Source organism: Salmo salar, chromosome 22 (genome assembly GCF_965601325.2).
Source record: "Salmo salar chromosome 22, fSalSal1, whole genome shotgun sequence".
NCBI lineage: Eukaryota > Metazoa > Chordata > Actinopteri > Salmoniformes > Salmonidae > Salmo > Salmo salar.
The window spans coordinates 29488936-29561024 of record NC_138312.1 but is presented as its reverse complement, the minus strand read 5'-3'; the positions used below and the strand labels follow the sequence as shown (position 1 = coordinate 29561024).

Genomic DNA, 72089 nt, shown 5'->3' with positions numbered 1-72089 from the left:
GTTTTAATACATTATTTGGTGTAGTTTTATCCAAAAGGGATAACTTTTTTAATATTTCACTAGTTTTATTTTTAAGAAATTCACAGAGGAGAATGATCCTTCATCCTCTGAGGAGCCTCCACTGATATACTGTGCAAAGCTGTCATCAAGACAAAGTGTGGCTAATTTGAAGAATCTCAAATATAAAATATATTTTGATTTGTATAACACTTTTTTGGTTACTACATCAATCAATCAATCAATCAATCAAATTTATTTATAAAGCTCAGCTTCTTACATCAGCTGATGACACAAAGTGCTGTACAGAAACCCAGCCTAAAACCCCAAACAGCAAGCAATGCAGGTGTAGAAGCACGGTGGCTAGGAAAAACTCCCCAGAAAGGCCGGAACCTTGGAAGAAACCTAGAGAGGAACCAGGCTATGAGGGGTGGCCAGTCCTCTTCTGGCTGTGCCGGGTGGAGATTATAACAGAACATGGCCAAGATGTACATGATTCCATATGTATTATTTCATAGTTTTGATGTCTTCACTATTATTCTACAATGTGGAAAATAGTACAAATAAAGAAAAACCCTTGAATTAGTAGGTGTGTCCAAACTTTTGACTGGTACTGTATATAACAATTTTTTTGTTGAATTTTCATTGTTGGACATAAGACTGTAAAATACCAGGAAATCAGCTTCATGTGATTTTAATCTTGTAAATCTGTTCAAGTATTCCCACGCATAATAGAGAGACAAATGTAAGCAAGGTTTGAAATGTTTATGTTTTAGTCAAATATTATATCTGTTTGGTTTTCTTGCAGTCCATTTGCAGTCTACAAATTATTTGAAATTATGTTTCGGCCCCCATACCCTCTGCTCAAGAAAAAAATGGCCTGCAGCTGAATCTAGTTGATGATCCCTGATGTACATGAATCAACATCTATGTTAAGTGTCAGATTTAGCCAGAAGGCTCATATCCCTACTCAGTCCCTAGCCAGCTAGAAGGGCAGTGGATACAAGTGTGAAAAGCTTCATGTATTCAGTGGTGGGAAAATACTAAATTGTCATACTTGAGTAAAAGTAAAGATATCTTAATAGAAAATGACTCAAGTAAAAGTTAAAGTCACCCAGTAAAATACTACTTGAGTAAAAGTCTAAAAGTATTTAGTTTTAAATATACTTAAGTATCAAAAGTAAATGGAATTGCTCAAATGTACTTAAGTATCAAAAGTGAAAGTAAAAATATAAACCATTTGTAACGGCCGTCGTCAGAATGAGACCAAGGTGCAGCAGAGGATGTGTTCATCTTGAAATTTAATGCAAAAATGAACATTTTACAAATTAAACAAAAATGACAGCCGACAGTTCCGTCAGGTACTTACAACTAAACAGAAAGCATTCACCCACAAACCCCAAAGGAAAAACAGGCTGCCTACGTATGACTCTCAATCAGCAACAACGATCTACACCTGTTCCTGATTGAGAGACATACACGGCCGAAACAAAGAAAACCACCAACATAGAAAAAGAAACCTAGAACGCCCACCCATGTCACACCCTGGCCTAACCAAAAATAGAGAACAAAAAACCCTCTCTATGGCCAGGGCGTTACACCATTTCAAATTCCTTATATTAAGCAAATCAGACAGCACAATTTCTTTTTTTTAAATTGACAGATAGCCAGGGGCACACTCCAACACTCAGACATAATTTACAAACAAAGCATTTGTGTTTAGTGGGTCCGCCAGATCAGAGGCAGTAGGGATGACCAGGGATGTCCTCTTGATTAGTGTGTGAATCGGACCATTTTCCAGTCAAAATGTAAGAAGTACTTTTGGGTGTCAGGGAAAATGTATGGAGTAAAAAGTACATTATTTTCTTTAGGAATGTAGTGAAGTAAAGGTAAAAGTTGTCAAAAATATAAATAGTAAAGTAAAGTACAGATATCAAAAAAAATACTTAGTAGTACTTTAAAGTATTTTTACTTAAGTACTTTACACCAATGCATGTATTGTATTATTAGTTTACTGTTTTCTTAAGAATATAGCTGTTCTTGTCTTCAAAGTGTATCATGTCTTTCACTCTCCTATGATCTTTTTCCAGAAAATACCTGGCAAGAGTGCACTACTACAAGTACAGACAATTCAGTTGCAGGAACAGTGATTCAAGACGTGGAACAGACATGAAACTCATGAGCAAGCATGGAACAAATAAATATGCAGCACATATGAAACTCATCAACAAGCACACAAATAGCCAACAATATGTTAGGAATGCATGAAAAACCATGGAGGAGAGTTATGTGCACTTAAAAGGCTAACATGAACAGATGTTTTTGACCTAAGAATATGCACTTACAAGTAAACAAGAGCAGTAAACTATGGTATTTGAAATACTGGGGGTTTTGGGGATAGGGTTTATGAAGGATATAGGGTATGTTATGGTTAGTACTGTAGAGGTGCTGACACCTTGGGCAAGAGAGCTTGACTTTGAGAGAAAGTTGGACAATTCAAATGAATAAACTGGTACTGTAGTATATGTGTTGGAGAAAATATATTAGATAGAATATATAGTAAAAAAGAGAAGGCAAAGAGCATTGGGAGAGGAATATGATCAAATCAAGTAGGTTGGGCTGTACAGGCTGACACAAATAGGTCAAAGTGATTATCAAGAGTCGGAACACATAGTGTTTGTGTAAATGGTGTGGTAGTTCCAAGGCCAGGAACTAGCAATGCAGTGCCCATGGCAACCACAGGCAACAGCCGCTGACTAGAGACAACATTAGCATAATGTCAAGGTGAACACATCTGTATGGGGGTCTAGTTGAACCCTGTTGTCTACAGACACTGTACATCTCATACTGTTCACCACAGACAGCCCAGATTCTGTGCATCTTTCACTCTGATACATGTAGGTAAAATGTAAAAATGTAGGTCACAGGTGGTGGTGACGCATGCTGCAGCCTAGGAACCTTGCATTTGATTGGCTGCCAGCTCCTTCTAAACCTTTAAAACCAAGGCAAACTAGTGCAGGCATATAGTATGTGCTTATGAAGACGATTGGTAAAAGTTGCTGATAACTCGATTTTATGAAGGTTTCTGATGCTCAGTGGATAATACATAACAGCATGTTGTTGATGGTTGTTATTACACTCCTGATGGTTATTTCAGTACATTTCTCTCAAGGCTTGTGACTAGGCAACCTTGGTTTGCTTTGTGTGAGTATAGAGCACATATGAGGAAATTTGAAGAAATGTTACAGAGAGCATCAGCTTTAGGAGATGATTTGCATAGAGATTACAATGGTGCGCACAGAATGTACAGTTTAATCTGTACCTCCTTGATATTCAGCTCTTTGATTTACAGAGAACAATAGGCCAAAGGCCTCATTTACCTATAAAGAACATGTTGATTTCTGTTGGAGGACAAAGTGAATTGGCATCAGTAGTAGTACCAGCGGGGGAGCAGGCAACTGCCAGTCTCGCAGTACTTGGAGACAATTATGGTTTGAGCCAAATTAATTACAACCCTTACACACAGGAATCCCCCTAGGGTTTTCTATACATAACTAATTCTCACAACTGGAAACATGTCCACTGTGAACCTGAGGTGCATTGAGACATACTACACTAATATCATATCTATATTTTTCTCACTGTCCTACTCAATTTAAATCAATTTATCTCATAAGTCATCAAAGCCTTGTTTTCTAATCTTATTCTTGAGTGCCGAGTCTCTCGTCACAGCCTGAAAATGATCTTCTTTGCATCTGGATGCCGATATTATTCAGTGCTTAGTTTACTGTTGCTTTTCACATACCTGATACCAAGCAAAAGATACTGTATGTGAGATTATTCAGTGATGGCTATATTGATAAAAAAAAATATTTATATGAATAGGACTATAACCAAAGGAACCAGACCAGAGTGTGTAAAAGTGAACTATCCCTCTCTTATCTGACAAAATGTCTCTGTCGTAACACGTTAATATTTCCTATGGAAAAAGCAGAGAGTGAAGGAATTTCTTGCCCTGTGGACAGTTGGAACTTATTGGAAACTGGGCCCCCAGCCTTCCATCATCCTTCCCTTCTAGTGTCTGGAGCCCCCCTGCTCCCCTCTGTAAAAACAATAAGGGCAGTCAGAGTGTTCTAAAGCTTCTCCTCATTCTTCCTATCCATGTCCTTCATAAAGGCCCAGCTTATTTGAGTAGAGTACCCTCATGACAGAGGACACCTTCTGCATAGGAATGTATACTACTTGCTAGTTTAGCCACTGCTCAGGTAGCTACTGTATCACAGCAAAGCAGGTTCCATAAAGCCCTGATAACGAACTCTCAGAATGAAGAGCAGTGTCAAGCTGAGCTAGAGAGCCTGCAATGGTCTGTACTCTGCCCATAGTACAGTATATATCTCTACCACTGGTGTACAACACCCCCCTGCAGCCCCTGCAAGGCACGGTGCCAACGGACTCTGGGGTCCCCCAACCCAAAACATTTATAAAAAATGAGCTCAGACTCATTGCAAAATGTGTAGAAAAGCACGAGATTAGCTATAAAACTGCAAATGTTTCAACACAATACGAATGGTAGGAAGGTTGCTGTTTCCCCCCACCCCCTCAAAAAATATTGAAAAAATGTTGCAGGGGGCCCGCGAAACTGCGGTACGCCAGTGATCCCTACACGATGCAACAGTGAAAGGAGTGCATGATAGAGCACAATTGAATCTGTACTTCATGGCCATTCTGCCCTTCAATAATGACAGAGCAGACAATCCCATAATGTCCTCTGATGATACGGTCCTCGAGATGGGAGCATGCCCTTCTCCTCCTTGTTCTCATTCACTGGTCTTTTCTTTCCATCATCACTCTGCCACGCTGACTTCACAGGCCTACATTACATCAGTGGAGAACTACTCAGACCTCTCCCTTTTCTTCTTCTCTCTTTTCTCTCTTTTTCTCTCACACACACGTACAGTGCCTTCAGAACGTATTCACACCACTTGACTTTTTCCACATTTAATTATGTTACATCCTGAATAAAACATTTATTAAATTGATATTTTGTGTCACTGTCCTACACAATACCCCATAACGTCAAAGTGATGACATTTTTACAAATTAATAAAAAATGAAAGCTGAAATGTCTTGAGTCAATAAGTATTCAACCCCTTTGTTATGGTAAGCCTAAATAAGTCCAGGAGTACACATTTGCTTAAAACCTCTTAGGGCTAGGGGGCAGTATTTTCACGGCCGGATGAAAAACGTACCCAATTTAAACAGGTTACTACTCTGTCCCAGAAACTAGAATATGCATATTATTAGTAGATTTTGATAGAAAACACTCTGAAGTTTCTAAAACTGTTTGAATGGTGTCTGTGAGTATAACAGAACTCATATGGCAGGCAAAAATCTGAGAAAAAGTCAAGCAGGAAGTGGGAAGTCTGGTGCTTGTAGTCCTTTCAAGTGATTGCCTTGACTGTATACAGTGACTTAGGGTTCATTTTGCACTTCCTAAAGCTTCCACTAGATGTCAGCAGTCTTTAGAACGTTGTTTGAAGATTCTATGGTGAATTTGAAGGGAATACCAGCTGTGGTAAACTGGTGTCCCATTATAAGGCATGGGCTCAAGTCACGCGCAATGACTTGGGAGCGAGCTGAGTTCATATTCACTCCTAAAGAGAACGGATAGGTCCGGTTGGAATTTTATTCAAGGTATATGATAAAAAACAACCTAAAGATTGATTCTATGCATCGTTTGACATGTTTCTACAAACTGTAGTATAACTTTTTTGACTTTTTGTCTGGACTAAGTAAGCACACACGTAGTGGATTTGGATAGTGAACCTAACGCGCGAACAAAATGGATTATTTGGAAATATATATGAACTTTATCGAACATTTATTGTGGAGCTGGGATTCCTGGGAGTGCCTTCTGATGAAGATAATCAAAGGTAAGTGAATATTTATAATGTAATATCTTAGTTTTATTGACTCCAAGATGGCGGGTTTCTGTTTGCTAGTTGTTAGTGTCATCTGGGCTGTACTCAGATTATTGCAAATTGTGCTTTCGCCGTGAACCTTTTTTGAAATCTGACAAAGCGATTACATTTAGGAGAAGTGTATCTATAATTCTGTGCATAACACTTCTAGAGGTCGACCGATTAATCGGAATGGCCGATTAATTAGGGCCGCTTTCAAGTTTTCATAACAATCAGTAATCGTTATTTTTGGCCACCGATTTTTTTTTTTTTACACCTTTATTTAACTAGGCAAGTCAGATTAAGAACACATTCTTATTTACAATGACGGCCTAGAAACGGGGGTTAACTGTCTTGTTCAGGGGGGATTCGTTTTTGCAACCTTCGGTTACCAGTCCAACGCTCTAACCACCTGCCTTACATTGCATTCCACAAGGATTAACAGGCTGACTACCTGTTACGCGAGGGCAGCAAGAAGCAAAGGTAAGTTGCTAGCTAGCATAAGACTTATAAAAAACTATCAATCTTAACATAATCACTAGTTAACTACACATGGTTGATGATATTACTAGTTTATCTAATGTGTCCTGCGCTGCATATAATCGATGCGGTGCCTGTTAATTTTCATTGAATCACAGCCTACTTCGACAAACGGGTGTTGACATAACAAGCGCATCTGCGAAAAAAGTACTGTCGTTGCACCAATGTACCTAACCATAAACATCAATGCCTAACAGGAATATTTAGACTTAGCCACCCGTTAGATAAAATACGGAACGGTTCCGTATATCACTGAAAGAAAAAAACTTTTGTTTTCGAGATGATAGTTTCCGGATTCGACCATATTAATGACCTAAGGCTCGTATTTCTGTGTGTTTTTATTATATTATAATTAAGTCTATGATTTGATAGAGCAGTCTCGTAAGCATTCATTCAAACAGCCCCTCACTGTGCTTCAAGCATTGCGCTGTTTATGACTTCAACCTGGGTGGGTATAATTTGTGGAACGTTCCAACAGGAATCTATTCCAAAAACATTGTAAATAACAAGGTTTCCAAAAAACAACGCATTCTAAATGTTGTATAGCGGCAGAATAAGATACCGGGTAGGGAGTGGTCTATTTCATTGCGTTTTTCACTCATCACGTTTATTCCGAAAAATGTCTGTCCTCACATGTCTGTTTGCCTATGGACAAACATTAAGAATAAGCTACGTGGTGAGTTGATGCCTATTCGGCAGCTAGTTAGCTAGGTTTGTATGCGTTGCTACTTTGTATGCGTTGTTGGTTGGCAACCTTTTACTTTACGTTTTTTGGAACAGATTCCTGTTGGAACGTTCCACCCCTTCAAGCCTATCAACTCCCAAGATTAGGCTGGTGTAACCGATGTGAAATGGCTAGCTACTTAGCCGGGTGCACGCTAATAGCGTTTCAAACATCCCTCGCTCTGAGACTAGTAGTTGTTTCCCTTCCTCTGCATGGGTAACGCTGCTTCGAGGGTGGCTGTTGTCGATGTGTTCCTGGTTTGAGCCCAGGTAGGAGTGAGGAGAGGGACGGAAGCTATACTGTTACACTGGCAATACTAAAGTGCTTATAAGAACATCCAATAGTCAAAGGTATATGAAATACAAATCGTATAGAGAGAAATAGTCCTATAATTCCTATAATAACTACAACCTAAAACTTCTTACCTGGGAATATTGAAGACTCATGTTAAAATGAATCACTAGCTTTCATATGTTCCCATGTTCTGAGCAAGGCACTTAAACATTAGCTTTCTTACATGGCACATATTGCACTTTTACTTTCTTCTCCAACACTTTGTTTTGCATTATTTAAACCAAATTGAACATGTTTCATTATTTATTTGAGGCTAAATTGATTTTATTGATGTATTATATTAAGTTAAAACAAGTGTTCATTCAGTATTGTTGTAATTGTCATCATTACAAAAAGAAAAATAATAATCGGCCGATTAATCGGTAGCGGTTTTTGGGGGTCCTCCAATAAACCGGTATCGGTATCGGCGTTGAAAAAGTCATAATCGGTCGACCTCTAAACACTTCTATATTGTTCAAAGTTTATGATGAGTATTTCTGTAATATGTGTGCTCATTGTGCTCATTCACCGGGAGGTTTGGAGGGAAAACATTTCTCAACATTATGCGCCAATGTAAAATGCTGTTTTTGGATATAAATATGAACTTTATCGAGCAAAACATACATGTATTGTGTAACATAATGTCCTAGGAGTGTCATCTGATGAAGATCGTCAAAGGTTAGTGCTTCATTTAGCTGTGTTTTGGGGTTTTGTGATGCATCTAGTTGCTTGGAAAATGGCTGTGTGGTGTTTCTTGTGAAGTTTATGTCCTAACGTAATCTAATTTTATGCTTTCGCCGTAAAGCCTTTTTGAAATCGGACAATGTGGTTAGATTAACGAAAAGTTTCTTTAAAATGGTGTAAAATAGTTGATTGTTTGAGAAAATGGAATTATGAGATTTTAGCTGTTTTAAATTTGGCGCTCTGATTTTCCACTGGCTGTTGTCAAAATCAATCCCCTTAACGGGATGAGAACGGGAAGGGGTCACCAACAGGTTAACAAGTCACATAATAAGTTGCATGGACTCACTACCTCATGTCTGTATCCCACACGTGTCACACCCTGATCTGTTTCACCTGTTCCTGTGATTGTCTCCACCCCCTCCAGGTGTCGCTTATTTTCCCCAGTGTATTTATCCCGTGTTTTCTGTCTCTCTGTGCCAGTTCGTCTTGTATGTTTAGTCAAGTCAACCAGCGTGTATTTCCCGTACTCCTTTTGCTATTCTCCTTTCTCCTTTTTTGACCCTTGCCTGTTTCTGGACTCTGTAACTGCCTGCCTGACCATTCTGCCTGCCTTGACCACAAGCCTGTCTGCCACTCTGTACCTTCTGGACTCTGATCTGGTTTTGACCTTTTTGCCTGTCCATGACCATTCTCTTGCCTACACCTTTGGATTATTAAACATTGTAAGACTCCAACCATCTGCCTCCTGTGTCTGCATCTGGGTCTCGCCTTGTGCCTTGATAACACGTACAATTATCTGTAAGGTCCCTCAGTTGAGCAGTGAATTTCAAACACAGATTAAACCACAAAGACCAGGGAGGATTTCCAATGCCTCACAAAGAAGGGCACCTATTGGTAGATGGGTAAAAATAGAAAAAAGCAGACATTGAATACCGCTTTGTGCATGGTGAATTTATTAATTACACTTTGGATAATGTACCTATACACCCAGTCAATACAAAGACACAGGCGTCTTTCCTAACTCAGGTGCCGGAGAGGAAGGAAACTGCTCAGGGATTTCACCATGAAGCCAATGGTGACTTTAAAACAGTTACAGAGTGTAATGGCTGTGATAGGAGAAAACAGGATGGATCAAGAACATTGTAGTTACTCCACAATACAAACCTAAATGAAAGAGTTAAACCTGTTAGGGACAGACGTTCCGCTAGCGGAACGCCTCACCAATATCCAATGGTATAGAGTGGCGCGAATTACAAATACCTCAAAAATGCAAAAACTTCAATTTCTCAAACATATTACTATTTTACACAATTTTAAAGACAAGACTCTCCTTTATCTAACCACATTGTCCGATTTCAAAAAGGCTTTACAATGAAAGCAAAACATTATATTATGTCAGGAGAGTACCCTCCCAAAAATAATCACACAGCCATTTTCAAAGCAAGCATATATAACACAAAAACAAAACCACAGCTAAATGCAGCACTAACCTTTGATGATCTTCATCAGATGACACTCCTAGGACATTATGTTATACAATACATGCATGTTTTGTTCAATCAAGTTCATATTTATATCAAAAACCAGCTTTTTACATTAGCATGTGATGTTCAGAACTAGCATACCCACCGCAAACTTCCGGTGAATTTACTAAATTACTCACGATAAACGTTCACAAAAAACATAATTATTTTATGAATTATAGATACAGAACTCCTTTATGCAATCGCGGTGTCAGATTTTAAAATAGCTTTTTGGTGAAAGCACATTTTGCAATATTCTGAGTAGATAGCCCGGCCATCACGGCTAGCTAATTTGACACCCACCAAGTTTGGCCCTCACCAAACTCAGATTTACTATAAGAAAAATTGGTTTACCTTTGCTGTTCTTCATCAGAATGCACTCCCAGGACTTCTACTTCAACAACAAATGTTGTTTTGGTTCCAAATAATCCATAGTTATATCCAAATAGCTCTGTTTTGTTCGTGCGTTCAAGTCACTATCCGAAGGGTGATGCGCCGGCGCATTTCGTGACAAAAAAATTCTAAATATTCCATTACCGTACTTCAAAGCATGTCAAACGCTGTTTAAAATCAATTTGTATGCGATTTTTCTCGTAAAATAGCGATAATATTCCAACCGGGCGATGTTGTGTTCATTCAAACACTGAAAGAAAGTCGTCTCGTGCATGCCCGCCTCAGTGTCATTGTTCTCAGAAGGACCACTCACAAAAACCCCTGCTGTTTTTCGCCCAGAGACTGGAGAGCTCTCATTCCACTTTCTGGCGCTTTCCTAGAGCCAATGGAAGTCTTAGAAAATGTCATGTTACAGCAGAGATGCTGTATTTTCGATAGAGATGCCCTAGAAGGAGAACAAATTGTCAGACAGGGCGCTTCCTGTATAGAATCTTCTCAGGTTTTGGCCTGCCATATGAGTTATGTTATACTCACAGACACCATTCAAACAGTTTTAGAAACTTTAGAGTGTTTTCTATCCAAATCTACTAATTATATGCATATTCTAGTTTCTGGGCAGGAGTAGTAACCAGATTAAATCGGGTATGTTTTTTATCTGGCCGTGAAAATACTGCCCCCTATCCCAAACAGGTTAAAAGGAAGCCTGTACAGAATAAAATATTCTAAAACATGCATCCTGTTTGCAATAAGGCACTAAAGTAAAACTGCAAAAAATGTGGCAAAGAAATGTACTTTATTTTCTGAATACAAAGTGTTATGTTTGGGGCAAATCCAGCACAACACATCGCTGAGTACCACTATTCATATTTTCAAGCATGGTGGTGGCTGCATCATGTTATGGGTATGCTTGTCATCGGCAACGATTAGGTCGTTTTTCAGGTAAAAAATACATGGAATAGAGCTCAGCACAGGTAAAATCTTAGAGCAGGGGTTCTTCAACTTTTTCAGCCTGGGACCCAAATTAGAAATTCAGTGTTTTCTTGGGACCCAAATTTAGGAAAATATGCAACTATACATAAATATTGGTACATTTCATTGACCTTATGCCTAAAACAAATACAATATAGACAAAAACAAATAACAATGAAATTAATATTAATATACATTTCTATTAATGTTTATTTTCCCCCATTAAAAACACTTACATATCTGTCTAGGTTGGAACTGTTGCTCTTAAAATACAATACATCATTTTCATTCTGAACTAATTGATCACATCACACAGATGAATAACAGACTACACACAGGCTTTTTGATAGTGCAACCCTAAGTAACAGTACAGATGAAAAATGTACATCTTTCTGTAGAAATCATTGTTGAAAGAAAGGTTGGAACTGTTGCTGTTAAAATACAATTCATATTTTTATTCAGAATTTGAATAAATTGATTGATCACATCACACAGATGTAGACCAGAAAACACACACACACACACAAGCGTGCGCGCACACACACACACACACACACACACACACACACACACACACACACACACACACACACACACACACACACACACACACACACACACACACACACGCAGTCCTAATGAGAGCATGTCGATTCTGGGCTCTGTTTGTGACAGTACAACACTGAGGTCATGCTCAGCCTTGAAACTGTTTCTGTCCACAGTTTTATAAGTATGTCAGAGTTGAGAACCCTGACTCTCAAAGGTATGTGGTGCCAAACTGGACCAAAACATCTACTGCTTTCTCAGTCAGGCAGGAGACCGCTTCCTACTGTAGATGAACAACCCAGAACTGCGTGAGTGTGTTTGCCGCAAAAAGCATCTTGCTTCAATCAGTTTATTCCAGTTAAGAATACAAATTATTGTATTTTAACAGCAACAGTTCCAACCTAGACTAGTTTTCAACAATAATTTCTACAGTAAGCCTACCCCATACCCCTTTTCATGGTATCCAATTGGTAGTTACAGTCTTGTCTCATCGCTGAACTCCCGTGTGGACTCGGGAGAGGCAAAGGTCGAGAGCTGTGCATCCTCCGCAACACAACCCAACCAAGCCTGCTTCTTGACACAATGCCCACTTAACCCGGAAGCCAGCCACACCAATGTGTCGGAGGAAACACCGTACACCTGGCGACCGTGTCAGCGTGCACGGCCTGCCACAGGAGTCGCTAGTGCGCGATGGGCAAGGACATCCCTGCCGGTCAAACCCTCCCCTAACCCGGACGACACTGGTCCAATTGTGCACTGCCCCATGGGTCTCCCGGTCATGGCTGGCTGCGACAGAGCCTGGACTCGAACCTAGAATCTATAGTGGCACAGCTAGCACTATGATGCAGTGCCTTAGACCACTGCGCCACTCAGGAGGCAGGCCTGATCATTTTTCATCTTCATCTGTACAGTTACTGGAGTTGCACTATCAGTAGCTAGCTTGCTTTGGCGAATGTTACCTATTAGCTGTGTATAAGGGATAGTTTGAAAGTGAAACTCACATCTACTACTATGAGAGATAGTACTCACTTATTTCTGCTTATCATCACCTGTTATAAAATGACAACAATGCCTTGCTAGCTGACTTACTTTTCCACTGTCGCACTTCCCAGCACAAAACACATTGTGGGCGCTCATCGTTATAAGTTTGTATGAAAGAGAGAGAATCTCATCGCTATATATGCGTTTCATGACAATTGAGCTCAGTCAGAACTTGTGGCTAGCACGAGTCCATTTCATGACATCAGTGAGTGATGGCAAGTGGGAATAACAAGTCAGTGGCTTGAACGACAGCGCTGCGTTGTGTGTGTCGCGGAGTGATCTTCAAGAAAACTGCAGAAAAGGGAGAAGCGCACGGGAATCTCCCTCTCACACTTGCGCAGCTGCCAAACTGAGCAGAGGCCGCTGCTAAGCAGAGTGCGCACTGAACAGAGAGTGCAGATGTACTTGGCCAAATCAATTCCAGTAATTAATGAAATAATTATAAATGTACTCTGACACGTGACCCATAATTTAAGAAAGGCTGTCTTAGAAAAACCTGGTTCAGTCAGCTTTCCGACAGACACTGGGAGACAAATGTACCTTTCAGCATGACAATAACCAAAAACACAAGGCCAAATATACACTGGAGTGGCTTACCAAGACGACATTGAATGTTCCTGAGTGGCCTAGTTACAGTTTTACTTAAATTGCCTTGGAAATGGCTGTCTAGCAATGATCAACAACCAACTTGACAAGAGCTTGAACCATTTTTTAAAGAAAAATGTGCAAATATTGTACAATCCAGGTGTGCACAGCTCTTAGAGAATAATCCCAGAAAGACTCGCAGGTGTAATCACTGCCTGTATTGACTCAGGGGTGTGAATACTTATGTAAATTAGATATTTCTGTATTTAATTTAAATAAATGTGCTAACATTTCTGAAAACATGTTTTCACTTGGTCATTATGGGGTATTGTTTGTAGATTGGTGAGAGAAAAAACATCTATTGAATCAATTTTGAATTCAAATAAGTAAGTCAAGTGTATGAATACTTAAATATTAATTTGTTGGTTCAAAAAGCTAATACTATTAATTGGTACGATGACAACATGACTTCGTTTAGGATAAGATCACTTTATTTGATAAGATCACTTTATTAGTCCAACCAAAATTTGACTTCTGCTTTTAACCCAACCCCTCCGAAACACACACATACTTTACATACATACATACAGTATACAGGTTTTTGGAGCGGTGCGGGGGTCTGCCCAGGGAGCTGTTGTTGTGGGGGGTTAAGTGCTTTGCTCAAATGTACAATTGTCATGATTCCACCAGTCACCAGATAGCGGCAGAGACCATCTTAGAGACAATTATGACACTCAGGTGTTATATATTTGCCATTATGATTTCCACTTTAAAAGATGTGTGTTTCTGTTGATTTTTGGTTGCCATGTGTGGCTGGCCCCTGAGTAAGTTTTCGAGTGTGTGTTGTTTTGTTCAGTATTACTGTGATCCTTCTGTTACCTTGTTTCTCAGCAAAGTATTTGCGTTATCCTAAATCATTGATTCTTTGTCTGGTCCATTCTCTGCACCTGGGTTCAACCTCACCACATCACACTCAACAGCAGGCAGGCTAACTGCTACACCAGCTTCAACTGCACCATTTCCTAAATGTCTATGGGGCATTTACAGGGCCAATATTAAGCCTAGTTCTGGACACAAAATGATGTACAATTAAAAATGTAATCTATGTCTGGGGAAACTGTCCCCTAGAAGTATCAACAAAAAAAAAACATTTTCCTTTCAAACACCTTAATTCAACTAAATCAGCCTTCTTATAAAAGTGTCAAGCACATACTGTCTAAGCCAATGAAGCAGCGTGAATACATTTTAGTCATTTAGCAGACGCTCTTATTCAGAGCGACTTACATTAGTGATTACAGTTCATGTATTTTTTTGTACTGGCCCCCCGTGGGAATCAAACCCACAACCCTGGCATTGCACACACCATGCTGGCGTTACAAACACCATGCTCTACCAACTGAGCCACAGGGAAGGTCAATAGCTATGAAACTCCCCCAATGCACAAATCAGCCAAGAGAGAACACGTGAAGCGTTGTCTGCTGGGTTTGTATTCGGGAACAGAAGGTTCATGTGCACGAAGACTGACACCAGAACATCAGTTGTTCCCATGGCCTTGTCCTCATTTTCAGCTCTGATTGGGTTTTACCATAATGCCAAATGGCTAATAGACAGGCTGATAACATCACATGTTTGACATTTGGATTGGGTTGAATTAGTGGTTTGTTTGTGTCAATGAGGGCTTTGTGTCCTAGAGAGCTCACAAATTTTCCCCATTCTGTGGGTTTCCTTTGACTTTTCCAAACCCAATACAAAAACTCTCTGTATCTTCTCAGAACTAAGCACAGATGCCAAAGCTCTATAATGACAAGTCTTTCACGCTCTCTTCCTGCTGTGTGGTGAAAGGAAATGGACATGTAGGAAAGGGTAGATTTGTGGTTAACCAATAAACTGCACCAAACACTATTACTTATTCCCTTTTTGTGAGTGTTTATGATACCCTGATTGAAGAACAGTGACTACACAAAAGGCCAGTTGCATCATGACATACCATAAAAAGGACAGTTAACCTATTGTTTTGCATGGGGAACAAATGCATATCTTCTAGTCTGATAGGCATATACATTTCAACCTTACTATATGCCCTGACACAAACTCCAGGGAATTTCCATGTTAAATATCTAAATGATATCAGTGTGTGTAGTTTAGTTAGGGGAAGAGATTCTGCATGCCCTGACAGTCAGGTAGGTTTACAGTATGAAAGATGAAGGGTGGGCACGCATAGAGAGCATGAAGTTTCCAATCATTATCCCTCCATTAGCCTCTAACCAGTGGTTCAGTACAAGTGCTCGCTGCATGCTATTTCCTTCTATTTTTACAAACACATTTTGTTCAGAAATGTTCTTGAGCGCTCCATCAAAGTCAATAACATGATGTGAAAATAAGAAAGATTCAATGTCAAATCCTCCAGATAGTTTTAGTATGGTATATATGCTCAAGGGCATGGTTACACTGTCTCCAAGTCTACTGTATTCACCTACCTCAGTGGAAATCAAACTAGGTATCCTAAAACCATTGAATTATTTGTCAGTGCGGTTCAAATCCTCATGTGACATGTAGCTCCTGTGAAGGAATAATCCTCTAGCTCCTTGTTAGTCCAGGCAACAGGAAGCCTGGGAAGATGACAGCATGCTAACCTGAAAGATAATAATGGCTTCTCTGCCAGGGGCCACCTAATCAGCATGGAAATCACAAATGGCTTTTTAACAGCATGTCGCCCTCCACTGCAGATGTGCTCTGCAACCCAGACCAGTTAATTTTTTCACACAGTGCAATGCTACAGCTTTGTATTTCACAAATGCGCCGTGATAATAGAGTACCAGTCCATGGTGAACACATGGTGTGAGAATTGAACTACTGTTGGAATGCATACAAACTTATCCTTTAAGAGTTTTTAAGTATAAATACAGATGCATACACATACACACTTACACACCAGAGGGTAGTGGGGTCTGCACAATGCATCACTCCAGGACACCTACAGCACCCGATGTCACAGGAAGGCCAAAAAGATCATCAAGGACAACAACCACCCGAGCCACTGCCTGTTCACCCCGCTATCATCCAGAAGGCGAGGTCAGTACAGGTGCATCAAAGCTGGAACCGAGAGACTGAAAAACAGCTTCTATCTCAAGGCCATCAGACTGTTAAACAGCCATCACTAACATAGAGAGGCTGCTGCCAACATACAGACTCAAATTTCTGGCCACTTAAATAACTTAATAACGGTATCACTTGTCACTTTAAATAACGCCACTTTAATATTTTTTATATAGAGGTATCACTAGCCACTTTAAATAATGGCACTTTAATAATGTTTACATATCCTACATTACTCATCTCATATGTATATACTGTATTCTACACCATCTACTGCATCTTGCCTATGCCACACGCCATCGCTCATCCATGGTTTTATATGTACATATTCTTATTCATCCCTTTACATTTGTGTGTATTTGTGTGTATAAGGTAGTTGTTGTGAATTTGTTAGATTACTTGTTAGATTTTACTGCATAGTCGAAACTAGAAGCACAACCATTTCGCTATTCTTGCATTAACATCTGCTAACCATGTGTATGTGACCATTAAAATTTGATTTGATTTGATGCACGCACACAGGTACTCAATTGACTCAGAAAATGGTACACAGTGATTTACACCCCAGTACACAACTCAGTCTCACATGATGATGGGGAGTGAGAGGAGAGCATTCCCTTATTTCCATTCTAAATGAAAGTTACACTTTCCCTGTCCTCCAAGGGAAGACACACACACCTTTTCTATGTACCTTTTTCCCAACCTTCAGATGGAAGTAGGCCTACATGTGATCCTAGAGGATTGTATCTCTTTTCTGATATCTGGCAGCTGTGGTATTAACAGTTAGGGACTGTACATTATTTATAATGAGGGATACCGGGAGAAAATCAGACCTCTCTGAAATGAAAATGGATGGCCCTCCTTTCAGTAAAATATATTTTTACCCTGAACCCTCCCCATAGCCAAAATAATAATTAAAACTTAAAGTAGATAGCAGAGAACATGCCTACCGTTTTACCCTCACTCCTTGGACAGACCAGAGCCTTTGATATGCAGTTTTAGAAACTGTTATTCGTCTTATAAGCATTATATGGCAACATAGCAACGAACAGTAGAAGGGGGTCTGGGGAGTCCGGGGTTCCTCCTCCAGATTTTTTTTGTGGACATTTTAAAAAGCCTTTCCTGCAATTCTGCATAGTTTGACATTACTTATTATGCCTCTCTTGAGGGTTATATGGAGGGGTATTTTGAAAACACAGTATAAGTGGAAGGGAATAAAGGTGTCTGCATGCTTCCCATCAGGTCTGACCGGTTTGTGTATAGTATGACGATATTTTGTGACGTTTTTGTCTGTTTTTTTGTCTTTGGCAAGGGTTTTTCCTTGAGGCAAACAGAAGTTCGGTAGCTGAAGTCTACGCCCCTTCGTTGGTGATTGGTCAACTGTAGTGGTGATCTTCTTGATTCAGCCCGAAATTTAGTGTTTATTCAACATAGCAAATGACAACAACACCAACTTCAAGCATCGCTTGGCTGAGGAGGTACAAAGTACCTGCACCTTTACAATTCTAGCCATGCATTATATAAAGACCAGCATGTAAAGGCCAATTCATGGAGGGATATTGCGGAGATGCTGGGTTCCGACCCAATCACTTGTTGGAAAAAGTGGGGTAATATTCACGCCAAGTTCATCAAGGAAAAGAAAATAACCAAGGGAGATGCCGCTAGAACGGATACTCGAGAAATGTTGCTGCAGCTTTCCTGGCTTGTTCGGCACATGATGCATGGGAAGTTGGAAAGCAACATGCTGTCTTCACCAGAGGATGAGGTATGTTGTTGTATTTTCTATTGTAGTCGAGGAAAGGAGTAGCCATGTTTGATAACAATAGCTAGCCAGCTAGCACTAGCTACTTGACTGGCTAGCTAGCCAAGCAGCATACTTGTGCAGAGAAAGCAAGCCAACCAACTAATCTAAAGATCTTTACAATTTTTGGTCAAACATAATTTAGTCAGAGAAGGAAAATCATAAGCTTCCCACGTTGGTAACACTGAAGTCAAAGTTTGGTAGCAAGGTCCAGCTAGCTAAAATTTTGCAAAAGTTTGAGCAGAGTTGAGTAACTAGGCCAGACCTACAAAACTCTGCTCAAATGTATGCAACATTATAGACTATTGTTGTCTTGGTTAATGATATTTGATATGTTGTTCATTGATGGTTTGGATATGTATACTAAAGAGCCCTATACTTCAGCCCCCAGCCTTATCCCACACTGAGCTATAGTGCAGAATGGGAAACTTTCTCTATGCAGGACCTGGGATGCTCTATCCTGGGCCCACCTCCAAGACCTACTCCACTGGCTTGCTCCTCACCAATGCCACAGAGCAGCAGCAGTAGTAGCAGGGGTATGAGAAGGGAGAAAAGAGATGCAGACTCAGCCGTTGACACATCACTCACAAATGCATTGCAAATTATTGAAGACTGATCACAAGATCTGCACCGAGCCACCAGCTTGTCCCAGAGGTAAATAATTTCAGACTCTCCTCCTTTATTCTGATCTCCTTTCCTCTCTTCTGTTGTTCTTTTTAATCCTTTCCCCACCATGCACACTGCTCTCCACAGACACTCCTCTAATCTCCTCCCCCCATCCTCTCCACAGGGCCCCGGCACAGAAAGGTGATTTCATCTCCAAAATTGCGGGAGGAATTTGATCACCATTTGCATGACTTCAAGAAGAGGACATGGACAGACTGGGACCACAGTGAAATTAACAACTTGTTTGTTGTTGTTCAGACATCTCAGGAGTCAGACACTAGACACTTTCATTTTATTCCATAGACACTATTGTTGTTTACATGTCTGTTTTTCGCAGACACATTTGTACTATTGTACAAATAATATCCTTTCTTTTCTGACACCATGCCCAAAACGGATGTGCGCACGTGCGTCTGCATGCGCCATCGTGTGAAAATAGATTTAGTCCCCCCACACCAAACGCGATCACGACACGCAGGTTGAAGTATAAAAACAAACTCTGAACCAATTTTATTAATTTGGGGACAGGTTGAAAAGCATTAAACATTTATGGCAATTTAGCTAGCTAGCTTGCAGTTGCTAGCTAATTCATCCTATTTAGCTAGCTTGCTGTTGCTAACTAATTTGTCCAGGGATATAAACATTGAGTTGTTATTTTACCTGAAATGCACAAGGTTCTCTACTCCGACAATTAATCCACACATAAAACGGTCAACCGAATCATTTCTAGTCATCTCTCCACCTTCCAGGCTTTTTCTTCTTTGGACTTTATATGGCGATTGGCATCTAACTTTCATAAAAAGGTGTATTACCACAACCGACCGACTGACCTCAGTTCATCTTTCAATCTCCCATGTGGGTATAACCAATGAGGAGATGGCACGTGGGTATATGCATCTAAAAGCCAATGAGGAGAAGGGAGAGGCAGGACTTGCATCGCGTTCGGCGTCACAAATAGAAGCAACTTCTATTTTAATGCTTGGCAACGCAGACGCTCGTTGGCACGCGTGAGCAGTGTGGGTGCAATGATTAAATAACATGTATGTGTTGCATTTATTTTGCAACGCTAGCACATGTGACGCGTCCGGGTTTGGGTAGCGTGTGACACTTTAATTATATTTAATTGACATGTGTTGTTTACATTTCTGTTCTTAGCAGAGACTGTTATATTATTCTTCAGAAATATTAGTATTATTATTCATAAATATTTGTAGTTACACTCTGACACTTAAATTATATTTCCTTCTCAAACGGGTTGTTCGGATCCTGGATGCTGATTGGTTGATATGCGGGAGTTGTGGGACAACGACTTGTGGGACAAAATAACATGACATCTTAATGTCATAATTCCACTGTCCCACAGCCCAGGCAGGAAATTCATAAACTATATCTCTCTTGGGAAAAAAAGCATCTACACATTATTTTTCCATGCTACTATTTGGTTTGCAACAGTCGGGGTTGTATAAACCTACCTGTCTGCCTCTATGACATGTGCAACAATGTATCATTTTACAAATGCAATCTCTCCAGAGTCAGTAGGCTGGCTAGCCCTAGAATGAACGTGAAATGAATAATTCACCATGGAAACTGTAAACACTCAGAATTACATTAATTTATTAACCGGTGCAGTGTGCCCTATGTAGGCCTATTGGATATTTATTCAATCATCTCTCGTTCTCGCATCATCATTGAATCTCTGTTAGTGTAACGCCCTGGCCATAGAGAGGGGTTTTTGTTCTTTATTTTGGTTAGGCCAGGGTGTTACATTGGGTGGGCGTTCTATGTTCATTTTTCTATGTTTTTGTATTTCTTTGTTTTGGGCCGTGTGTGGCTCCCAATCAGGCACAGCTGTAGTTCGTTGTTGATGATTGGGAGTCACACATAAGTAGCCTGTTTTTCCTTTGGGTTTTGGTGGGTGATTGTTTCTGTCTAGTGTTTTCTGTTTAGAGTATTTCCTGACAGGACTGTTTTGCTGTCGTCTTTTGTTTATTTTTGTAGTGTTCTCTTTTTCAATTAAATTTCCAGATGAACACACATCCTCCGCTGCACCTTGGTTTCATTACTACGACAGCCGTTACAGCTAGCTAGCTACATACCAATGATTTGTTTAGCGTAGTAACGTTGGGCTGGTTGTTAGTTATTTTCTCATGTTTTGATCCAGTCATTAATCATTCTATTAATTTGACGTTACTATGCTAAACAAATCATTCGCATATAGCTAGCTAGCAGAGATTTAATTATGTTGAGAGAAAATAACTTACTTTTAGAGCCCAGGTGGAAGAATAAATGTAGATTTTTTTATGCTGAAAAGGTTTCCTCATCTCAATACAATGTGTTTCAATGCATTCTATTTGAACATTAAGTGCTGACAACGTTGACAAGAGCTTTGTGCCACAGATTTTACAGGCTTTCTTCTACTTGTGTGGGGTAGTTCAATCTAATCTAAATTAAAAACATTATTTTTTTCTTCACTGGTAGGCCAGTTGAGAACAAGTTCTCATTTACAACTGAGACCTGACCAAGATAAAGCAAAAAAGTGTGACACTAACAACAACACAGAGTTACACATAGAATAAACAAACATACAGTCAATAACACAATAGAAAAGTCTAGATACAGTGTGTGCAAATGAGGTAAGATTAGGGAGGTAAGGCAATAAATAGGCCATAGTGGCGAAATAATTACAATTTAGCAATTAAACACTGGAGTGATAGATGTGCAGAAGATGAATGTGCAAGTAGAGATACTGGGGTGCAAAGGAGCAAATAAAAAAATAACTATATGGGGATGAGGTAGTTGGATGGGCTATTTACAGATTTGCTATGTACAGGTGCAATGATCTGTAAGCTGCTCTGACAGCTGATGCTTAAAGTTAGTGAGGGAGATATGAGTCTCCAGCATCAGTGATTCTTGCAATTCATTCCAGTCATTGGCAACAGAGAATTGGAAGGAAAGGCGGCCAAAGGAGGAATTGGCTTTGGGGGTGACCAGTGAAATATACCTGCTGGAGCGTGTGATATGGGTGGGTGCTGCAATGGTGACCAGTGAGCTGAGATAAGGCGGGGCTTTACCTCGCAAAGACTTACAGACGACCTGGAGCCAGTGGGATTGGCGATGAATATGAAGCGAGGGCCAGCCAACAAGAGCATACAGGTCGCAGTGGTGGGTAGTATATGGGGCTTTGGTGACAAAACGGATGGCACTGTGATAGACTGCATCCAATTTGCTGAGTAGAGTGTTGGAGGCTATTTTGTAAATGACATCGCCAAAGTCAAGGATCGGTAGGATAGTCAGTTTTACGAGGGTCTGTTTGGCAGCATGAGTGAAGGATGCTTTGTTGCGAAATAGGAAGCGGATTCTAGATTTAATTTTGGATTGGAGATGCTTAATGTGAGTCTGGAAGGAGAGTTTACAGTCTAACCAGACACCTAGGTATCTAAGTCAGAACCGTCCAGAGTAGTGATGCTAGACGGGCGGGCAGGTATGGGCAGCGATCGGTTGAAGAGCATGCATTTAGTTTTGCTTGCATTTAAGAGCAGTTGGAGACCACGGAAGGAGAGTTGTATGGCATTGAAGCTCGTCTGGAGGTTTGTTAACACAGTATCCAAAGAAGGGCCAGAAGTATACAGAATGGTGTCGTCTGCGTAGAGGTGGATCAGATAATCACCAGCAGCAAGAGCGACATAATTGATGTATACAGAGAAAAGAGTCGGCCTGAGAATTGAACCCTGTGGCACCCCAATAGAGACTGCCAGAGGTCCGGACAACAGGCCCTCCGATTTGACACACTGAACTCTATCTGAGAAGTAGTTGGTGAACCAGGCGAGGCAGTCATTTTAGAAACCAAGGCTGTTGAGTCTGCCTTAAAGAATGCGGTGATTGACAGAGTCGAAAGCCTTGGCCAGGTCGATGAATACAGTTGCACAGTATTGTCTTTTATCGATTGCGGTTATGATATCGTTTAGGACCTTGAGCGTGGCTGAGGTGCACCCATGACCAGCTCGGATGTACACTAATACATCATATTTCAATACATCATATATTAACAAGATTACAACTCCACATTTTAGTACAAAGTACTTTGGAAGAAGAACTGAGTGAGTCTGTGAGCAGTCCAAACAAAGGCCAATTCTGTATGATTGGCTGGCCTTGGGTTGAGTTGTCCTTTCCTAACCATGTCTTCCTGCCTGGCACATGTCCAGGGGGGTGAGGAATAAGTCCCTTAGCTTGTTTCTTGTTTCACTTGCAAGCCGTGTCGCCCTGGCATGAGGTCTCCCTGACTCTTGGAGATTGTTGTCCCCTGCCAGAACCCTCCACTCTCCAAGTTGGTAGTTGCCAGATGGGAGGGGCGTGACAGCAAAAGTAGGAGGCACGCATCTTGCATTCGGCTCAAGAGCTTCATCATTGGAGGACAAGTAGTTGTGGAGGGCCACACATGCCTTCACAATGTCCTTGCAGCCATGATGTTGAATGCATTCTATATGACATTGTCTATGACTCTCCGACAACGAGAGTGGCAGTAGTTGTAGGTATGCCCAGGTTCATTGAGATGGACACCTGTAAGAGAATATATGTCAGATATAAACTACAGCTGATTTGGTCAACAAACAAAAAAACACCATACCATTTTCCAGGAACCATATTCCAAAAGAGGTGCATACATGTATGCAGCAACAAGGGAAATTTGAAACAGAACAGAAGTTAAATAGATTCAAACATTCTATTATCAACATACCTGGATAAGAACACATGAGGTTCTCAAGTAGGGGGAAATCTGCATCTCTCAGGAAATCATGGACTTGGTGTTTTTCTACCTGGCAGGACAGCTGGCAGTGGTAAATCTAGGATCTTCTGCAGCAATTTGGACCCGAAAGAACTCTCTTGAAACATTTCACCATCTCTTTTTCAACCGTATTCCCCTACATTCGTCTCCCAATTTCTCTTGTCTTGCTAGGTAAAGCAAATCTATTGGATCCCGGGCAATTCTCGTCAGTCAAGCGTCTCTCTGTGTACACTATTTTATTCTCTAGTGTTATTCTCTTCCTTGTTTGGGTGTTGTCACTTCCTTGTTTGGCCATAGATGGCTATTATCAGCTCATCAGCCTCTACTGTCCCAGGGTAATATTGCTGCTTTACCCCACTTTTTTGGGGGTTTTCAAGCTAATGTCTTTTAAGGGAGTATGCCAGCAAACTCGTTCAGTGCCAGCCTAACTGAAACATGCTGACGTCTTAAGTGGAAGGCCCCCCAACCCAGTTTTAATGCACATTTCCTGCAAATCTACACATTTTGCCATGATGCTAAGAGAACATTTTGGAGTTTGAAAATAACTGTCAAGTAAAAGTCTCACTTTTAAAGTTAATATTATTATTCTGTTAACTAATACTGCTACATCCTAAATATAGCTATCCATCATAATGGGTTTGGTTAGCTAACTTACGTGGAGTGTAATGCAGTTGATTAGTGACAATGGTATGAACATATATTCAGCATTAAATTCGTGCGAGCATTATAATATGACTATAACCCTAAATAAATGTGGAATATCACGTATATTTAGACTTTGGCTGGGCTTGGAGCATTGCATCCTGGGAGTTGCAATGCAGTCTGTGAGTCATAGTATAACTGGTTATATTATAAAGTGGTGGAATTTTCTTTGTAACATTTTTAACAAGCTCAGAACACAATTAGCTGCACTTGTATGATATAAACTCTGAGGTGGTATTGTATTTGGCAAGCTCGTGTTGCACACACTATCAAAACTAGTTTAGTTTAATTTACAAGACTATGAGTGGGATTTTTTATTGCTAATTTGTAGGCTAATTATACATTTTTTCAATGTGATGTTTAGAGTATTCATTATTATAATTAGCCTATTGAAGGAAACTAGGTATGTTGGTGTGTTGTGTTGATGTAGATGTATCAAAGTGTAAATTCACTGGTCTGGCAAGGTTCACCAAGTAGAGGCTGCAGCTACTCCAGGAATCCACTGAGGCGAAGCTTCCTGGCTTCACAACTCTTGAAGCTGATGTAGCTAAAGTAACTAATCTGATCGTGCCTTCCTCTCAATTCATTAGCAAGTATCCCCCACAAATGACATGTTAACGATGACATAAACGTGAAGATATATAATCGAAACAGTAGTGAACTTGTGATTGTTGCAAAATGAGTTATTTACACAAGAACTCGACAGCTAATGTTCTTAGCATGCTAGCTAGTGGTTAGCGGACATTCGGTCTTCTAGCTCACTGGCTGCTGTGATAGTAGACCTTTCATTTGTAGTCTGTATTACATGTCTACGGCTTATTGTTAACCTGTTAGTTATGTTATGAATTCATTATGAATTTCATGTCCAAATGTAGTGTCGTGTCTTTGGCTATGCCGGATTAAGTGATATGACATGCTAACCTATAAAATTCTCTCTGTAATTAATATTACCTGAATAAGCTAATCATGTAAATGTAATTAACTAGAAAGTCGGGGCACCACGGAAGAACGTTTATAGAGCCGTTATCTTCCGAATAAACTCTTAAAATACTTCGTAATATTTTACATCGATAGCAGTCAATATTAACCCTTATCTTATTTTCAGTCTCATAATGAAAGTTGTAAATTCTTGGCTATCTTCACGAACCCTGGCTAACAAGTTGAATCAGCAATACAAAATTGGGTTTAACTATTTATTTACTAAATACCTAAACTAATCACACAGAATTACAAATACACAGAATACAAATGATGTCATACAGAAAACGTCCCGGTAGACGGAACAGATATGACGGCTGGTTACACAAAGGAAAGGGGGTTGGGCTTGAATGAAAGAGCGGGAAGACTTAGGAATAAAGAAACAGCAGCTATGCTATCGTAAATACATTATCTTATGCATTCTAAATTACCGCCCATTTGGAAAAGGAAAATGCAATAAATATTTACTCTGAGCTGCACTTCGGTAGATTGGTCGTAGATGCTGGCCGGGTTGGCCAACAGATCTTCCTGTTTTCGGAAGAATGTCAATGGTGGTCAATTGGATACGTGGTGGTATCTTCGTCTGGTTGTTAGACTGGATCCGTCGTCCGTCCTTTCCTAGCCCACGTCTACAGCGGCCGCTGCTAACTCAACGGCTAGGAAGTATCACTTCTGTAGTGAATAAGCTCAAAGTTCATACCATTCGCCACCAAAGCTCACGCCGAGGTTGGCTTAGTTCTGTACTTGACATGTGTGTCCTTCTAACGTAGAGGCTGCAGACCTCCCGTACTGGAACAACGTGGTTATCTTTTCGTCAAAGGCTTATATAGTGGAGAGGGGGAGGGATGTGTTTCATCGTTTATAACCCCTGTCTCTTCACAGGGGTGGGCCACTGATCAAGCAGGGCACTTTCCTTATGAAAACCCAATTCTCTCATTTGGAAGCTAAAATAACATTTAATCTCCTAACAAACAATTCCAATATCAAACATTTCAATTGCATAACAATTCCATGTTACTCTGATAACTAGAGGGTGTATACTTTCTCAGGTACAGTTTATGTCGTCCTGTCATCAGTCATAATGTCTCAGATAACAACGAACTGACATCCATACTCATTACGTTCCAAAGCATATTTCCAACTGGTTTTATTACCAAAATATGGTTCCTTTCTACATTTGTTTAATGTTGCCAGACTTTCTATATTTAACACAGGCTATTCAAGTCCTTCAGTAGGGTCAGAGAGGGGAAGGGAGAAAGGTATTTATGGGGGGGGGGGGGGTCATAAACCTTACCCACAGGCCAACGTCATGACAGTAGCTTTATATGTAAATGCTGTTTTGGAGTTTGAAGCTACATTTAGCTAATCATTTTGCCAGCTAGCCACCATAGTAACAGAAGTTGTTTATCTTTATGGCTAGCTAGCCTAATTATCTGTATTCCAGTTGGGTCGTTTTAGCTCAAATAGCACAGGAAAGAGGATTTCGACACCCACCATCTGAGATTTTTCTGAAATAATTTATGTTGTTAGAAACAGATAAGATTAGCGTTCCTGCAACATTATTTTGTTGAAATATACTTAGATGTCTGAGAAATTAAGCCGATTGCACCCAAATGGTCCTTTTTAATTCATAGAATTCATATAATATTTAATAAATATAGTACCTAACATCCAAACGATTTCAGAACAATCTGAGATGGTGGGGTTCATGGCTTGCTGAAATGACATAGAACGACCCAGTCTGTCTATGTAGTCAGTTGGCTCTTTGCTATGTTAAATGTATTATTTGTTCTAATGAATGTCTCCAATTCATGAATGTTGAATGTCAAAACATAATCTTATATGCCACTGAAGGGGCACTTACCCACTCAATTCAACATGTATTTGAACAATAATAGATATTAGATAACTTTACAGTGATTACACCTGTAGTTACCATGTTGATAATTTTGCATTTGTCTAACTAGTGTTACCAACTTCAATGTAGACCCACAACTTTTGTTTAGTCTGGACAATATTGCAAAAAATGTGACGCTCTCAGTATCACTGAAGGTCTTACATGCCTTAATTCATAGTTATTTTTTTATTCCTTTGCATGAATGAGCAGGATGGATGCCACACATCACAAACCCAAGCTGAACTGGAAGAGGTGGTTGCAGCTATGGTGCATGTTTTGTCTACAACCGTTTCCACACTGACAGGAAAAGATACACACTGCCGTGAAGAATCCTACCCGAACCAAATGCTTCAAATGGGACAATTACAGTGAGGGAAAAAAGTATTTGATCCCCTGCTGATTTTGTACGTTTGCCCACTGACAAAGAAATTATCAGTCTATAATTTTAATGGTAGGTTTATTTTAACAATGAGAGACAGAATAACAACAAAAAAATCCTGAAAAACGCATGTCAAAAATTTTATAAAATGATTTGCCAACAAGGGTTTTGCCACCAAGTACTAAGTCATGTTTTGCAGAGGGGTCAAATACTGACAGGAAAAGATACACACTGCCGTGAAGAATCCTACCCGAACCAAATGCTTCAAATGGCACAATTACAGTGAGGGAAAAAAGTATTTGATCACCTGCTGATTTTGTACATTTGCCCACTGACAAAGAAATGATCAGTCTATAATTTTAATGGTAGTTTTATTTGAACAGTGAGAGACAGAATAACAACAACAAAAATCCTGAAAAACGCATGTCAAAAATGTTATAAAATGATTTGCATTTTAATGAGGGAAATAAGTATTTGACCCCTCTGCAAAACATGACTTAGTACTTGGTGGCAAAACCCTTGTTGGCAATCACAGAGGTCAGACATTTCTTGTAGTTGGCCACCAGGTTTGCACACATTTCAGGAGGGATTTTGTCCCTCCTCTTTGCAGATCTTCTCCAAGTCATTAAGGTTTCGAGGCTGAGGTTTGGCAATTCGAACCTTCAGCTCCCTCCACAGATTTTCTATGGGATTAAGGTCTGGAGACTGGCTAGGCCACTCCAGGACCTTAATGTGCTTCTTCTTGAGCCACTCCTTTGTTGCCTTGGCCGTGTGTTTTGGGTCATTGTCATGCTGGAATACCCATCCACGACCCATTTTCAATACCCTGGCTGAGGGAAGGAGGTTCTCACCCCAGATTTGACGGTACATGGCCCTAGCAGAAAAACACCCCCAAAGCATAATGTTTCCACCTCCGTGTTTGACGGTGGGGATGGTGTTCTTGGGGTCATAGGTAGCATTCCTCCTCCTCCAAACACGGCGAGTTGAGTTGATGCCAAAGAGCTCCATTTTGGTCTCTTCTGACCACAACACTTTCACCCAGTTGTCCTCTGAATCATTCAGATGTTCATTGGCAAACTTCAGATGGGCATGTATATGTGCTTTCTTGAGCAGGGGGACCTTGCGGGCGCTGCAGGATTTTCAGTCCTTCAAGGCCTTGAGATCATTGACAAGATCCTCCCATGTAGTTCTGGGCTGATTCCTCACCGTTCTCATGATCAATGCAACTCCACGAGGTGAGATCTTGCATGGAGCCCCAGGCCGAGGGAGATTGACAGTTCTTTTGTGTTTCTTCCATTTGCGAATAATCACACCAACTGTTGTCACCTTCTCAACAAGCTGCTTGGCGATGGTCTTGTAGCCCATTCCAGCCTTGTGTAGGTCTACAATCTTGTCCCTGACACCCTTGGAGAGCTCTTTGGTCTTGGCCATGGTGGAGAGTTTGGAATCTGATTGATTGCTTCTGTGGACAGGTGTCTTTTATACAGGTAACAAGCTAAGATTAGGAGCACTCCCTTTAAGAGTGTGCTCCTAATCTCAGCTCGTTACCTGTATAAAAGACACCTGGGAGCCAGAAATCTTTCTGATTGAGAGGGGGTCAAATACTTATTTCCCTCATTAAAATGCAAATCAATGTATAAAATGTTTGACGTTTTTATGGATTTTTTTGTTGTTATTCTGTCTCAAACCTACCATTACAATTATAGACTAATCATTTCTTTGTCAGTGGGCAAACTTACAAAATCAGCAGGGGATCAAATACTTTTTTCCCTCACTGTATAACTGCCTTGGAAGTGAGGGATCTAACATTAAGAAGCCCTATTTGGAGATGTGAGGTATCACAATGTCTTTCAATAATGTTAGGAATGGAGGAGGTCTTTATTCTAGTGAGATTGCTAAGGCGAACACCGTTTAGTTTTGCCCAACCTAGGTCGAGGCACAGACACGGTCTCAATGGGCATAGCTGGGCTGACTACACTGACTGTGCTAGTGGCAGACTCCACTAAGCTGGCAGGCTGGCTAACAGCCTGCTGCCTGGCCTGCACCCTATTTCATTGTGGAGCTAGGGGAGTTAGAGCCCTGACTATGTTCGTAGATAAGATGAGAGCACCTCTCCAGCTAGGATGGAGTCCGTCACTCCTCAACAGGCCAGGCTTGGTCCTATTTGTGGGTGAGTCCCAGAAAGAGGGCCAATTATCTACAAATTCTATCTTTTGGGAGGTGCAGAAAACAGTTTTCAACCAGCGATTGAGTTGTGAGACTCTGCTGTAGAGCTCATCACTCCCCCTAACTGGGAGGGGGCCAGAGACAATTACTCGATGCCGACACACCTTTCTAGCTGATTGACACCCTGAAGCTATGTTGCGCTTGGTGACCTCTGACTGTTTCATCCTAACATTGTTGGTGCCGACGTGGATAACAATATCCCTATACTCTCTACACTCGCCAGTTTTAGCTTTAGCCAGCACCATCTTCAGATTAGCCTTAACGTCGGTAGCCCTGCCCCCTGGTAAACAGTGTATGATCCCAAGGTATCGAAAGCATTCCCCAGGGATGCTGGTCCATACTGACTCCAATACTTCGCTCAGATGTGTCAAGTTGGCTGAATGTTGTTTGGGTGGTGGCCCATTCACGATACACATGGGAAACTGTTTTCAGACCTTTACAATTTAGTTAGCAGACTTCATGTGTTAGGTAAAAATAAAGAAAAAAGTGTATATAACAACAGATATGCAAGCTTTAAGAGTCAAATAGGATTCTGTAGCTAAAGCATTTAAGTGATCCATACTACAGTATGTACAAAACAAATAAGACTGTATGTGCAAGAAATGCAGTTGATAATCTAGATCTTCACAATCATTCATCATGTCCTGTAGGCCAAGTCCACCATGGGAGATAAATGCAATAGCATGTCCTATATGAAGGAGGACAGTAATCAACAGGAAGATAAAAAACAACAACTGTGTAGTAGCCCATATGGGACTGGCCATCTCTCTTTAGCAGAAGCAAGTTGACTTAAAAACTGTGGATTTGTACAATCATAAAGCGAGAGCCATTCCGGATAGGACCTGGACAGTGCATAATGTTAATTAGCGGCATGAGACCCGACTTGTCCTACCCAAACAGTTAAAACAAAAGATTTCTCATGATAGAAGTTGGGTTTCCAGCTTCCATGTCAGTTTCAAGTCCTATGAGCTGCATATTTAATTCATGGGAATGATTTTCAAGTAATTCCATTTTCTATTTTAGGATATTGATTGCCCCTTCTAATTTAGCTGGTGCTGTTTCCAGGTCATGGAGTCGCACTTCTGTCAGATGTGGCCGCCTTCTCCAGACATTCCACTTTAGTTGAATAGAAATCCACTTCATAAGTGAGCAATGCGAGTGATTAATTTACTGGTTTGAATTGCACTTCAAGGGCAGAGGTAATCCCCTTATGAACAATCTCTCAATTATTTGCTCTCAGCTCTTTCTGTTGTCTGGTGCTACCATGTTGCCACAGGCGAATTGTGAATAGACAGATTATGCTAACTGCTGGAGCGAAATAGACCCGCAAATTTTTTCTTGTCCTACAATGAACGTCCCACACCTAAATAAGGTGTTTACTATTGATCATTTTAGAAAACAAGTCCATTAATTCCAAATCAAATCAATGTTAATTTGTCACGTGCTCCGAATACAACAGGTGTAGACCGATTGTTGCCAGCACCCGCCCGCCCGACTAGCAACACTATTAGCAACACTACTCTGGACAGTTCTGACTTAGAATATGTGGACAACTCTTAAATGCAAGTAAAACTAAATGCATGCTCTTCAACCAATCACTGCCCGCACCCGCCCGGTTCTGACTTAGAATATGTGGACGACTACAAATACCTAGGTGTCTGGTTAGACTGTAAACTCTCCTTCCAGACTCACATTAAGTATCTCCAATCCAAAATTAAACCTATAATTGGTTTCTAGCCATTGTTTTACACACCTGGTTTCAATTCCCCAATTACATGTTCATTATTTAACCCTCTGTTTTCTCCATGGTTTTTGTTCATGATTGTTTTATGTATGTTCGGTCCGTTATTGTGGGCTCGGTTTTACGCCACGTTATTGGAATATTTGAGTAAAGTTACTTGTGTTACTAATCTCTGCTGTCCTGCACCTGACTCCTCTGCACCAGCTACACCCAGACCACTACACTAACTGCCTGTGTATTTGGTTCCTAACTTCCCTGAAAAGTTGCATATTCATTGTTACAGCCCCTACTATACTTATTGCAATGAGTAGTTTGCTGCCACTCCACCCTGTTAGCCTGCATTCTCTCAAGATGTGCCAGCACACTGTTCCGCCCATCCCTGAGTAGAACACAAACCTATTCACTCAATAATACGAAATGCTCTGAGACCAGGTTGGTTCACTGTAGGGAGGTCCAAGTATGAGGGTAGAGTGATGAATACCAGTGGAGTGAAGAAAGTGTTAATCACATTTGTGATAATGAGTTTTTGACAATTTGACGTAGTTTACAGACGCAACCTGGATAATGTCCGAAACTGGTCCGAAATCCAACAGAAGTGACGCCAAAACACTCTTGACTGTTGAGGCGAGAAGGCTTGAGAAAGGAAAAGAGAAAGAGAAGGGGGAGGAGAGGACTTAAAGATATTGGAGGGTGAGGATGAAATGAAATAGAAGAAGCACTTTATCAGTTGATCTTGTGGAGAGGGGGGTAAATGCATTCTGTGAAAGTGGCAGAGTTGTGCCAGTGATAAAAGGTATTAAATTGGACTAAAAGTGTAAAGAAATTAAATTGATCAAACATTTTTGTATACGTTTTGAATGAGGTAGTGTGGATAAAGTCGTCTTCGCTGTTTGTGTGTGTGTATACCAGAGCGCCCTTGTGTGGGACCAGTTTGTGATGACTTTTCAGCCTTTCTAAGGAAGCAGGCTGTACAACAAAAAAACGGACTTATCACTTGGCACATGAGAATCTCGAGGAAGTGTGAGAGGGAAGGAACTGTAATACAGTACAACAAAGCTATGGACAGTGACTAGGGAAGATCCCATTAAGGGTGCACTTGTTTGCTCTATTTCATGATAACGTATTGATCCAATTTATGATGGAGTGGCTTGGATTTTCCTGTTTGCTGCTCGGTGTGTTACTGTGGCCGAGCAGCACACAAAACGTTGTACCTGACACAGGTAAGTTTAGTCTACCTTATACAGGTGTGTCACGGTTAAAGAGATGGCTGTGTGCATATTTCAGGAATGCTTTTAAGCTTTTAACAACGTTCCATTCTGCAGAGTTGAAGCTGGTAAAGCCGGGATACTCAGTCACATCATTAGATAATCATTTGTTTTAGTTCTCTAACAATGAACTTCTTGGGATGTTAAACTATGTGCAGAAATATGTATCTGATCTATTAGTGAAGTATAGCCTACATCCACAAGTAGTAACTTATGTACACTGTCTATTTTCTTGTCCTCATCATTGTAGTATTGACAGAGTTGTCTATATGATTCAGATTTTTTCAGTATGTTTGTTTGAGAGAGGAAGAGAGTTCCAGCTCTTGGGATTACAGTTGAAAGGGAGACAACAGAAGTTCTGTCTTCTATTGGTATTAGTTGCTATCTTCAAGAAAAACCTTTGCCCTGCTGTCCTTGGCCAGAATGTCTCTGGAAATCCGGAACATTTTGTTTGCCAAATGACAGTAACAAAGCTGTATTAATATGGGCACGGTAATGGTAGTGCCCAACTAATTAAAAGTAAACACTTGGATCTATGACTCAGGTGTCTTTGAAAAAGATTAAGCAAAGGCTTTGGATATATTTCTCTACAGGTCATAAAGGTGGGAACAAAGCTTAATTTAGTTTTGTGGCTACTTTTTAATGACATAAATAAAGAGGAAGAGGAATGCATCTCTCTCACATACACTCTCTCTCACCCACAAACACCTCACTGTGGATCTCAGAGAGGGAAGAGAGCTGCATTCCTCTTCCTCTCCTCCTCTTAAGTGCCAGCGCAAATCCCCTTTCTCTCTTCTCTCTCCTTCTCCTTCTCTTTTTTCCCCCAGTACTTACACACTCTGCCTTTCAATTTCTCCCTCTACAGTAATTACACACTTTAAGATATCTTATTTTTGTTGTTGAGATAATACTTTATTTCTCTTGGCGGGGATGCTGAATGTAAAAACTGTCTTGACTTACCCCACTCTCCCCTACATAGATGGTTGAGAAAGAAAAGTGCTGTAAATTGTTCCAGAGAATAAAGAGATGCTAAGGTCCAGTGACCATTATAATGTGCTCATCAAAGAGCATCTGGCCAGACTGTGGCTATTCTCTGCATATAATGTTGTCTCTCTCTCTCTGTATCTTTCACTCTCTCTCTGTAGTTTGGTCTCTCTCTCTCACTCTCTCTCTCTGTTGTTTGGTCTCTCTCTCACTCTCTCTCTCTGTTGTTTGGTCTCTCTCTCACTCTCTCTCTCTGTTGTTTGGTCTCTCTCTCACTCTCTCTCTCTGTTGTTTGGTCTCTCTCTCTCACTCTCTCTGTTGTTTGGTCTCTCTCTGTCTCTCTTTATTTTTTGCTCTCTGTTATTTGGTTTCTCTCTATATTTTACATCATTTTTCTTCCCCATCCTTTGTTTTTATATGTTTAATATCTCTCACTCCATTGACAGCCATCTTTCAACCCATACCTTTATTCATCTTTTAGTACTCTTGTCTCTTCATTCTTCTTTCCTCTCCTCTCTCTTGTCCTGTGTTCTATGGCTTGGATCCCATTATGTTAAAGGCATGGGTTGAAAGATGCTTGTGGCCACATACCTGCTTACAATTCTCTCTGTAGATACAATTATCTCTGTAGACACACACATAGCATCTACAGAGGTCCTCTATGGCTCAATTGGTAGAGCATGGCACTTGCAATGCCACGATTGTGGGTTCAATTTCTGGAGCCACCCATGTGTAAAAGGTATGCATACATGACTGTAAGTTGCTTTTGATAAAAGCGTCTGCTAAATGGCAAATATATTATTTGATTATATATATATATATTTGCTGTATATCTACTCTATATATAAGGTGAATAACTTCAGTGTAATCTCTCTCTCCCTCGGTGTCCTTCTCCATCTCTCTCTTTCCCTCTCTCCCTACTCTCTCTCCCTACTCTCTCTCTCTCTCTCTCTCTCTCTCTCTCTCAGCTCTGAACTGTTGTGAGGGGGACATCCTGCTCCTGTTGGATTCTTCAGGAAGTGTGTCATCCTACGAGTTCTCTCGCCTGCTGCACTTCCTGTCCGAGCTGCTCCTCCCCTTCTCTCTGGGGCGGGGCCAGGTGAGGGCGGGGCTGCTGCAGGTGGGCACTGAGCCACACCTGGAGTTTGGTCTGGACGCCCACAGCACCCAGCCTGGCCTGCAGGGGGCACTGCAGAGGACCAGGCAGCTCCAGGGGGACACCAACACAGAGGCTGCCCTCAGACTGGCCCAGGGGCTGCTAGCCAGAGCTGGGGCTGGGGATGAGTTGGAGCTCCCCAAGGTGCTGGTGTGGCTAACGGATGGGGTACAGCCTGGCATGGTGGATGGACCAATGGCAGAGCTGAGAAGGGCGGGTGTGTCTCTGTTGGCTGTCTCTACGGGACACGGGAACTACCAGGTGCTGCAGAGGGTGGTGACCCCGCCCATCGAGTCCCATCTGTACTTTGTGGACATCGATGACATCAGTATCATCACAGAGGACCTGAGGGAGGCCATCATTGGTGTGTGGGGCGGGGGTGAAGGAGGGGGGTAATGACTCACAAAGACCAAGGACATAGATGACAAGATATGAAATATCATTTTTTGCCCTTCAAACTGCACAGACTTCTATAAAACAGTTCAGAGCATACAGTTTGAACACGACAGCAGAGGTGGGACTGTGCTGCTTGACTATGATTGAGTTTCCAGACTCAAGTATTTATAGACAGGACTGTGATTGCAGATGAAATCCTCTGTAATGCAAATGCAAACTCTACCCCACTGAGTTGTATCCCCCCCTCTCTCTCTCTCTCTCTCTCTCTCTCTCTCTCTCAGAGCTGATCCGTGTTGATCGCCTGAGGGTGGTACAGGTGTCCTCCCACAGTGCCGTGCTGCAGTGGCGTCCTGTACTCGGATCCAACACAGATTTCTACAGCTTTTTCCGCTACAGCTCTGTTCTGCCAGGTGGTGGGGAGGGTCAGCCTAACGGCGGGGCCAGCAGTGGGGGGCAGTACCACAGACGGACCCTCCCCAGGGATGCCAGCTGGGTGGAGCTGAGGGGCCTGCAGCCAGACACCATCTACACTGCCTCACTCACCCCCAACTCCCAGTCCAACCATGATTACCTCAACACTCTCAGTGTCACCTTCACCACACTACCCGGTCAGAGGGGGGGAGGGAAGGAGGGAGGGAAGGAGGGAGGGAGATGGGGATGTAGAGTTCAGTGATGTGGTAGATATATGAAATGAGCAGATAGTATAATAGAAAATCAACACAACCAGAATATATTTTTACATTATTGAACACATTTTATGTGGATAATAATATTCTCTTTGTGTCATGCCATCCTCTCCCTCTCCTATCCTCCAACCTAGAGGTGTTGAGCCCAGCGGTGGTCACAGTGGCAGACTCAGGTCCTGACAGGGTACGAGTGAGCTGGGGTCCTTTGCAAACTGAGCATGTCCAGCGGTACCAGATAGAGTATGGAGCTCTACCCAGTGGGCAGGTCCACACGGTTAGGCTACATGGAGATCAGAACTCCACTCTGCTCACTGGTCTAGAGCCAGACACACAGTACCTAGTTACTGTCAGCGCCCTGTACTCCACAGGCAAAGAGAAGGCCATGTCTGTCAAGGCCTGCACTCAAGAGGGTAAGATGTGAGTTGGTGTGTTTCTATTGATTTAGGGACAATTCGACATTTACTGGGTTAGGGGGGCTGTTCCAAAATAGGGGAGGGTTGTCAAGATTTTTTTGGGTTGCTCTGGGGAGTGTATTTTCTTTATTGGGAACAGGGGAGGGTAGTGCGTTTTTTCCCTGATTTACAATTTCCATTATGAAGGTTTTACGATATGTCTTCCATATAGCCAAATGCCCTCATCTGCTTACTTGCTTTTTCCCTATCAAGGTGCTTTGGTACTTCCCTTATGCACTACGCTTCTCCGTGCCATTACTATACCACAGATCAATATAGTCTACCAGTCAACTATCTATCCTGCCCTCTATCCATACTGACAATAGTGATAGTTGGATCATTTATCCAGATCTGCAATAGGTTAACTAGCAATCATACACATAAAATCATTCAAATATGCACACATTTTCTATATAAATCCACAAGATATAGAGGAATAACTGATTGGCAGCATAGAGGCCAGGTGCATCATTGCGCATGAAAGAACAATGAAAACACGCAACTCAAAAAGCTCCCCCACTGATCTTGTTAAGGGACAATACAATTATCCTACCTAGACTAGCCTACAACACCATAATCCATTTACATTTTACATTTACGTCATTCAGCAGACGCTCTTATCCAGAGTGACTTACAAATTGGTGCATTCACCTTATGATATCCAGTGGAACAACCACTTTACAATATTACATCTACATCTTTTTTTGGGGGGGGGGGGGGGGGTTAGAAGGATTACTATATCCTATCCTAGGTATTCCTTAAAGAGGTGGGGTTTCAGGTGTCTACGGAAGGTGGTGATTGACTCCGCTGTCCTGGCGTCGTGAGGGAGCTTGTTCCACCATTGGGGTGCCAGAGCAGCGAACAGTTTTGACTGGGCTGAGCGGGAACTGTGCTTCCGCAGAGGTAGGGGGGCCAGCGGGCCAGAGGTGGATGAACGCAGTGCCCTTGTTTGGGTGTAGGGCCTGATCAGAGCCTAAAGGTACGGAGGTGCCGTTCCCCTCACAGCTCCGTAGGCAAGCACCATGGTCTTGTAGCAGATGCGTGCTTCAACTGGAAGCCAGTGGAGTGTGAGGAGGAGCGGGGTGACGTGAGAGAACTTGGGAAGGTTGAACACCAGACGGGCTGTGGCGTTCTGGATGAGTTGTAGGGGTTTAATGGCACAGGCAGGGAGCCCCGCCAACAGGGAGTTGCAGTAATCCAATTAACAATTGAGTGCAATTCTACTCCAGGCTGTAAACTGCAGTGAAAATGTCATTTGAATAATGGTGCAAAAGTTTTTGTAACGTTTCATTCCATCTAGATCAGCTGTGGGTCTACTCTGGACAGATTCCATATAGGCACAGGAGCAGGCCAGTCTCGTTGTATTTTTACTTGTGATACTGATGCGCTGTCTGTTGCCAGTACCCCTGGTTGGGAAACACTGTTAATGAATGCTTGTTAAATGGTATTGACATTTAAATGTCATGAAACCCTTTACTTATCCTGACATACTGTACATTTATCTTACAGCCATTTATGAGGAGTCTATGCCTCCCACGTTTACCCTTAGGCTTTGCCCCTCTCTTTTTTCATTCTGTGATTTCTGGCTTTTAGAACAGAACACACACACTAACCTGTCCTCTATCTGTGTGTCTCAGTGCTGCCTGCCCTGGCTGACCTCCAGCTGACCCCAGTGGGGTGTGATGCGGTGCAGGTCCGGTGGTGGGGCCACGATGAGGGGCTGAGGGCGTACTGGCTCAACTGGGAGAGGGGTGAGACCCAGAGCCCCTCCCGCCCTGCATTCTCCTCCCTATACCTGCCCCCTGGCTCCCTGTCCACGCTGCTCACACACCTGGCCCCCAGCAGCCGAGTGTGTGTGTCCCCTGTCTACCGCATGGCCCGGGGAGAGGGGCTCTGCTGCACCGCACGCACACAAACAGGTCTGATACTGCGCGCACACATACCAGGGTTGGGCTCAATTCAGAATTTTGGAATTGATTTCCATTCAACTCATGAGTTACATTTAAATTAAATTGGCAACACTCCACAGGATGTAGAAATGGAATTTGAGTGACAGGAAGTAGAATTTAATTCAGTGCTATTCAAAGACATTCCACTGTCATAGAACATGAGAGTGTCATTAAATCTAAAGAGTGTGCAAAGCTGTCATCAAGGCAAAGGGTGGCTACTTTGAAGAATCTCAAATGTAACATTTTGATTTGTTTAACACTTTTCTGGTTACTACATGATTCCATATGTGTTATTTCGTAGTTGTGATGTCTTCACTATCATTTTACAATGTAGAAAATAGTAAAAAACAAAGGAAAACCCTGGAATGAGTAGCTGTGTCCAAACCTTTGACTGGTACTGTAAGTATTCAGACCCTTTGCTATGAGACCCAAAATTGACCACAGGTGTGTCCTGTTTCCATTGATCATCCTTGAGATGTTTCTACAACTTGATTGGAGTGCACCTGTGGTAAATTCCATGGATTGGACATGATTTGGAAAGACACACACCTGTCTATATAAGGACCCACAGTTGACAGTGCTTGTCAAAGCAAAAACAAAGCCATGTGGTCTAAGGAACTGTCCGTAGAGCTCCAAGACAGGATTGTGTCGAGGCACAGATCTGGGGAAGGGCACTAAAACATTTCTGCAGCATTGAAGGTCCCAAAGAACACAGTGGCCTCCATTATTCTTAAATGGAAGAAGTTTGGAACCGCCAAGACTCTTCCTAGAGCTGGCCGCTTGGCCAAACTGAGCAATCAGGGGAGAAGGGCCTTGGTCAGGGAGGTGACCAAGAACCCGATGGTCACTCTGACAGAGCTCTAGAAGATTTTTTTTTTAAACTTTAGTTTATTTGGTAAATATTTTCTTAACTCTTCTTGAACTGCACAGTTGCTTAAGGGCTTGTAAATAAGCATTTCACGGTAAGGTCTACACTTGTTGTATTCGGCGCATGTGACAAATAAAGTTTAATTTGATATTTCACTTTTTTATGGATTAGCAAACATTTCTAAAAACCTGTTATTGCTTTGTCATTATGGATATTGTGTGTTGATTGATGAGATGGAAAAATGATTTAATACATTTTAAAATAAGGTTGTAATGTAACAAAATGTGGAAAAAGTCAAGGGGTCTGAATCATTTCAGAATGCACTATAATTAATTATGCTAAATGAGGCAAATATAACTTGTCTGTGTATTGCCGTATATAAGACAATTGTTGGGACTGCCCCAGCAGAGCTTCTGACAGATGTTCACTATGGTGCATTACGTTTGTTGGAACATCTCCAGCTCGCTGATAATAAACAATGATTAATTTAAGATTGACTTTGAGTGTCCCTGTGTAAGAATTACCACGACAGAAGATTATGCCGTCATGTCATAAGGAAGACACATTCTGGGTCAGCTGGGTCAAGATAAACAGTTGTAGCTTCACCATATAGGTGATGTGATCCAAATGGATGGATTCCATTTCTCTGATTCCAATTAGAAGGATAGCCACTGACAGGGAGAGATGAATAAGGGTGAAAAGGAGGAGGGGTGGATGGAGGGGAAAAAGAAGACAACTGCATATTTTTTTATCTCCCATCATCCATGTCACATAGGCATTTTTGAAAGAAAAAAAAGATACAGCATATACACTTCATGAATAAAAGGTGAAAATGTACTTTCTCACACATTTTTTAGTTTTAGATTTCTCCCAAAATGCAATAAACATGTGAGCCTAGCTCTTGTGAACTTGCTTCTGAAGAGCACCATCTAGTGGGACACATATTCTACCACAGGTTTTGACAATCAGGCCTACATGAAACTTTTTAAGAATTTTTACCCTCTGCACTGTATGCACAGTACATCCCTAAATGTGAATGTAATGCAAAAAATGTATGTTTTTCATCACTCAGACCTTTGCTGATGAAACTGTATGACACTTTGCTGATGACACTGTAGTCTCTACCAATGGTGTAGCCTAATGCAATTTCTTTAGGTGAGGGAAAGCTATTTTATTTTAAATGACGTCATCATTTCCTCAATCAAAGTTTTTACTGACAGATGCACCCAATTAAATAGCCTATCATTATAAAATATGCATAACATGCATCCTCCAATTGCAACGTCTGCCTATGCCCACACATAGGCTGCGTTTACACACGCAGCCCAACTCTGATCTGTTTTTTCACTAATTGGTCTTTTGACCAATCAGATCAGCTTTGAATAATATCTGATGTGATTGGTCAAAAGACCAAAAGTGGAAAAAATATCAGAATTGGGCTTCCTGTGTAAACGCAGCCATTATGTCTCTAGAAAATGTTCTATTTTTAATACCCTCAAACACCAAGTTAGGCATAGGCTACCTAATTTCAAAATAGGCTATCAAAATAGGCCAAAATAGGCCATGATAATTCTTTACATTTTACCGGTGAAACCTCAAAACTGCCCGTCATTGATTGATCTCAATCAGTTTCATGGGAATATGCATTTTATGCATCTTCTTGAATTACTGTTTCGTAAGCAAATTACAGCAGATAGTGTTAACAAACTTTTAGCCTTTCTTATATTTTGTTTTAATCAAAGCATATATCCTGCTTAGTGGCTCGCTCTGTTGAGTTTTGGAGCAAGATCATTTTTTAAGGGGACAATTCAGCTTCAGCTAACCATCCTAAAATCCCATTAGAAATTAGATGTTTTGGTATAACAGTAACGTGATAGGCACACTGCGCTATGGTATTATATTAGGTTCTGTTATGTAAAATGCAAATAAGTAATTACACAAACACACCTACAGTACACTCCTCTCCTTAACCCCTTCCCCTGCCTGCCACGTACTCACTCCCAGACAAATAGTTTTTGACTTATCTAGGCCTGTATCATAGTAGCATTGCTGATCTAGAATGACTGATCAGGTCCCCCTGGTCTATGTAATTAGCAGATTCAGCACTGTTCAGCACTGAGGAGGGGTCACCTGATTGAGTTATCATTATAGAAAAAGGCCCATTTAATCAATACTTTAGTATCACTATGCTTTCTTTATGGTTATATTGCATTTTAATCACCCACCAACTAGATGTCAAATCCTTGCTTCCTCCATCCGTGTTTCCTCCAATCCTCGCCTCTCTTTCAAAGCACATCGGAGGAGGAGGCCCCAGGGCAAGGAACTTTCAATACTCTCCTCCAATGTGCTTCGGGAGGGAGGTGAGGAATAAAGGAAACAAGGACAGAGAATACATTGATTTGGCAGCTAGTACATTTTTAGACAATGCCTAAGTGAGTGAGTGAGTAGCCGTGATACCCAGGTCCTGTCCAGACACAACCCGTAGCCTAAAAGGAATTGATGGGTGGTGACATAGTGAGTAGGCTTGGGTGGTATCCAGATGTTCATACTGTCATACCATCCTTCTCTCATCCTGGGATTTATGGTATTACCGGCATAGCACACACTGGGGCATTACAAACACATGAAAAGCTGTTCAACTGTTCTGCCTGCGGCTATGGAACCCTGACCTGTTCACCGGACATGCTACCTGTCCCAGACCTGCTGTTTTCAACTCTCTAGAGACAGCAGGAGCGATAGAGATACTCTCAATGATCGGCTATGAAAAGCCAACTGACATTTACTCCTGAGCTGCTGACCTGTTGCACCCTCGACAACCACTGTGATTATTATTATTTGACCCTGCTGGTCATCTATGAACATTTGAACATCTTGGCCATGTTCTGTTATAATCTCCACCCGGCACAGCCAGAAGAGGACTGGCCACCCCTCATAGCCTGGTTCCTCTCTAGGTTTCTTCCTAGGTTCTGGCCTTTCTAGTTTTTCCTAGCCACCGTGCTTCTACACCTGCCTTGCTTGCTGTTTGGGAGTTTAGGCTGGGTTTCTATACAGCACTTTGAAATATCAGCTGATGTAAGAAGGGCTTTATAAATACATTTGATTTTGATTTTATTAACAGAATGCTAACTAAATTTGCATAAACTAATAGCGAAATCACATAGATGCTGTTAGCTAAATGCTAACGTGTAAAAATTAACAAACGAATTTCAAAGACAGGCAAATCCAGCTCAAAAAGTAATACAAGCATATACAAGTGTGGACATTTCAAGCGAAAATTAACAAGAGAAATTTTGCAAATGAACAAAGTTGTGATGCATGCTTTTCTGAAGGAAAGTAGTGGTTGGTGACATTTAAGATGAGGGAGGACGATTTGATTTTTTCATGAGTATGTCCTTATTTCTATTACAGCATATTGGATGACTGTCATTCATATTCCATTCACCCAGTTCAATATAACTATCAGGTTCGAAGGTAAGACCCAGATGCAGACTGTGTCGGAGAAACAATGTTTATTACAGCAACAAGGCAGGCAAACAACAGAGAACACAGGTATAAATACACAGGGGATAATGGGGAAGATGGGTGACACCTGGAGGGGGGTGGAGACAATCACAAAGACAGGTGAAACAGATCAGGGTGTGACAGTACCCCCCCCCCCCCCCCCCCCCCCAGGGGCGCCACCTGGCATCCTTCCTGGGCGCATACCTACCTGGTTGACCGGGGTGTCGGCGTTGGATGTCCCTGGCGGATAGGCCCGTGGAGGAGCAGGGAAGGGTGTTGCGGGCGTATTTGACCCAGAGCATCTGCAGGCTCCAGGAGGTGGGTTTGGCAGAGACCAGGCAGCATAGAGTTGTCTCCAGATCCTGGTTGGCTCACTCCGACTGGCCGTTGGACTCGGGGTGGAATCCGGACGACAGGCTGGCCGATGACCCAATGAGGGTGGAGAACGACTTCCAGAACTGAGATGAGAACTGAGGGCCCGGTCAGAGACCAGAGACCAGTAGCCCATGGATCCAGAAGACGTGCTGCACCATTAGCTGGGACGTCTCCTTGGCAGAGGGTAGTTTGGGGAGAGGAATGAAGTGGGCGGCTTTGGAAAACGGATCCACCGCAGTCAGGATGGTGGTGTTGTCATCAGATGGGGGAAGACCCATGACAAAGTCCAGGGAGATGTGGGACCAGGGACGGTGAGGGACAGGCAGAGGTTGGAGTAGGCCAGCCAGGGCTTGTCGAGGAGGCTTGTTTGGTGCACACACCATGCAAGCGGCAAAGAATGCGGAGATGTCAGGGACCATGGGGGGCCACCAAAAGCATTGTCGCACAAAAGCCAGGGTCCAGCCCAGGTATACCCCAGCCCAGGTGACAGGCCAGTCTGGAGGAGTGGACCGCATCAGGCGCAAACATCTGGTTATCTGGTTATCCCCCCCCCCCCCACTGGGTTTGGACCTGTTTCCCTAAACCCCAGCTGAGTGCCGTCACCAGGCACGAGGTGGGAAAGATGGTCTCTGGCTCGGAGGTAATAGCCGTGGAGCTATAACAGCGAGACATTGTATCCGGCTTGACATTCTTTGATCCCGGGCTGATATGAGAGGGAGAAGTTGAACCATGTGAGCAGCAGGGCCTATCTAGCTTACCTGGAGTTGAGGTGTTTGGCAGTGCAGAGATACTCCAGATTTTTGTGGTCGGTCCATACAATAAACGGGTGTTCCGCCCCTTCCAGCCAGTGCCTCCATTACTCCAACGCCATCCTCACTGCAAGAAGCTCACGATTTCCCACATCGTATTTTTTCTCTGTGGTGTTGACACGATGGGAAAAGAAGGTGCAGGGATGTAGCTTCATGACCAGTGCTGAACACTGGGACAGGACCTCCCCCACTCCTACATCCGACGCAATGGCCTCCACCACGAACTGACGGGAAAGGTCAGGAGGAACCAGGAATGGAGCAGTGGTGAAGCGGTGTTTGAGGTCCCGGGAACACCCGGGACAGCAGTAGACCACGCGAACGGAACCTTGGGAGAGGTGAGTGCTGACAGGGGGAAACCAGGGTGCTATAACGGCGATAGAAGTTGGCAAAACCCAGGAAACAGCTGCGCCCTGAACGAAGGCTGGGGCCAATCCACCACCGCTCTCGCCTTCCCAGGATCCATCTGGACACTCCCAGTGGAGATGATGTACCCCAGAAAGGGGATGGTGGCGCGCATGCTCTTGGGGGCTGCGTTGAGAAGACGAGGATGTCATCAATGTAGACGAAGATGAACCGGTTCAACATGTCACGGAGAACATAATTTACCAGAGCCTGGAACACAGCAGCGGTGTTGGTGAGGCGAAATGGCATGACCAAATACTCGTAGTGGCCACTGGCCGTGTTGAAGGCGGTCTTCCACTCATCCCCCTCCCGTATCTGCACCAGGTGGTAGGCGTTCCATAGATCCAGCTTGGAAAACATGGTGGCCCCCTGGAGCGTCTCAAAGGCCGAGGAGATGAGTGATAGCGGGTAGCGGTTCTTCACCGTTATGTCATTGAATCCCCGGTAGTCGATGCACGGGCACAGGGTTTTGCCCTTCTTCTCCACAAAGAAGAACCCCGCGCCAGCGGGAGAGGACAAAGGATGTATAAATCCTGCAGCTAGGGAGTCCACAATGTAGGTGTCCATAGCCTTGGTCTCTGTTCCCGACAGCAAGTACAGTCATCCCCGTGGCGGAGGGGTGCTAGGGAGAAGATCAATCCCGCAGTCATATGGTCGGTGCACCGGAAGCGAAGTGGCCCGGGCCTTGTTGAACACCTCCCTAAGGTCCTGGTACTCCGCGGCCATGGCGGAGAGGTCCGGGGCACCTTCCGAGCCCCCAGGAAAACGTCCTGGGGCAGGTTGAGCTGACTTCAGACACTGGGCGTGGCAGAACGGACTCCCGCCCATGATAGCAACAGTGGACCAGTTGATGAGGGGATTGTGTCGCTGGAGAAGGAATTGAATAGTCTGCACTTGATGAGCAGGAATTGAATAGTCTCGCTTTGATTCCCTGATGGGAGTGGTAATATGAGTGACCCGGCCTATAGAGCACCCATCCAGCGCTCTAACATCCATGGGAGTGGAGAGGGGCTGAGTGGGGATGTTCAGCTCGGAAGCCAGGGTAGCGTCCAAAAAATTCTCATCGGCCCCAGAGTCAATGAGGACCCGGGAAGATTTAGACTGGTTTCCCCATAGCAGAATGGCATGAACAGGGGTGCGAGCAAGGGAAGCAGGAAAGTTCCCCATATGACCCACCAGAGTACTCACTCCTACCAGTGAGCCTGGTCTTTTTAAAGGACAAGAGGACACCAAGACAACTCTTCGTGTTGATCCTGTATTGCTGTTCCGCTGGCGATAGCCCAGCTTTACATAGTTGCATAGGCTCGGGAAGTGGTGACTCAGCCGTCTTCGGCGACTCTCGGGGAAGGTCAGGAAGCCTTGGGTTCTCTCGGCAATAGGATCGTCGGGGACTTCCGGGATGACTCGGAGGCAAGGTGTAATCCCTGGACGTGCGAGCGAAGTCAAATTTCCTCTCCCTCCATCGTTCCCGTAGTCGCCCATCGATTTGGATGGTCAAAGCGATTAGGGAATCGAAATCCATATGTAACTCCAGAGCAGCAAGCTCGCCCTTGACCTCCTCCGACATGCCGTGCAGGAACATATCGAACAGTGTTTACTGGTTCCAAGCGCTCTCAACTGCCAATGTGCGGAAATGCCCTGCATAGTCGGCCACACTGCAGGAGTCCTGCCGAAGCTGGATTAGCTTCCGGACAGCTTCTCTCCTGGACAACGGGCTGTAAAAAACCTTCTTTACGTCTCCCATGAACCCCTCCAGACTAACACATATGGCCGGCTGTTGTTCCCATACAGCAGTAGCCCAGGTTAGAGCCCTTCCGGACATCAGTGTGATGAGATAGGCTATCTTGGTGCGATCCGAGGGGAAGGAGGAGGGCTGAAGCTCGAAAAAGAGGGCACACTGAGCTGGGGGGGGGGGGTTGGACCCCCTCCATGAGGCCACGAAGCAGTTCCTCGTGCCTCCCGATGGTGGCTTCTTGGGAGGAGATGGCGTCGCACAGCTTGGTCAGTCATGGCCAGTTCGTACTATCAGGTTTGAAGGTAAGACCCAGATACAGACTGTGTCGGAGTAACAATGTTTATTACAGCAACAGGGCAGGCAAACGTCAGATTAAGGCAGGCAGGGATCAATGAGCAGAGTACTGGGGGAAAGGTACAGGACGGCAGGCAGGCACAGTTCGGGTCAGGTAGAGGTTGGTAATCCAGAGGTGGGGCAAAGGTACAGAACAGCAGGCAGGCTCAGGGGCAGGCAGAGTGGTCAGGCAGGCGGGCTCAGACAGGCAAGGGTCAAAACCAGGAGGGCAAGAACAAGGGAGACTGGGGAAAACCAGGAGCTGAGACAAAAAAATGCTGGTTGACTTGACAAACAAAACGAACTGGCAACAGACAAACAGAGAACACAGGTATAAATACACAGGGGATAATGGGGAAGATGGGCGACACCTGGAGGGGGGTGGAGACAATCACAAAGACAAGTGAATCGGATCAGGGTCTGACAATAACAGTGATAGGTTTAGGCTACTACATGATACAAAAATGTTCAATACCACCTTGCAAACTCTTGCCTGCGTCCAGCTGATCTATGGTGTAATCATTAGTCCAACAGTTGCAAACAAGAGTTTCCATTGGACAAATTCATGTATGTTTATCCCAATTTCGCTCCATTTAAGAAACGTTTTTCAACAAAATTGGTGGAATGAATACACCCCTGATCACCCGTAAACACAGTTCACTTTCATAACAGACACATTGTATTCCTTCTCACATCTATTTCCTCTGCTCCTCTCACCTTTTCCCTTTGAATGTGGACTTCAATACATAACATATCAGCTGTATGTGACCAGGCGAAAAAACCTTTCCAAGCCAAACCATATCATAACCGCTACACACAGTCTACATCGTTGTCACCATATTAGCAAAGGTAACGTCATAGTCAACATAGCTAATAGTTCTAACTAATGTATTAGTAAACCTACTACAATCATGCAACAACGTTACAGTGTACAGTCAGTAAGCAATTTGGCACTTACACCAGCGGGCCCCAGTGGTAATGAATTTGTAAACCAAAAGTTTACCTTGACTTGGAAGAGTTCCAGTGTTGTGTTGGATATTCATAGCCAGCTAGCTAACATAGCATTCCATAGTGTCTGAGTAGGCTAAACTGGGTAGCTGTATTTGCTAGCTAAGTAAGTGAAACTGAAAGGGGGAAAATTACTAAATCTCTCTATCTCTCTCTTGCTTCTCCTTCATTTTGGAAGAAATTAATTTGTTGAAAACTGTTCAGCTATTGTCTTTCTTTCTCTTTGAGTTAACTACTCACCACATTTTATGCACTGCAGTGCTAGCTAGCTGTAGCTTATGCTTTCAGATTCATTATCTGATCTTTTGATTGGGTGAACAACATGTCAGTTCATGCTGCAAGAGCTCTGATAGGTTGGAGGACATCCTCCAGATGTTGTCATAATTACTGTCTAAGCTATGGAAGGGGGTGAGAACCATAAGCCTCCTAGGTTTTGTATTGAAGTCAATGTACCCAGAGGAGGACGGAAGCTAGCTGTCCTCCGGCTACACCACGGTGCTACCCTACAGAGTGCTGTTGAGGCTACTGTAGACCTTCATTGCAAAAAAAGTGTTTTATTCAATTATTTGGTGACTTGAATATATTTAGACTTGAATACATTTAGTCTAGTTTTATCTAAAAATGATAACTGAGGAGGAGTTTCTCTGAGGAGGATGATCCTCCCCTTCCCCCTCTGAGGAGCCTCCAATGGTGTACATGGAGCAGAGGGGAGAAGAACGAGAAAAAACTCTAGTAGGAAGCACAGGGAAGAAATGGCAACTGTACAGATAACTAATCTAGAGCTATTTCACTTCTGGCAGAAGGCCATTATAAGATATCTGATGGCAAACATTTAGTAGTGAATTGAATACAAGTGTAACTTCATCACCTCATGTGCGCCACACAACAGAGACTAGATAGATATAGAACGCTATGAACTCCCCAGCTCCCACTTTCTTCCATTGTGCTATTTATACTGAACAAAAATATAAACGCAACATGTCAAGTGTTGGTCCCATGTTAATGAGCTGAAATAAAAGAGCCCAGAAATGTTCCATACTCACAAAAAGCTTATTACTCTCAAATTTTGTGCCCAAATTTGTTTACATCCCTGTTAGTGAGCATTTCTCCTTTGCCAAGATAATCCATCCACCTGACATAATAAAAGATCCTCATAAAAATCAGTTTAAGCTAGAGATATCTGTTTTGCATTGGATGCATCTCAATCAACCACATCCGCCTATGTCGCACTTCCGCATCTGCGGTGAAAGGTGACAGAGCTAGAACGGTGTTTATCATGTCTGTAGCGTCCGAACAGGGACTCGTCTGAAGTCGGTACAATTTCTGTCTGTAGCGTCTGAACAGTTTGGGCTACACACTGACGCATCTGTGGAAAGGTGAGACTCCTACGAACACGTACTGTACATGTCAGTTGTTTTGATCTACACTTCGGTTTTGGGATCTCACAAGACTTGTGTAAATATCCCCCAGTACCAGTTCAAAACATGAATGGAAGTATATATGGAGACTGTTGAGTGTAAAAAAAAGGGCTTAAATACATGTAAAATAATAATAATAATTCCTGATCTTTCTTATATCTCTCAGATACAGGAAAGACACTTCAGAACAAACTTCCATTAGATTGTTGGAGGGAACTATCTGTTGGTCCATGTGGTGAATCTGTCATTCAAGGTGTTTTTGTAAAAAAAAAAATTGAAAATACATTAAAAAATGATACTTCAAGGGGTCTTAAAATTCTAAATCAAATAGCAAAATTATCCTTGTGGAAACAATTCCATATAGCTTAGTAGAACCCTCCCCCCACCCTTTGCCCCAGCTTTTACAGGGCTTAGACTCTTATGGGTTAAACAGCATGATCATTACACAGGTGCACCTTGTGCAGGGGACATTAAAACCCACTCTAAAATGAGCAGTTTTTTCACTGATCAATGCCACAGATGTCTCAAGTTTTGAGGGAGCGTGCAATTGGCATGCAGATGGCAAAAATGTCCACCTGTCACGTCCTGACCAGTAAAGGGGTTATTTGTTATTATAGTTTGGTCAGGACGTGGCAGGGGGTATTTGTTTTATATGATTTTGAGTGTGTGTTTATTGCTGATGTTAACATTGTTTGATTTATGTATTCCTGGGTTTTGGTTTAGTTCTATATTGCATATTTCTATGTCGAACTAGGGTGTTTATTTCTATGTTTAGGTATTGGGATTGGGGCCTTCAATTGGAGGCAGCTGTGTATCGTTGTCTCTGATTGAAGGTCCTATAATTAGGAATATGTTTGTTTTGGGGATTGTGGGAGGTTGTTCTTAGCACTGCTGTATTTAGCCTGCAAGACTGTTAGTTCGTTCATTTCTTGTTTTGTTCATTTAAGTGTTCACTAATAAAGTCAAGATGAGCACTCGACCCGCTGCGCCTTGGTCCACTTACTACGACGAACGTGACAGAACCTCCCACCTCCAACGGACCAAGCAGCGGAGAAAGGAGCAGCAGGTGGACTATCGGGAGTTTTGGACATGGGAGGAAATTCTGGACGGGGCTGGACCATGGCACCAGGCTGGGGAATACCGTCGCCCACCGGAGGAGATAGTGGCGCCGGTATGAGGCTATATATGCGCCGATAAGGAAGCAGGAGAGGCACCCCCAAAAAATGTTTTGGTGGGGGGCACATGGGTAGTTTGGCTAGGGCAGGCAGTAGACCTGAGCCAACTATCCGTGATTATTATGGGGAACAGAGGATCAGAGGAGCACCATACTATGTGGAAGTGCGCACGATCTCTCCTATGCGCACGGACAGTCCGGTTAAAATTGCTGATGTTAACATTGTAAACCGAGTCCCATGGTGGTTGTGGGTTATGGTATGGGCATAAGCTACACACAACGAACACAATTACGTTTTATCAATGGCAATTTGAACGCACAGAGATACCGTGATGAGATCCTGAGGCCCATTGTCATGCCATTCATCCGCCACCATCACCTCATGTTTCAGCAAGACAATGCATGGCCCTAAGGATCTGTACACAATTCCTAGAAGCTGAAAATGTCCCCCCTTTTTTTTAAGTAACCACAGTAACCTGTGGATCATGAGAGAACCTTCATAAATGCCTTATATCATATGACGCTGTACTTACTATCAAGTCAGACACCATTGGTCATTCATAACACATACACACATAAAGGCTTAATGACGTAAACACAAATGTATTAAAGCTTAAGGAATTATCACTAACAGCTCAAATAAAAACATTCAAGACAAGTTTAAACCATACATTTCCTTTTATTTTTATATTTTAAACCCCTTCCCATTAATACCACAATAGAAATACGTTAAAGCTGCGATATGTAACTTTTTGGGTGACCCAACCATTATTCACATAGATGAGTTATAGATCTGCCATTGGTATTGAAAGAAAGTCTAAGAAGTGGTAGAACGGTTCTATGTGTCATTCTTAAGTTATGTTTTTACTTTTAGTTTTGTACACCAGCTTCAAACAGCTGAAAATACAATATTTTGGGTTATGGAAAATATATTTCACAGCAGTTTAAGATGATTCTCTACACTATACTTGCTTATTTTGTCACAAACTGAAATTAGGCAAACTATTATAATTTTAGGAAATGCAAGAGGGATTTCTGCATAGTGCATCTTAAAGTTTGAAAAAGTTCAGCAATGCAATTACATTTAAAATGAAACTGGCCTGTGAACAGTGTAGCTTGTCCCTGAGCTGGGGGATGAATTGTTCTTGCCTCTCTACCTGCTGGAGGTACTGCATTTTGGTTCCAACCTTTTAAAAGTAACAACAAAGTTATCTGGATCAGGGCATTTCTGTGCAGCACTGATAGAACAGGTAGATTGCATTCATAAACTCAGCAAAAAAAGAAACATCCTCTCACTGTCAACTGTGTTTATTTTCAGAAATATTTATATGAACATAAGATTCAACAACTGAGACATAAACTGAACAAGATCCACAGACATGTGACTAACATAAATGGAATAATGTGTCCCTGAACAACTGGGGGGGTCAAAATCAAAAGTAACATTCAGTATCTGGTCTGTAGCCACCAGCTGCATTAAGTACTGCCGTGCATCTCCTCCTCATGGACTGCACCAGATTTGCCAGTTCTTGCTGTGAGATGTTACCCCACTCTTCCACCAAGGCACCTGCAAGTTCCCGGACATTTCTGGGGGGAATGGCCCTAGCCCTCACCCTCCGATCCAACAGGACCCAGATGTGCTCAAGGGATTGAGATCCGGGCTCATCGCTGGCCATGGCAGAACACTGACATTCCTGTCTTGCAGGAAATCACGCACAGAACGAACAGTATGGCTGGTGGCATTGTCATGCTGGAGGGTCATGTCAGGATGAGCCTGCAGCAAGGGTACCACATGAGGGAGGAGGATGTATTCCCTGTAACGCACAGTGCTGAGATTGCCTGCATTGACAACAAGCTCAATCCGATGATGCTGTGACACACCGCCCCAGACCATGACGGACCCTCCACCTCCAAATCAATCCCGCTCCAGAGTGCAGGCCTCGGTGTAACGATAAACGCGAATCCGACCATCACCCCTGGTGAGACAAAACCGCGACTCTTCAGTGAAGAGCAATTTTTGGCAGTCCTGTCTGGTCCAGCGACGGTGGGTTTGTGCCCATTGGCGACGTATTTGCCGGTGATGTCTGGTGAGGACCTGCCTTACAACAGGCCTACAACAGGCCTCAGTCCAGTCTCTCTCAGCTATTGCGGACAGTCTGAGCACTGATGGAGGGATTGTGTGTTCCTGGTGTAACTCAGGCAGTTGTTGTTGCCATCCTGTACCTGTCCCGCAGGTGTGATGTTTGGATGTACCGATCCTGTGCAGGTGTTGTTTCACGTGTTCTGCCACTGCGAGGACGATCAGTGGCCGTCCTGTCTCCCTGTGGCGCTGTCTTAGGCGTTTCACAGTACGGACATTGCAATTTATTGCCCTGGCCACATCTGCAGTCCTCATGACTACTTGCAGCATGCCTAAGGCACGTTCAGGCAGATGAGCAGGGACCCTGGGCATCTTTCTTTTGGTGTTTTTCAGAGTCAGTAGAAAAGCCTCTTTAGTGTCCTAAGTTTTCATAACAGTGACTTTAATTGCCTACCGTCTGTAAGCTGTTAGTGTCTTAACGACCGTTCCACAGGTGCATGTTCATTAGTTGTTTATGGTTCATTGAACAAGCATGGAAAACATTGTTAAACCCTTTACAATTAAGATCTGTGAAGTCATTTGGATTTTTACGAATTATCTTTGAAAGACAGGGTCCTGAAAAAGGGAAGTTTCTTTTTTTGCTGAATTTAGAAATTGTCATATAATGTGTTATTATTTAGACTGTATACTTACAGGTTTTATATTAGGTGAATAATTTCCAAATATTTTCTGTATGACGATGGAATCAGAATAGCAGGCCACCTTCAGGGCCACATTGCCAAATGAGTATATGGAGGAAAACATTTCAAACAAATCTCAAATTATTGATGTGATCAAGAAAACATATTGGCTCAGGACATACAGTGCTTTCGGAAACTATTCAGACCCCTTGACTTTTTCCACATTTTGTTACGTTAAAGCCTTATTCTAAAATGGATTAAATAAATGTTTGCCCTCATCAATCTACACACAATAAACCATAATGACAAAGATACAACAGGTTTTTAGAACTTTTAGTAAACTTATCAAAATAAAAAGCAAATACCTTATTTACTAAGTATATATTAGAGTCAAAATTGAGCTCAGGTGCATCCTGTTTCCATTGATCATCTTTGAGATGTTTCTACAACTTGATTGGAGTCCACCTGTGGTAAATTCAATTGATTGGCCATGATGTGGAAAGGCACACACCTGTCTATATAAGGTCCCACAGTTGACAGTGAGCAAAAACCAAGCCATGAGATCGAAGGAATTGTCCGTAGAGCTCCGAGACAGCATTGTGTCGAGGCACAGATCTGGGGAAGGGTACCAGAAAATGTCTGCCGTATTAAAGGTCCCAAAGAACACAGTGGCCTCCATCATTCTTAAATGGAAGAAGTTTGGTGACGGGTCGATGTAGTCCCCCCACTTAATCCACCCTATTCCCCTCCCAGCTGCTCGGGTGGCGGGGCCAGCACATGCTGCCCAAAGGTAGATTACTGTATGACCATTGAGAGTGCGTTAAGTGCAACTTCACAGCGCCGCCTGGTCCAAGTAAGAGAGGAAAGGCTGCCAGATTTGATCAAATGTTGATAATTTATTGTTCAGAATATATCTAATTCTTTCTAAGTGTACAGTGTTTGCCAATTCGCTGAGCCATAATTTGGTAGAGGGCGCTTCCCTCTTTTTCCAAAACAACAAGATTCATTTTTTTGCCGAAATGAGACTGTAAGAGATTAGTTGTTTTTGGGAGTTGGTTAATCCGTTTGGGGAATCGGACACTCCCAGGATTATCAGAAGCGGGTCTGGGTGTATTGAAGTCTCCAGAACTTCAGAGAGGACCCCAAAAATTCCACACCAATACCCATGCAAGTTCGAGCATAGGGCAAAGCAGTGGAGTAGTGTACCCTGCTCAGCCTGACATTTATCACACATAGGGGATGTACCAGGAAATATCCTATGTAGTTTGGTTTTGGAATAGTGTAATCTGTGTAATACCTTGAATTGTATGAGACAATGTCTGGAGTTAATGGAGCAGGTGTGGATATACTCCAAGCTGTCCTCCCAGTCTGCCACCGAAATATCAGTCCCTAGTTCTTCCTCCCATTTTGCCTTAATGGCATCAGTAGAGGGTGCGCTAACAAATTGAAAAGCATCATATATACGAGATATCAGTTTGTCTGAGGTGGGGCCTATTTTTATGCATCCGTCAAACGTGGAAGGTTTAGCATTCCCAAATGTTGGGAGGTGTTTTCTAACATAGTCTCTAATCTGTAGGTATCTGAAAAAGTTACTTCTGGGAAGATTATAAGTTTCCCTCAGCGATTCAAAGGAAGCAAAGGTTCCCCCTATATATAAATCCCCTACGGTACTTATCCCCAACTCTCCCCACCGCTCAAAGGTGTTATCAAGGTTAGAGGGGGCAAAGGAGGGATTCCTGGCAACAGGAAGCATGAATGATATTGGTCTAAGCTCAAAGTGGACTTTAATTTGCTTCCAGATTCGGACTGTGCTATAGGATTGTTACGGTAAAGTGACATCTCCAGATTGACAGGTGACAAAATCACAGCACCAATAGAGAAGGGGTGGCACTCCTCTCATTCCATACTAAGCCAGCTGGGTGGCAGGTGTGCGTCATCCAGCAAAAACGTAACAGCGCGGAGGTTGACGGCCCAGTAGTAAAATATAAAGTTTGCGAGAGACAATCCTCCTTCCATCTTGGATTTACAGAGGTGTTTTTTTACCTATCCTGTGTGTTTTATAATCCCAGATGAAAGGATTGATAATAGAGTCCAGTTGTTTATGAAAGGATTTTGGTTTGAATATTGGGATGTTCTGGTATAGGTAGAGCAGTTGTGGGAGGAAGACCATTTTAATGGCATTAATTCTTCCGAGCAGAGAAATTGGGAGAGTTCTCCAAAATTGTATGTTTGCCTTAAGTTTTTGCATCAGAGAGGGGAAATTCTCTTTAAATAGTAAGGAGTATTGTTTGGTAACTACAATTCCAAGGTAGGTAAATTTATCTGAAGATAGCTTAACTGGAAGATGTTCTAGCCAGGAGGTGTTTTGCAACCGTATGGGCATTAATTCACTCTTGTTCCAATTTATTCTGTATCCCGAGAAGGTACCAAACAAATTAATCACCTCCAGAATAGCTGGAATACTATCTTGGGGTTCTGTTACATAGAGGAGAATGTCATCTGCGTATAGGGAAATCTTATTTAGCGTATCTTTAGTATTATAGCCGTGTATTGCTGCATGAGATCTGATCGCTTGAGCGAGAGGTTCAATAATTAGGGCGAAGAGCATAGGCGACAGCGCACAACCCTGCCTTGTCCCTCTGTAAAGGTTAAATCGGGGCGACAATGATTGGTTAGTGAGTATTCTCGCACAGGGGTTCCTATATAAAAGCTGGATCCACCTTATGAACCCATCTCCAATATTACATTTCTGTAGGACCTTGAATAGATAGGGCCACTCAACTTGGTCAAAGGCCTTTTCAGCGTCAAGAGATATAATGGCAAGGTCCACGTTAGGTAACCTCTGAGAATACATAATGTTGAATAGGCGCCTGAGATTGAAGAATGAGTTTCTGTTAGGGATAAAGCCGGTCTGGTCTGAATGGACCAATTTGCCAATTAAAGTGCTCAGCCTGTTAGCCAAAGTTTTTGCTAAAATCTTTTGGTCTGAATTAAGGAGGGATATTGGTCTGTATGACCCTACCTCTTCCGGATCCTTACCCTTCTTATGTATAACTGTAATAAATGCCTCATCCAAAGTGGATGGGAGCACTCCATCCTCGTTGGCCTGAACCAACATTCTGTGTAGGTAGGGAGAGAGCATGTTGCTGAATGCTTTGTAGAATTCACCCGGGTATCCATCTGGGCCCGGGGTCTTGCCACTCTTTAGAGATTTTATTGTTTCTCTAATTTCTTCAAGAGATATTTCCTTATTCAGGAAGTTAGAGTCTTCCAGGTTCAGGGCAGGAAGATTACAGTCCTCCAAAAAGTTTTGCATAATTAAGGGGTTAGGATCTGCTTTAGATGTATATAAAGTCTCATAAAACTGACGGAATCTGTCATTTATGTCTTTGGGGGAAGAGAGTAATTCCCCAGATGCAGATTTAACTTTGTGAATCATTCGGTCACTCACATTCTTACAAAGTTGTCTGGCGAGTAGTTTGTGTGGTTTGTCACCAAACTCAAAATATTTTTGCTTGGCATAGAGAAAAGATTTAGCAATTTTAGCAGAGAGGATCTGATTGTATTTAAATTTTAAAGACATAATTTTTTTATGTTTCTCCCTAGATGAGTGTCTAGCATTCTCCCTATCCAGTAAGTGAATTTGTCCCTCCAGTTCTACCAATTCTCTTCTGTTTTGCCTACTCCTGGCAGTCTGAAAGGAGATGATACAGCCTCTCAAATAAGCCTTCAGCGTTTCCCACAGTAATGCTGGGGAAGTCTCTGTGTTGTCGTTGGTATCAAAGAAAAATGTAATTTGGTCTTTAAGATGTTCACAGAATGTTGGTTCAGTGAGGAGCTGAGGATTCAACCTCCAGACCCTCTCGTTTGGTAAGATGTCACCCAATCTCAGGGAGAAGGTGAGTGGACTGTGGTCAGAGATTATAATATCATGATATCTCACATTACAGGTATAGGGGAGTAGTTTAGCATCAACCAAAAAATAGTCAATTCGAGTATAAACATTGTGAACATGAGAGTAAAAGGAGTATTCCCTACCCGTAGGGTTAGAGATCCTCCATATATGAAATAAGTTCGAATTTTTTATGTAGGTATTTAAGAATTCGCTTGAATAGGAGGTAGGGGTTCGCCGGGTAGAGGATCTATCCAAATATTGGTCTAGTACACAGTTGAGGTCCCCTCCAATGACCAGGTTAGTGTGGGAGATATCTGGAATCAGGGCAAGGACTCTTTTGAAAAAAGAGGGGTTATCAATGTTTGGCCCATAGATATTAAGTAGAGTTACAGAAGTAGAGTGGATCTCTCCTACTACGATCACATAACGACCCTCTTTGTCCACAATAGTGGTTTTATGTTGAAAGGGAATTCCTTTCCGTACCAGAATCGCTGTGCCTCTCGTTTTGGCAGAGAAGTTAGTGTGATACACTTGCCCCACCCACTTACATTTAAGTCTGTTATGAGAATTGTTTTTCAGATGGGTTTCTTGCAAGAATATAATATCAGACGAGAGTGCTTTCAAGTGGGCTAGGACCTTGCCTCTCTTAATTGGTTCATTTAAACCCTTGAGATTCCAGGAAGTGAATGTAAGCCCCGCCCTCCTTTCATTTGTAGTTCCTATGGTGGCCTGCATAGCATGTAAGTTACTAAAAAGGTAAGAAAGTGCACCAAACCATCACGATCAGCATATGTAGCACCTACACCCGAGCAGTATCCAACCCACCCCTCCCCCCCTGCAAGCACCTTTACTCTCCACCCTGTTCCCCTACTTTCCCCAACATTTACCCCTCCCATCAACCCACATATAACAGGCATACACAAAAAGGAGAGAAAAAAACATGAAAATAAAAATAATAAACACATTGTCTGGCCGATGCCAAAAAAGCACAGCGCGACCTCGAACAAGAGGTAAAACAAAAATAAAATCCCAACTATACGTTCACCTCTCATTATCCTAGAACTTCTACTAACATCTGAACTGAGGAGGCTCCCGCGATTAAAGTGTTCAATTAGCATCTATTAAACCTAAACAGAATAAGTTGCAACTTAAACATATTGTGCACTTAAGCTTCATCTTGGGACAATCCCTGAGATAAGCAAGATATAGCATCACAACATTACATTGCTAAGCAATGCCGGTCTAAACAAAAACCATCAGCAACCGACATAGACAGCAGTACAATTACATATTGTGGGTTAGGAGATGGGAACAAGGATTTTGATAAATTGAACGTACCCCCCAATCAAAAAAAATATATATATAATAATAATAAAAAATTAAATAAAAAAGACAATTTTTTCCCCTTCTAAATAAAATTTTAAAAATTATTTTTAATAACTAAAAAAACAGTGATTGTCACGTCCTGGCCAGTATAAGGGTTAATTGTCATTGTAGTTTGGTCAGGACGTGGCAGAGGGTATTTGTTTTATGTGGTTCAGGGTGGTGTTTTTCTAGAAGGGGCATTTGATTTAAGTATTCCGGGGTTTTTTGGGCACTGTCTGATATTCATGTATTCTATGTTTAGTCTAGTGAGTCTGTTTCTATGTTTGGTTAATTGGGGTTGGGACTCTCAATTGAAGGCAGGTGTTGTCTATTTGCCTTTGATTGAGAGTCCCATATATTAGGGTGTGTTTGTGTTTGTCATTTGTGGGGGATTGTTTGTGAGCACTGCGTTATTGAGCCTGCTACACTGTTGTGAGTCGTGAGTACTGTTTATTGTTTTGTTTTTGTTCTGTGGATGCTTTACATTTTTTCATTAAAAGAATGAGTATCCATATAACCGCTGCATTTTGGTCTTCCCTGCAACACCACGACGAATTTCGTGACAGAATCCCCCACCAAACCAAGACCAAGCAGCGGAGAGAGGAGCGGCACGCTCAGTATATGGACTATGGGGAAAGATGGACTTGGGAGGAGATTTTGGATGGGGCTGGACCTTGGCATCAGGCTGGGGAATACCGTCGCCCACGGGAAGAGATCGAGGAAGCGAAGGCTGAGAGGCGGCGGTTTGAAGCCATGGCGAGGAAGCCGGAGAGGCACCCCCAAGATTTTTTTTTGGGGGGGGCACACGGGTAGTTTGGCTAGGTCTAGGAAGAACCATAAGCCAGCTACCCATGAGTACATGGAGGAGCGTAGGAGGTGGAGAGCGCCGTGTATCGCTGAGGTGCGCAATATCTCGCCTATACGCACGCACAGCCCAGTCCGCCCTGCACCAGCACCCCACTCGTGCAGGGCTACTAGTCTCATCCAGCCAGGACGGGCTGTGCAGGCGGTGCGATCACGGCCACCTGCGCGCCTCCATGGCCCAGTCTTTCCGGTCCCTGCCTCTCGTGCTTTCTCGGAAGTGAGAACCTCCGGGCTGGCACATCCAGTACCAGCTCCACGCACAAGGCTTCTAGTGCGTCAGTGCTGCCCACCAGTCAGGAGTCACCAGTGCTGCCCGCCAGTCAGGAGTCGCCAGTGCTGCCCGCCAGTCAGGAGTCGCCAGTGCTGCCCGCCAGTCAGGAGTCGCCAGTGCTGCCCGTCAGTCAGGAGTCGCCAGTGCTGCCCGTCAGTCAGGAGTCGCCAGTGCTGCCCGTCAGTCAGGAGTCGCCAGTGCTGCCCGTCAGTCAGGAGTCGCCAGTGCTGCCCGTCAGTCAGGAGTCGCCAGTGCTGCCCGTCAGTCAGGAGTCGCCAGTGCTGCCCGTCAGTCAGGAGTCGCCAGTGCTGCCCGTCAGTCAGGAGTCACCAGTGCTGCCCGACTCCCCTCCCGGGTCTGCCAGAGCGGCCCGACTGCCCTCCGGGTCTGCCCGAGCGGCCCGACTGCCCTCCCGGGTCTGCCCGAGCGGCCCGACTGCCCTCCGGGTCTGCCCGAGCGGCCCGACTGCCCTCCGGGTCTGCCCGAGCGGCCCAACTGCCCTCCGAGTCTGCCCGAGCGGCCCGACTGCCCTCCGGGTCTGCCCGAGCGACCCGACTGTCCTCCGGCCCAGCCCGAGTGGCCCGTCTGCCCGGAGCTGCCGGGGTGGCCCGTCTGCCCGGAACTGCCAGAACCGGAGCCACCTCCAGATATAGGTGGGTTGGGGGGGGGGGGGGGGTGTAGCACAGTGCCGTCGTTGACGGCAGCCACCCTCCCTTCCCTCCCTTTAGTTTAGGGGGATTTTTTGTGGTTGTTTTTTTTTTTGGTCTTGAGGTGCTTCCGGGGTTAGCACCTTTAGGGGGGGGGGGGGGGGGGGGTACTGTCACGTCCTGGCCAGTATAAGGGTTAATTGTCATTGTAGTTTGGTCAGGACGTGGCAGAGGGTATTTGTTTTATGTGGTTCAAGGTGGTGTTTTTCTAGAAGGGGCATTTGATTTAAGTATTCCGGGGTTTTTTGGGCACTGTCTGATATTCATGTATTCTATGTTTGGTTAATTGGGGTTGGGACTCTCAATTGAAGGCAGGTGTTGTCTATTTGCCTTTGATTGAGAGTCCCATATATTAGGGTGTGTTTGTGTTTGTCATTTGTGGGGGATTGTTTGTGAGCACTGCGTTATTGAGCCTGCTACACTGTTGTGAGTCGTGAGTACTGTTTATTGTTTTGTTTTTGTTCTGTGGATGCTTTACATTTTTTCATTAAAAGAATGAGTATCCATATACCCGCTGCATTTTGGTTTCCCTGCAACACCACGACGAATTTCGTGACAGTGATATATGTATGTATATATATATATATATATATATACACATTGCTCAAAAAATAAAGGGAACACTTAAACAGCACATCCTAGATCTGAATGAAAGAAATAATCTTATTAAATACTTTCTTCTTTACATAGTTGAATGTGCTGACAACAAAATCACACAAAAATAATCAATGGAAATCCAATTTATCAACCCATGGAGGTCTGGATTTGGAGTCACACTCAAAATTAAAGTGGAAAACCACACTACAGGCTGATCCAACTTTGATGTAATGTCCTTAAAACAAGTCAAAATGAGGCTCAGTAGTGTGTGTGGCCTCCACGTGCCTGTATGACCTCCCTACAACGCCTGGGCATGCTCCTGATGAGGTGGCAGATGGTCTCCTGAGGGATCTCCTCCCAGACCTGGACTAAAGCATCCGCCAACTCCTGGACAGTCTGTGGTGCAATGTGGCGTTGGTGGATGGAGCGAGACATGATGTCCCAGATGTGCTCAATTGGATTCAGGTCTGGGGAACGGGCGGGCCAGTCCATAGCATCAATGCCTTCCTCTTGCAGGAACTGCTGACACACTCCAGCCACATGAGGTCTAGCATTGTCTTGCATTAGGAGGAACCCAGGGCCAACCGCACCATCATATGGTCTCAGAAGGGGTCTGAGGATCTCATCTCGGTACCTAATGGTAGTCAGGCTACCTCTGGCGAGCACATGGAGGGCTGTGCGGCCCCCCAAAGAAATGCCACCCCACACCATGACTGACCCACCGCCAAACCGGTCATGCTGGAGGATGTTGCAGGCAGCAGAACGTTCTCCACGGCGTCTCCAGACTCTGTCACGTCTGTCACGTGCTCAGTGTGAACCTGCTTTCATCTGCGAAGAGCACAGGGCGCCAGTGGCGAATTTGCCAATCTTGGTGTTCTCTGGCAAATGCCAAACGTCCTGCACGGTGTTAGGCTGTAAGCACAACCCCCACCTGTGGACGTCGGGCCCTCATACCACCCTCATGGAGTCTGTTTCTGACCGTTTGAGCAGACACATGCGCATTTGTGGCCTGCTGGAGGTCATTTTGCAGGGCTCTGGCAGTGCTCCTCCTTGCTCAAAGGCGGAGGTAGCGGTCCTGCTGCTGGGTTGTTGCCCTCCTATGGCCTCCTCCACGTCTCCTGATGTACTGGCCTGTCTCTTGGTAGCGCCTCCATGCTCTGGACACTACGCTGACAGACACAGCAAACCTTCTTGCCACAGCTCGCATTGATGTGCCATCCTGGATGAGCTGCACTACCTGAGCCACTTGTGTGGGTTGTAGACAACGTCTCATGCTACCACTAGAGTGAAAGCACCGCCAGCATTCAAAAGTGACCAAAACATCAGCCAGGAAGCATAGGAACTGAGAAGTGGTCTGTTGTCACCACCTGCTGAACCACTCCTTTATTGGGGGGTGTCTTGCTTATTGCCTATAATTTCCACCTGTTGTCTATTCCATTTGCACAACAGCATGTGAAATTTATTGTCAATCAGTGTTGCTTCCTAAGTGGACAGTTTGATTTCACAGAAGTGTGATTGACTTGGAGTTACATTGTGTTGTTTAAGTGTTCCCTTTATTTTTTTTGAGCAGTATATATATATATATACATACACACAGACATACATACACATATACATACACACACGTGCACACACATCCACATATATACACACACACACACACACACACACACACACACACGTGCATACCTAACTACACACACCCATGCGCAAGTATATACACGCATACCCACATACGTACACGTGCATACACACACACACTTACACACATCTACATACACACACATCCAAAAAAATATACTTATAGAAATAAATATTTAAAAAAATATATATATACAGACACACACACACACACACACACACACACACACACACACACACACACACACACACACACACACACACACACACACACACACACACACACACACACACACACACACATACCCCAGAATAGTAATCTACACTAATTAAAAATATACACATACCTAATACTAAAAAGCTAAGAGAAAATAATAATAAAGTACACATAGTAATTATATGTACGCATACCTACACAGACACAAGCACCACGGAGGTCTGGTGGGAATCTAATCGTGAGAGCGGGCCAGGCTATGACAAAGGCAGAACAGCACAAAACATCAACTTGCTATCCAGGTGTCTGCGTCTGCCCCTTCCCAGCCATCACCCCCAGACCCCCGCAAGCAATAAATAACTGGTATGGTAATAGGAATAATGTAAGAATTGAAAAATAAATAACGAAGCAAAACAATGGGGGAACATGAGTATATCCATCCAAAAGTGTCAATGATCAGACCTGTAAGGCCTCCCAAACAGGCACCACCCCGAACCCAGTCGGAATTAAAGTGAGATTGATGTTAAATGAGAGCTCTAACCGCCCTCCATTGGTCAGCTCAGTGTGTTACATGTTCGGCAGGCCTTGTTGAGACTGTTTAGTACGGTTTCACCCATTATGGTATAGTATGGGTTCGAGTCCATGAGCAGACCCTAACACACAATGACAAGGCACTCTAACCTGTACGGGGGATTGGCGTATATTCCCGGATAAACTTCTCTGCGTCCAAAACCGAGGAGAGCCAAACCTTCTCTCCGGAAGGCGGGGTAATTCTTAGTCTTGCAGGGAAGAGCAAGGCTGGGCGAAGATGGAGTTTGTAGAGTTTGGTCATGACATCTCTGTAGCCGGCGCGGTGCTTTGCCACATCGGGCGCATAATCCTCGTAGACACCGAAGGGGTGCCCTTTATGTAACAGGTTGCCCCTCAATCGAGCCTTGCGCAGGATAAGATCCTTGGTCTTGAAACTGTGACAGCAGATGATTACTGGGCGAGGACGTTGGCCCGGTCGAGGCACTGGGACAAGGGCGCGATGTGCACGGTCCAGTTGGGGATCTGAAGCCAAAACATCCGATCCCAGTGCATCCTTCAATAGCTTGGCGAAGAAGTCTGTGTTGCGAGAGCCAGCCTCTACCCCCTCTGCCAGACCAACAACGCGAAGGTTATGACGCCTGGATCGGCCCTCCAGGTCGAGCACTTTCCCAGAAAGCCTCTGCACATCATCCTGCAATGACGTGCATAGCTTCTCCAACTCGTCGATCCTACCAGCGTTGAATTCAGAAGCTTTCTCAAGGTCCACAATACTCTGGCCCTGCGAGGCGACCGTTCGAATGGTGCTCTCAATTTTAGTGTCCAGTTCAGCAATAGTAGCCGTAAGATCCTCAGCTATAGCAACACGTAGTTCTCCCAAAGCCCGGGTAAGTTCTGTAAGTGTCACGTTGTTACCTGTGCCTTCCGCCATGTCTGTCTCGTTGTTTGGCAGGGAGTAGGCCTCCGATGTGGATTTATTGTCCTTTGGTCTCTTATTACTCGGCATTGTCACATAGAAAGTTACAATATTGTATTAGAAAGAAACGTTTGTTGTAAAAAGTGCTATAAAGTAGGTTAGGTTAGATTATTTCGCAAAAAAGTTGCAGGAGCCTCTCACACACAGCCGTTCACTCCAACATGCTAGCTCCGCCCTCTCGCTCCACTTCATTTAAAGAGGGACCACTCATCCATAGGGAAACCATGTAATGTGATATTCTAATCTCTTATCCCATGCTTTTTTGTTTCTGTCCTTTATTTTTCCATCCTGGCATCTCCTTTGTTTTCTATTGTTCTGTCTTTTCAAATTATGTTTCTCATGTGCTCATCATTTTCTTAAGCGTCCTCTGACTTTGGAACCATTTCCTCCAACAAAGTCTCTTGTGCTCATCTCTCTTTGTCCTAGCGTCGCCTGCTGTACCACAGCCCAACAGGGAGTCTCCCCTGAATCAAGTTGCCCTTAAAAATGCCTGCCGGAAACTAATGGAGATTCTTCCTCTACTGGAGTATGGGTATATCTGTACTGAGTGTGTTTGTTGATTGTATGGATCTGCTTTCCCTCATAACATGTACTCTTTTCCTTTGCTCTTTTTTTCCTCTCTCAGGAAGAAAAGAGGGAGTCGTAGTGATGAGGAGAGTGACTCAGTCCATTTCTCCTGCCAGAAGAAGGTAGGGAAGAAGCACTGTCTTACTCTCTTCCATACGGGCTACATTTTGAGTCTCAGCTCTGAGACAAACTTCTCTCTTGGTTTCAGACGCAGTCGCAGTGTCTCTTCTCCTTCATACTCCATCTCTCTCGCCCACCACCAGAAAATGAGTCGCAGGGATAGAGGGAGAGAAAGAAAGGGAAAAAGAGAGGGATCGTCGGAGTGAACTTTAGAGGGTGAACGAGCGGGTAAGAGGAAGAAGAGATCACGTTGAACATAGCTGTTGTCAAGAAAGAGCTATGAGAGTTACTGTAAATGGCCTATGAAACAGCACATCATGAACCAAATACAAGCCAGATTCTTACTTTCCAATGTTTTCACTTTTGTACATTGCTTGTATTACATTATAATTTGGGAAACTATGCTCTAAGATCATAGTCCAAAGTTTCTGTCTGAACAATATTTTTGAAATAAAAATGCTTTTGGATGACCTTGCCTTGTTTTATGAATGACATCAAGTGATTGCTTCCTATTCAGCACCACAACCAAACACACCTCCATGGGGAAGCTAGTGTGGCATCCTAATTAACCTAGCTGCTAAGGAGGCATGTTTCAATTAGACTAGCTGATTAATCTCTCCTGTTCCGTGTATATGCACTCTCAGCTCCCGGTAGCTAAACTCTGAAACACCCACATTCCCATGGGTGTAGTGTACCCCGGGTCTAGCATTGATTGGTTGGGTAACTAGGGAAATGCCCTTTGCTGTGATTTTAGGTGGATGGGTATGGCAGGAACTACTTTGTATTTGTCTGGTGTCCATGGTGATTTTACACTGGTAGTTCTGTGGGAGGTTGGGCTTGTGTTCAATGCCACAGAAAGAGTGAGTGTTTATGAAAGTGTACCTATAATAGATGGGCAGCAATCAATATCTATTTTGCTGTGGATTTGTATCTATGACCAAGAGTTGTTCATATTTGGAATAAAACATCTAGCAGGGGATTAGAGGCTGCAGACAGTTACTGGAATATAACTACTCTTAGAAGAAACTGAGAAAACAGGGCCCTGGATTAGGATGCAGAGAGACTGAAGAGTATTCTAGCCAGAACTCTAACTCTAATTCAGTAGCTGAGATGGAGACCCCAATGCCGGAGTTGAAAGAGTTGGAGCCAGTGGGTGTGGGTCTCGGTGTCAACAGGTATCCCTTCCAGAACGCCCTCTACATAATCTTTGTCCTGCTGGGTATTGTGGGTAACGCCACGGTGGTTGGTGTAATTAGTGAGAGCGTATTCAAAGACCCCAGCGGAGGACGTAACTCAGACATAATCCTGATAAACATGGCCCTCTCCAACCTGCTCCTTTCTCTGCTGAGGAACATCCTGCTGGTCATCTCTGACCTGGGGCTGGAGGTAAGGAGCTGGATGGGACTGTTACAGGGGTCGGGCACTGTGGTAGGGGGTGCCATGAAGAATGAGGGCTGTATGTGGGTGCTTGAGACAATGGGGAGGCAAGTAAGGGTATTGTGTGTGGTTTGGGCTCTAAGTAAAGGGTTGGAATTTGGAATTTGAGATATTGGAGCTGGTCTTTGAGGAATCGTAGTTTAAAATGCAAGGGTTATGGAGGGTGGTGTGGTCTGTAACTAGAGATATGCCATGTGAAAAGAAAGCAATCTGACAATATACCATTCCATACTTACTGATAAGAGCATTGTTCAGGTCGGCACTATAGTGTACACACACATAAAACCTCACACCCAGCTCTCTCTCTCTAGCTGAACACTTCCAGAGATGGGTGTCACGTCCTGATGGGGGTGTGGGTGTGGCTTCGCTCAGTCAACGTGTGGTCAACACTCTTCCTCAGTGCTTTCCACTTCCAGACACTGAGGCGCGTGGCCCCTCCCTCACGGACTGTTCACGGGCCCCGCAGACCCCCCAAGACCCTTCTGATTAGCCTGGGCCTCATCTGGTATCTCAACCTGATCTATGCTATACCTGCACACATCTACTCTACCAAGGGGAACAAGAACAGCACAGAGGTAGGACCCTGATATAATAGAAGCACAGAGGTAGACAATAGGTGATGTGTATTATTTAAGTTGTGAGAAATTGTCTAAAAAAACCTTCTCTGCCTTATCTCCCCCCTCCCCATCTCCTCTAATTTTCTCTCCTCTCTCCTCTCTGCTGTCCTCTGTCTCCTCTACCCTCTTCTCTCTTCCCCTCCAGACCCTGATGTTGGTCAGCAGCACCACGCGCCCCCTGCTGGGCTGTGTGTGGAACTTCCCATCCAGCTACGATACCCTGGCCTACACCACCACCTCCATGGTGATCCACGAGATCCTGCCTGTCATCCTGATGGCCATCACCAACCTGGGCTCCCTCTACACACTCTACACCCACGGCAGGACCCGTAACCCAGCACACATGACCCAGGACGCGCCCGTCATCAAGAGGATACCGGCTGAGAGACGGGCTGCCAAGGTGAGAGAGACTGGAATGATTCAGAATGATGGCTTGTTGTGTGTGGCCTGCCGCCTGGTTATTGTGGATGGAAAGAAGTACAACACGTGATTTGGACCTGTAACATTGTTATTGTCATAAAAAATGAGGAATGTGGAAAAAAATAAATAGCTTTTGGATTACTAAGGTGTTTATGATCCTGGTGTGTTTTCAATACACAGAGTTTTTATAAAGAATCTTTTATGACCGTCATGCTAAGAGAGGACGAAAACAGGTAAATAGTTTCACAGTATTTTCTTTCCTTACCTTCCCTCTCTCGCCAGGTGATTCTAGCCCTCACCATCCTCTTCATTGTGTCTTGGGGAACTAGCATCATCTCTATCAACTACTTAAACTACTATAAAGGATCTTCAGCCACGTTTCTCCCGGTTATAGCTCGCTTTGCCAACAGCATCTTCATCGCCATTTCGCCCATCGTGCTGGCACTGGGTCACCGGCGGCTGCGTGCTGTCATTAAGTCTTTTCTTACTCACTGACAGATCCCACACCCTGACACACACTGCAACGGACATTATGGGGAAGCCAGTAGAAAAATATTATACTTCCCTTCACATACCCTAATAATAAAGTAGACTTACATGTTTGTTGGCTTTCCTCTAACCATTGGCAAAAATGATAAGGCCATCTGTGCTCTTTTAAGGTACTTACTACTGAGCAGTATATTTTCCAGGTGTGTCGGAGTCAAAATAAGAATACTGGAAGAGATGGAGGCTCGCACACTGTCGAAAAAAACTAAACATCCAAAACCGAGGCTTGAATGTTTATTAAAACATAATGGTGCCCAAAAAATCAGAGTGCAAGAAAGTGCATAAATGAAAGTGAAAACAAATCACAAACGTTTCGGCCTCAGGCCATCATCAGTTTAACCATTGGCAACCATTTTGATCCTCTTGGACAGACTGTTTAAACATGGCTCTATGAGAGTCAAACCCATTCATTTATTATTTTATGACCATTTCTAAGAATGTATTGATCTCTGAGGAAGACCACTGTTTGTTTGTCAGTGAGATTACATGAACACAATTTATTTCTGGCAACCTGCCCTTTTGTGAGCGACAGAATGTTTTTGATGTATAGACTGTACGTGAAAGGGCACTCCTAGCTATAGATAGTTGTTGTTACATGTTCTGTCTTGTTTGCTCTTTAAAAAACAGTCAAAATAAAGGCCTTTATTTGTACGATCTCTCAATCTCTGAGACAGTTTATGCCAGAGGCTCCTCTACATAAAGCTCACAGAGGGATTGAACAGTCCAACAGGATCTGTCTTTGCAGAATGTGAGAGCTTAGCACAATATCTCAACACTCCAGATCTTAAACATTCCATTACTTTAAATGTTCTAAGGTATTGATTGGATGGGTTATTACTTATTTATACAGGATTTTTACATATATGTGGACATTTAAAAACAGAATGAGGGGAAAGCAAGCACTGGCTATTTAATTATTCCATACAAAGTGGTACTCTTTCATTCATTCAGTTACATATTTTTTTAAATATTTGCTTGAACTCTCTCCTCTACTTTGATTACCTCTCTCCTACTGAATAGTGAAAACAGTTTATTTTGCCTTCTTTCCTAGAATGCCAGAATCCCGGAGTTGCCTCTTTACTGTTGACGTTGAGACTGGTGTTTTGCGGGTACTATTTAATGAAGCTGCCAGTTGAGGACTTGTGAGGAGTCTGTTTCTCAAACTAGACACTCTAATGTACTTGTCCTCTTGCTCAGTTGTGCACCAGGGCCTCCCACTCCTCTTTCTATTCTGGTTAGAGCCAGTTTGCGCTGTTCTGTGAAGGGAGTAGTACACAGCGTTATACGAGATCTTCAGTTTCTTGGCAATTTCTCACATAGAATAGCCTTAACTTCTCAGAACAAAAATAGACTGACGAGTTTCAGAAGAAAATTATTTGTTTCTGGCCATTTTGAGCCTGTAATCGAACCCACAAATGCTGATGCTCCAGATACTCAACTAGTCTAAAGAAGGCCAGTTTTATTGCTTCTTTAAATCAGAACAACAGTTTTCAGCTGTGCTCACATAATTGCAAAAGGGTTTTCTAATGATCAATTGGCCATTTAAAATGATAAACTTGGATTAGCTAACACAAAGTGCCATTGGAACACACGAGTGATGGTTGCTGATAATGGGCCTCTGTACGCCTATGTAGATATTCCATAAAAAATCTGCCGTTTCCAGCTACAATAGTAATTTACAACATTAATAATGTCTACACTGTATTTCTGATCAATTTGATGTTATTTTAATGGACAAACAATGTGCTTTTCTTTCAAAAACAAGGACATTTCTAAGTGACCCCAAACTTTTGATCGGTAGTGTATTTATTTTCAGGGTTTTTTTTCGTTATTTTCCGGTTGTACCCCTTAAAACCTGTTAGGGCTAGGGGGCAGTATTGACACGGCTGGATAAAAAACATACCCGATTTAATCTGGTTACCACTCCTACCCAGTAACTAGAATATGCATATACTTATTACATATGGATAGAAAACACCCTAAAGTTTCTAAAACTGTTTGAATGGTGTCTGTGAGTATAACAGAACTCAAATGGCAGGTCAAAACCTGAGAGATTCCTTTACAGGAAGTGGCCTGTCTGACTATTTCTTGAACTTCTTTTCCATCTCTATCTTTTACTAAGGATCTCTGCTCTAACGTGACACTTCCCACGTCTTCCATAGGCTCTCAGAGCCCGGGAAAAAACAGAATGTCGTCATTCCAGCCCCAGGCTGAAACACATTATCGCCTTTCTCAAGTGGCCGATCAAGGGACTCTGGGCTTATGCGCGTGACCCGACCGCCCCCGCCTTTGTGATTTTTTTCCTCTGTTTGCCGAAAAGGAGATTCCCTGTCGGAATATTATCGCTTTTCTACGAGAAAAATGGCGTAAAAATTGATTTTAAACAGCGGTTGACATGCTTCGAAGTACGGTAATGGAATATTTAGAATTTTATTGTCACGAATTGCGCCATGCGCGCGACACTTCTTTACCATTTCGGATAGTGTCTGGAACGCACGAACAAAACGCCGCTATTCAGATATAACGATGGATTATTTTGGACCAAACCAACATTTGTTATTGAAGTAGCAGTCCTGGGAGTGCATTCTGACGAAGACAAAAGGTAATCAAACTTTTATAATAGTAAATATGATTATGGTGAGTGCTAAACTTGCCGGGTGTCTAAATAGCGAGCCCGTGATGCCTGGGCTATGTACTTAGAATATTGCAAAATGTGCTTTCACCAAAAAGCTATTTTAAAATCGGACATATCGAGTGCATAGAGGAGGTCTGTATCTATAATTCTTAAAATAATTGTTATGCTTTTTGTGAACGTTTATCGTGAGTAATTTAGTAAAATGTTAGCGAATTCCCCGGAAGTTTGCGGGGGTATGCTAGTTCTGAACGTCACATGCTAATGTAAAAAGCTGGTTTTTGATATAAATATGAACTTGATTGAACAAAACATGCATGTATTGTATAACATAATGTCCTAGGGTTGTCATCTGATGAAGATCATCAAAGGTGAGTGCTGCATTTAGCTGTCTTCTGGGTTTTGGTGACATTATATGCTGGCTTGAAAAATGGGTGTCTGATTATTTCTGGCTTGGTACTCTGCTGACATAATCTAATGTTTTGCTTTCGTTGTAAAGCCTTTTTGAAATCGGACAGTGTGGTTAGATTAACGAGAGTCTTGTCTTTAAATAGCTGTAAAATAGTCATATGTTTGAGAAATTGAAGTAATAGGATTTTTAAGGTTTTGAAAATCGCGCCACAGGCTTAAAGTGGCTGTTGAGTAGGTGGGACGCAAGCGTCCCACCTAGCCCATAGAGGTTAACCAGTTTCAACCCCTGGTTATGTTATGATCCACCTGTTTTTCCCCTGTCCCACGTCTCTCTCCCCGCTCATTGTTAGCTCCCGTTGCTCAGAGGGGCAAATCATAGAGGACCATCATTAGACTAATTTACCCAGCATCCCCCCAGGGGCTTCCCAGGGCTCTTATTAAAACTATCCCATCCATTGATGTGAGAAGGGTGCAATTTCGCTGCGCAATTTGGGGTGTTCCTTAGTTGACGTAGTATGTACATGTATGTAGAGTTATTAAAGTGACTATGCATAGATGACAACAGAGAGTAGCAGTGGTGTAAAGAGGGGGAGGGGGGCAATGCAAATAGTCTGGGTAGCCATTTGACTAGATGTTCAGGAGTCTTATGGCTTGGGGGTAGAAGCTGTTTAGAAGCCTCTTGGACCTAGACTTGGCGCTCCGGTACCACTTACCATGCGGTAGCAGAGAGAACAGTCTATGACTAGGGTGGCTGGAGTCTTAGACCATTTTTAGGGCCTTCCTCTGACACCGCCTGGTATAGAGGTCCTGGATGGCAGGAAGCTTGGCCCCAGTGACGTAGTGGGCCGTTCGCACTACCTTCTGTAGTGCCTTTCGGTCGGAGGCCGAGCAGATGTCATATTTTTTATTTTATTTAACTAGGCAAGTCGGTTAAGAACACATTTTTCTTTACAATGATGGCCTAGGAACAGTGGGTTAACTGCCTTGTTCAGGAGCAGAACGACTGATTTTTACCTTGTCAGCTCAGGGATTCGATCTAACAACCTTTCGGTTACTGGCCCAATGCTCTAACCACTAGGCTACCTGCAGCCCAAGGATGCTCTCGATGGTGCAGCTGTAGAACCTTTTGAGGATCTGAGGACCCATGCCAAATCTTTTCAGTCTCCTGAGGGGGAATAGGTTTTGTCGTGCCCTCTTCACGGCTGTCTTGGTGTGCTTGGACCATGTTAGTTTGTTGGTGATGTGGACACCAAGGAACTTGAAGCTCTCAACCTGCTCCACTACAACCCCGTCGATGAGAATGGGGGCGTGCTCGGTTCTCTTTTTCCTGTAGTCCACAATCATCTCCTTTGTCTTCATCATGTTGAGGGAGAGGTTGTTGTCCTGACACCACACGGCCTGGTCTCTGACCTCTTCCCTATAGGCTGTCTCATCGTTGCCGTCAGG

General features: G+C 43.2%; 2 protein-coding genes across 2 annotated transcripts; both read left to right on the top strand.

Annotated features, from left to right (window-relative positions):
* Positions 1-32020: 32020 nt before the first annotated feature.
* On the top strand, positions 32021-39811 carry LOC106583063 (von Willebrand factor A domain-containing protein 1-like). The gene is made up of 5 exons (XM_014166844.3): positions 32021-32784; positions 34782-35333; positions 35647-35973; positions 36186-36461; positions 38141-39811. The coding sequence occupies exons 1-5, from the start codon at positions 32700-32702 to the stop codon at positions 38512-38514; spliced, it is 1614 nt and encodes a 537-aa protein (XP_014022319.1). The 5' UTR covers positions 32021-32699; the 3' UTR covers positions 38515-39811.
* A 25891-nt stretch (positions 39812-65702) lies between these two features.
* Positions 65703-67549, top strand: LOC106583056 (olfactory receptor class A-like protein 4). Its single transcript, XM_014166837.1, has 4 exons — positions 65703-65966; positions 66329-66592; positions 66780-67034; positions 67337-67549. Exons 1-4 carry the CDS (start codon positions 65703-65705, stop codon positions 67547-67549), a joined length of 996 nt encoding a protein of 331 aa, XP_014022312.1.
* The last annotated feature ends 4540 nt before the right edge of the window (positions 67550-72089 follow it).

What these genes read in the sequence shown, in the direction of transcription:
- LOC106583063 (XM_014166844.3), top strand. Translation starts at nt 32,700, where the DNA reads ATGATGGAGTGGCTTGGATTTTCCTGTTTGCTGCTCGGTGTGTTACTG. An exon ending in AAACGTTGTACCTGACACAG is followed by an intron (nt 32,785 to 34,781) that starts GTAAGTTTAGTC and finishes TCTCTCTCTCAG; the next exon opens with CTCTGAACTGTTGTGAGGGG. An exon ending in CCTGAGGGAGGCCATCATTG is followed by an intron (nt 35,334 to 35,646) that starts GTGTGTGGGGCG and finishes TCTCTCTCTCAG; the next exon opens with AGCTGATCCGTGTTGATCGC.
- LOC106583056 (XM_014166837.1), top strand. Translation starts at nt 65,703, where the DNA reads ATGCCGGAGTTGAAAGAGTTGGAGCCAGTGGGTGTGGGTCTCGGTGTC. An exon ending in GGAACAAGAACAGCACAGAG is followed by an intron (nt 66,593 to 66,779) that starts GTAGGACCCTGA and finishes CTTCCCCTCCAG; the next exon opens with ACCCTGATGTTGGTCAGCAG. An exon ending in CTGAGAGACGGGCTGCCAAG is followed by an intron (nt 67,035 to 67,336) that starts GTGAGAGAGACT and finishes CTCTCTCGCCAG; the next exon opens with GTGATTCTAGCCCTCACCAT.